The following is a 72,089-nucleotide window of genomic DNA, read 5'->3' on the forward strand; positions in this document are numbered from 1 at the left end:
TGCCGCTGAGGAGTCCACCGACATATTTGTGTGAATGAAGGTTAAATGGTGTAACGTTGTAGAATGCGAATGTCGTGTAATGCTGGGTTCTTGCTTCCTGAAGTACTCTTGACACGTGACAAGACAAATACCATAAACTGACTTAAGTCCGTTTCAGCAGACAGATATAAAGTTTATTTTACTACAATAATAATAATACTGCACTCCTTGTTAGTGCTACAAGTCAAGAAATAATAAACAATCATATGCGCATAACAGAGGTATCAAATGTATCCAATATATGTTAGTTACAAATCACGTCCGCATCTCAGCGGGTAACAATAAGAACAATTACTACTAGATACTCTGGAACTCCAACTATAGATATCCATTGAAATACGAATAATACTTTAATATTCAATAAGCACATAATGAAATCAACTCTCAAATATAATTAATGAACAATCACTTTCATGCTATATACATATATAAACACCAGTCCAGGAAGCAACGTCCAGCCTTCCTGGACCGGGAGCAAGACCTCACTCACTTGACTTGACTTGACTGAACTCAAAGTCAACTTTATTCATTCTACTTCCTGTTTTCTACATCAGGAATTCCACGTGTCTTTTAAATTCTTAACATGACGTGAATATTAAATCATGCAATGTCAACTGAGACTGTGACAATTTGATACCGCTCAAAATCTTGATATCTATTTGCGGTACAAACAGCAGTTTTGAAATCAGTTAGTAGCTATAAGGACCAAAGACGTTTAAACCATTACAGAGGATCTTTCTCTTCCTTGAAGAAATTAGTGGGACTGACTACTGATGGTGCTAGAAGTACGGTTGACTGCAAGAGTTATTTAAAAAGGTTGTCGAGTCCAATGGAACCGAGCCTCTGAGGCTTCATTGAATTATTCACCTACAAAATCTATGTGGCAAGGTGTTCAGTCTGGACCATGAGATTATGGTTATGTTCAGATTGAACAATGTTAGTCGTTTCGAAAATCCGTCTGCAGCCAATGTGTCAAGTGTCCAAACAAAGCTGCCACTTGAACTGATTGACATATTTTAAGTGATTCACAAGTTGCTTGCAATAACTTTATTAAATCTCCGAATACAAACGTTAAGGACGATCTAAATACTTCTTTGTGAGGACAAATCATTTCAGTGATGACTCGGGTGAAACCCACGTTACGTTATTTACTCACACCTAGAATTCTAGATGCAGTGCTCCAACTTACTGTCTCGCCTATTCTGTGGAATAGTTAAACGTTGCTTTAGGATCAAATTCTCATCAATTAATGTAAGTACTAGATTCATGAGTTTCCAATAAAAATGGTTTATTTTGTATTTCTTTTTTTTTTTATCTTTTCGTTAATGAAGCCTGCGTCACGAATGTCGGAAATTAAAATGGCCCTCCGACCGAATAAGATTGTGCATCTTTGTCTAAGTCTATCAAAAGAGTTTCTCTTTCTGCTACTCTAGTCAAATCGGAATATTTATTTGTAAAAAAATCTAACGTCTCAACTAGCTTCTTTTCTAGTTTGTTTTTAGCCTATGCTTCCCTAAGCAGAGGACGCATATTTTGATACTGGTAAACCAGGGTTAATTAGATTGGGCCATTAGGTCACCTGTGCCTATAACTCCTTTAAAGTATTCTTAATACTTTGTATTGAATGTATTTCTAAATTTTAATTTTCTACACTGACTGTAGGCTACCTATAGGCCCTAAGCTCTAAATCTAGATGTAGCCTACTGATGTAATAGGCCCTATGTATTTCTAGATTTACATCGTCTTTAGTCTTTAACTTGAGAACTACTGAACAATGAAAATAAATTTAAGGGTGCGACCAATATGTGACAGAAAATAAAAGAGAGAGGTCTACAAGAAATGTATTTGTCTAACTCAATTAGCAAAGTAGCTGACATTTTTTTTCTCTCTCGAGCACTGTTAGATTAGGAACTGGCCACAGCGGCTAGGCTAGTTGGACTCCAAAATCAATAGATCTCGAAAAAGAACCAATCAGCGTTAAGCAAGGAGAATTACTCTAGTGATCATTGTTAGTAGCAGACAGGTAGTTTGGAGTTGTAGATGTAATACCCTAGATATAACATTAACACGATCTAGATTCTAGGTTTCTCTCTCAATATTCTCAGTAAGTTTCGTTTCATACATTGACTGTAGATTATACATCTAGACTTTCTGTTTCGCTAGTCTTAACTTACACCATGTTCATGATCTCTCTTTCAGTTTTTGACTTGCAGTCTGACTTTCAGTTTCATTACTTTTCTTCTGTCAAATCTCAGTAAATCTGTCTCTCTCTCTTTCTGAGACTTTCTCTCTCTAGTCTCTACAGTAACTTACGTTTATCGAACAAGTTAAGCTCATTCGCCGACATTTTTTATGTTTGAATTTGTGTATCTCCGTAAAAATTAGACCTAGAAAAAAACTGATTGTATCTGTGAACTCCTCATCCATTTTTCTTAAAAAGTAGACATGTTTTATTCTATTACTACTCATAGTTAAACTTATATTTGATGTTAAAATGGGTCAGGTTGATGATTTCAAAAGCTTAAATTATCGAACACTTTTTTACCTTTATCTTATCTTATCGAACATATTAAGAACTTATCGAACACACGAGAAGTATGGTGTTTTAAAAGTGTTATAATCTTAAAATTTTGTGAAAAGTATGGTGTTTCAAAAGTGTTATAATCTATATTTTTTTTTATTTATGTCATTTTCTTTTTACGCCATGTCAAGAAAGACAGATTTTTAGTCATTTTCAAATGGTCCACATCGAAGGAATCTATCACTGATCAGCTCTGCTTAGAAACTGACGGTGCTAAGCCCAGTAACGCATTACCGCAGTACTTATTTAGGTCTAAGCTATTTTGAGACATAAGGCCATTAATAAATTTAATCCAGATATTATTTATTTGAGGGAGAGCCTAATAAGCTTTGGTAGCCAATAGATAATCCCGCCCTCTCCAAGTCATTGCAGGACACAACAGTTTACTTGGTTGACCTAAAAACAAAACATACGGTACGCGGCCCTACGTAACTAGCCGCCGATCTAGCACGCTCAGTGTATGTAACAGCCCAAAAGTCAGTGCTAGATATTTTTCGATCTGGGCGGGGAAGGGGGGGGGGTGCTGAAAAGCTATGGTAGCTTGCAAGCTGTGTTACCTATAGATGTAGATAAATCCGCCCTCCCTAAACCACCTGGTTGACCAAAAAAAAAAAAAACCACCGTATTTTAGAGCACGCTTAGTATTTGTCACACTCACACACAAACAACATATCTATATATACTACGTATCTATCATGCCTAGTGTTTGTGACCTAATTAGCGGCTTGACCGTAGGTACTCGACTGATGGCTCCTCCCCCTTTCCCCTCAACATTGTTCTTACTACAACTTGAACAATGTTTTGGGGCCGTGTTGATGGCCTGGTTTACACCTGTGTGTTACGCTATCACTGACCATTTTTTTGTTGTTGTGTGTTAGTCTGGTGGCTGCGTTTGGATTGAGTCTTGATATTTACGTTGTTACTTTGCACTGAAAAAGTGTGAATGTTGGAGAGTGGAAGCGCGGGTAAGGGGGTGTAGGCAGAATAAGAGAGTGGTTAAATGTGTTATTGTTATTATTTTGTGTATTTGTGATGTTTCAAAGGAGTGTCTTTGTAGCGCATTATGAGCTTTATCATACTTTATGGCAAATATATATATATATATATATATATATATATATATATATAATTTTATAGACCCGGCGCCACACGTCTAGATCGAGAAGCACAACTGACTCTTGTATTTGAGGCTGACGTCAAATTCTAATGGTCGATCAATTATTGATGATCTCTGGATACAGTGTCTTGACTGTTTCTCTCCCCCACCCCCCGACCTTTTTTTTTACCTGCCCAAGACATTTTTATTTTAAAATACCATATCTGCATTCTATACCTTCCCCTTTGCCCTTTCGTTTTATTAATATCTCTTCACATCAAGCACATGCGCTAGGTATTGGTTTATAACACATAATTCAGAAGTTAATAGAATGGGGCAAATTCAGAAGTTAATAGAATGGGGCATCTGAAAAAGAAACAACAACTGAATACATTCCACTCTATTTCTTCCAGCGGCAAAGCACAGATGCTATTAGCATCAAGCTATAATATATGTGTCATAAAATCAAGCTTTTAAAATGGGTACAATTAGTGCATATCGATGTATATCTATTTACTTAAAAAAAATATAGCACATTTACGGTAAACCACAAATAGCTGATACAAATTGTAACATATGATTAATTTATATCTGTACTTTGCATTAAATTTTTTTAAAAAATAACAATTAAAAAATATATAATTTAAATATTTTGTCTTCTTTGGGTTATATCCCTTTGATGTTTATTTTTAACATTAAAATGGCGTTCGATATCTTACGAAGCTGAGATTGCTTATATAAAAACTGCTATTATCGAACACCCCCTTTTTAAACCTCAATTTTCATGTTTAGGTAACAAAGGACACTTTCAAATAAATAGTTGTAAATATTTCTCAGCCTAATTAGAAGCGTATTATATAGTTTTTTTGAGCTGAAGCATCATTAGCATTAAAAAATACCCTTAACCCGAGACTCACTCCACTCTTCCCAAGAGTTCAAAAAATGTGAATTTTTTATATCAATATTACCAATGCACTTTGAATATAAGTAAAAAAATGATCCTCGTGTGAAAATGAAACTAATTATAACTTAACTATCAAGAAATGGACGATGCACAATAAGAATGGACTAGTTTCTTTATAATCATCGAAATAAAGGAGAATTTTAAAAAATACAATGGGGTGTTCGATAAGTACCTTAAAACGAAGGTGTTCGATAGATGTAAGTTACTCTAGTTCTCTACAGTGACTCTAGAACCTAATGAAGGCTAATCTATCTCATAATTATATAATAACATACTTTAACATAGAAAGATAGATTAGTTGACTGACTTTGACAGTCTGGCCGATACTCCTATATTCCGGGCTATATATTACCATTAAGCTATAGTATATATTTATTATATTATATAATATAGAGGATCTAACTTAATACCTGATAGCAAAGATTTTGGGCCCAGTAAGGGCCCCAACTGGGCAAGCCCATGCTAACCATATGGGCCCCAAGTGGGGGATGAACGTTGGCCCAAACGGGTGCCCTTAGGGCTGAGTCTGGGCTCAGTCAGGGGGCCCAGAAAATCCCAGTGTTAAACCCTTGTGGGGCCAGTAAGGGGAATGACTTGTGGGCCCCAACAGGGTAAGAGATACTTGGCCCTTTGGGGACAATTAGTGAAAGCCCAATTAGGGCCCTTAAGGGTCAAGTCTGGGCTCAGTTAGGGGGCCCAGATGAAACCCTGACAGAACCCTCATGGGGCCAGTATGGGGCAAACATTGAGGGGCCAGAAAGGGCTAAAAACATAGGCCCCATTTGGGGGATGAACGTTGGCCCAAACGGGTGCCCTTAGGGCTGAGTCTGGGCTCAGTTAGGGGGCCCAGATGAAGCCCTGATGGAACCCTCATGGGGCCAGTATGGGGTAAACATTGAGGGGCCAGAAAGGGCTAAACACATGGGCCCTTTTTGGGGGATGAACGTTGGCCCAAACGGGTGCCCTTAGGGCTGAGTCTGGGCTCAGTTAGGGGGCCCAGATGAACCCTTGATGGAACCCTCATGGGGCCAGTATGGGGCAAACATTGAGGGGCCAGAAAGGGCTAAACACATGGGCCCAATTTGGGGGATGAACGTTGGCCCAAACGGGTGCCCTTAGGGCTGAGTTTGGGCTCAGTTAGGGGGCCCAGATGAACTCTTGATGGAACCCTCATGGGGCCAGTATGGGGCAAACATTGAGGGGCCAGAAAGGGCTAAACACATGGGCCCCATTTGGGGGATGAACGTTGGCCCAAACGGGTGCCCTTAGGGCTGAGTCTGGGCTCAGTTAGGGGGCCCAGATGAACCCTTGATGGAACCCTCATGGGGCCAGTATGGGGCAAACATTGAGGGGCCAGAAAGGGCTAACTACATGGGCCCAATTTGTGGGATGAATATTGGCAAAAAAGGGTGCCCTTAGGGCTGAGTCTGGGCTCAGTTAGGGGGCCCAGATGAAGCCTTGATGGATCCCTTATGGGGCCAGTATGGGGCAAACATTGAGGGGCCAGAAAGGGCTAACCACATAGGCCCCATTTGGGGGATGAATGTTGGCCCAAACAGGTGCCCTTAGGGCTGAGTCTGGGTTCAGTTAGGGGCCCAGATGAGGCCAGTAAGAAATGACACTGAGCTCTAGCTGAAATGGCATAAAATGACATAAATAATTACATAAACAATTTACTAGTTGAAATTAATAGTTTATTGCATTATAAAATGTTAATGTTAGCAACTATTAAAAATAATTAAAAATACCGGAATACACTAAAAAACTTTTTTAAAAAGTAAAAGCAATACCTGTAGCAAAGATTTTAACTGTAAAAATTGATCCTATAATATTATAGTATACTATGGAAAATGCATTGAGTCAACAAAAAAGTTGTGAATGATAACATGAAAATCTATAACAAATTTATAAAGAACATAATTCAGGATCATCTACAGAAAGTATAAGTGCTGTATAAAAATTATATTTAAAGCAAACAGTTTTGACAATCATAAAAACAACAACAACAACAAAAAAAAAACAACTTAGCTTTTGTAATTATGTAAAAAAAATATAAAAAAATAAAAGTAACAAAAAAGTATTGAGTTGGTGGAATGTAAGCAATATGTACACTGAAATAAGTAAAAGCATATTCATTTAAATATTAATTGTAATAACAAATTGCTTAAAATGGCAAATTAGAAATAAGTTTTTAAAATTTGGATGCTTATATTTTTAAAAGTACAATAAGTACTTATTATACCATAAAATTTTTTAAAAAATATAATGGCTACCAAATTTATGAAATTTTAACATGTACAAAAGCTTGAATAGCCTATACAGAAACATATAAATTATATATAGAATGTAATTCAGAATTATCTAAACAAAGTATGAGCCTGCTGTATGTAAATTGAAAAGCAAACTGTTTTCACAATCATGAAACAAATTATTTTTTTTAAAATTAACATCAGATTATGTTGTACCGGTAGTTCTAAAGAAAAAATGACCAAAACAAAAATAAGCTACCTGTAACAAGTTTGTGAAATGTTAGCAATATAAACACTGAAATTTTAAAAACATACATTTAGAACATAATTGAACATTAAGTAAATGACTTAATTTGTTTAAAATGAAATAAATGTGAAACATACTTTTAGAAAAATACCAGTGCTTACTTTACAAAAAAAAATTTAAAAAATAAATACAAAGAATAATTAATAACCATAAATATATAAATTTAAACAAGTAAAATATAATTAGAGAATGGTGCTTTTTAATCAATAGGGTCTACATGCACAAAAACCCAAAGCTGAGTCTGTTCGAGGTAAATATTCTCAAGACCTCGCCTAATTTTAGATGATAATATTTCAAAAAAATATAGGTCATGTACGTTACCCAGTACCAAAGAAAAAGTGTGTGCTCAACAATGAAAACTATACATTTATATATACCGGTAGCTCATGTTTATAATTTCAACAAAATATTTTTTTCAATTTTGAGCAGAGTGACTAGCTGCACTATCATATTCATAATTTTTTAACAGTGAATATTCTATGTAAGTAAGAGCAAACGTTTCAAGCTACTGTTCAAAAGCCAGTAAACAACAATGATGCTCATATGGTACATCATCTGTAACTGTCAACTTATAACCTTATGTTGTAATAAAAGTAAAGTTCCCCTTTTCAAACTTAGCATCTATAGGGCAGATGATGTTAAGGCCATCCGTTTCTTTGGCTAATGGTTAACAAGCAGGGTGTCATGTAGCTAGCTAAACAACTGTCTTTACTTTCCCCAGCTAAAATCAGGTACCAGTATCCATCAGAGTTAGGTTGTCTTAAAAATCCCAATTTTCACTGAGATTCTAATTCGTGTCTGGAAGCCAAATGCTTAACCACTTAGCCACCATGCCTTCCTTATGTTGCTATAGCTGAACGAAATAATTAATGGTGAACATAAATATTTATAATTAATATATGACAAAACTAATGTGTATTTGAAAAAAGCACAGTACCGGTAATCAACAACCAAGAACCACTACATGTTTTATGTAATGCACCTACATAGTATGTTATTAAACTAACAAGATCCAGCACATGTTTGAAATATTATATTTACTTATTTCTTAGTTGTTAAGTCTAGATAGGTAGTTTTTTTTTTTCCATTAGTCATTAGTTCTAATATCTGTAGTATGTAAATAAATTTGCTTGTGCATCTTACTTTTTTTAAACATTTATAAACTTTGATTAGGTTTGTTTGTAAAATGTTTTACATGTTTGGGATGTTCCTTCAGCGTTGAAGCCATCATCCTTCTTTTTTTACGATTTCTGTGCCATCACACGTGCCAAGTTCAAGTACTTTCTCTAAGTTATTTGACAGACTTGGGTAACTCACTTGAATAATCTAAGAAGAACATAAAAAAAAAAAAAAAATTTATTCCTATGATTTGAAAATGAAATGTTCATATAAAACATACAAAAAACAAAAACACAATGATTTTCACTTTTTCCAAACCAAAAAATGCTGACATTATCTATTCATGATTTGTGTATGCAGGCTTCATTAACTACTGCACATGTACATATCCTGCACAAGTTAAAAAAAAAATTTTTTTTAATCTTACAACTCGTATCATATACCAAACGTGACTTGACGTAAACTAACAGTACATTAATTGTTGTTTATCTGTCCCTCAAGATGCAATTGAGCTTCAGTTGTTCCAACAAGTGATAACAGAGTTCAAAATTCTGTGAAATATGAGCCTACCATCATATGTATAAGTAGTATGTTTTTCCAATAGAAAGTCACTGACATAGTTATCTGGTGATGGTGGAGAAAACATTTCACAACCACACATCGAATTATAGGAGGTATAAAGACCTAACAGTTTACACACAATGTTCATAAAAAATTAAAATACTTATGAGCCTCTTAGGTTAGGTTGACGCAGCATTTGATCAAGAAATGATTTGAAAGAAAAGTAACAATGCAATTGTGGCATAAAAAAAAAGTATAAAGATTATGTTAGTTAAAAATATGGAAATAAAAATTCATACCTAATATCCATAATTTGGATTGAAAATTCAATACATTTATTTTCTGTTTGTGCCATGTCCAGTCCAGCCAAGTTATAATCCATACTATTGTTCTCTTAATGCTGTTTTCACTGGATAGATCTGTAATATATAAGATGAGATAAGTATGATTCTGCTGACACATAAATAAATAAATAGCTAAATTATTGTTTCAGATTAGGTACTTCGATACAAATTTCAAAATGATCACAATGCAATGGAACCTATTTAGTTAGATAGAGCTTGAGAAATGCTTTCCAATGATACCAATTTTATATTGCTGAGTTAATTGTGAGGGAAGTTATTAAATTTTTAGTGGCCAAAAATTAGCCTTCTTTAGCCTTTGTAAATAAATAAAAAATCTGTGACCGAAACAACTGACAGTTGAACTTAAATTAACTGTATTATAAAAAGTCTTAAAGATGTGGGGTTGAAACTTCACACTCTTTTACATTAACCAGTATTCTGTTAAAATAAATTTAAAAAATAAGACCAAGCAATAAAATCTTTGAAAAAAAAGTTTTTTTAATTAATATATAAAAAAAGCCTTCGACAAAAAATAAAAATATATGTGATTTTGTCATCATATGAGCCCAAAAATCACAAATAAAACAAATCAGAGATCTGTATTGTGTTTTATTTTGTTTAATTATAATTCTACTGTATTTAAATAGCTATTTATATGCATCAGATAGATAATTCTTATAAATTATAAATGAAAATAGCACTGCGCAGAAAAATATTTCCTAAAATTTAATGACTATAAGTTTCATAAACTTCATAAAAAAACAGTTTTAACCTTTTTGTAGAGCACTGGCAATTAATCATTTTAAAATGCCTTAATTTAAATGCTTTAAAAATTAGATTGTAAATGAAAAATTTCTTGCTTCGGACAATAAAATAAAAAAGAAACCTTGCGATTTTTTTAGAAGTTATTAAAAGATTTTTTACTTGAATTTTTGTGCAATAATAGCTCATCATTTTAAAAATATAATGTACTTATTTATTAACTATTAATTTACATGTATATTAATAGAAAAAAACAACACACAGAAAAAAAATATTAATTATTAGTTCAATGAGCTAAAAATATGAAAAAAAAAATTGTAATATTTAATATTATTTTTTAAAGTAATTAAACTTTTACTTTAAAATTTGCAGATTACAAAGTCATTATAATAAAGACACATTCCCTCTCCATAATCTAGCATTCAAACACTATAAAAGTTAATCTAAATGAAAGATTCCTATGTGTGCTTCTAAAAATAGCTTGTGATAGACAGAAATGGACCATTTCCAGTAAATCACAGTGTTGGTTGTTACTAAAAATAGATTTTAACCATCAACTTTGAAAATTAATATCTAAAGAGTGCGCCAAGCTACAAAGTTCAAACTTAGCACACAGATATATATTAACATGCTAAATTCAATAGAATTAGTGAGATTGTTGTAACCATAAACACTTTTATTTTATTTAAAAAAGAAAATTTTACCCTTCTTTGTCTTTGTTAATTTTAATATCAAATATCTTTAAAGTGCGCCAAGAAAATTTAATGAAATTTGAAATATACACATTTCATAATATGATAAATTATTGTAGCAAACAGCATTGTTGTAACTTTTATAGGAAAAAAGTTGTAAAAATGTCAACTTTCACATAAACTTTTGTTAAGAAAAATTTAACAGATTGGCTTCAAAAGCAAATAAAAATGATCTCTGATATTTTATGTTTACAAAAAGTAATTATAATTAGTCCTCAAATCAAATACAATATGCTAAAACTTTGATGGAAATGACCACCCCTAAAAAAAGGGTAAAATGTGCTGACACACTTTTCAGCCATTTTTTGGGAGAAAAAAAATTGATCTAGGTCAGTTTATCAAAGTACCTATTCACATAAATGATATTTTACATCCTAAATCCTACAATATAATATGGCCTTACCAAATTTTCATGAGAATCTTCATCCTTCAGTTTCACTTCTATTTCCAACAGTGATACATTATTTGCCATTGGGAAATTTGCTTCATACCCAATCCTGATTGTATTTATCTCTGCTTCTTTTAATTGCTTTCAATTGAAAATGAGTCTGTATTGCACTCAAATCTTTTCTCCAGTATCTCTAGAACATGTTCTGCAGACAGAAAATAAAATAAGTATTAAATAAATTTTACAAGTAAATCTAGACTGCTAATATAAATTATTCAGGAAATCTGGATCATCAGATTTGTATACAACATTTTTGGCTTGAAAATATTGTAAAAAAAAATTACCAGTTTGATCAATAACATCAATGGAGCTCTAACTCTTGTCTCAACTTGAGTCTTGACTGAAAGTTATTTTCCAACATGGTCCACCTTGAAGAATAAGAAAAAATATTAATATAGTAGCCTAAGTATAGTTAGTATAGTAATAATTTTTTTAAACTTAATCAATAGGTAATTATAATAAAATTGAGTAGTAATAATACTTTATATTTTAAGTTAAATACCTGTACTCATTGACTCTTGGACAGATCCAGCAAGAAGTGATCATAGTGATGCCATCATTCTTTCACTCTTTGGTTCCGAGTCTGAAAATTATTTTTTTTAACATTTCAATTTTTTAAAATCAAAGTCACACATGAGAAATATTAAATACATAGATCTACATAAGGCATAAGCAATATAAAGATAAATTATAAATTCTGCACAACATATTGAATGACAAGATTATTGACTAGTTTCAGTATACTGTATAGTATAACATTGTTAGATTTGCTTCTGCAAAAAAGTATACACAAATGTATTTATAGGCCTACATTTTGCATTTAAATTGAAAACGAAGTGCCTATCCCCAACCAGTTGGGAATAGGCTTCAACCCTATTCCCAACCGGATGGATGGGTCAAATAAGGTCAAACCCTAATTACAGTCAGTTGACTTCCGGTCTATCCCCAGTATAGACTTCCTGCCAATCCCCCCTGTTGACCGGAAGTGTTGCTATATAAAAGGCCAGCGTAAACGTGACCATGGCATTTTATATAATAATCAATTATCCTCTGGTCACTTTCACTATCATTTATTTAAAAAAAAACATGGAAGGAAAATCATTCACAAATTTTACTGAATTCAAGGAATTTATTCATACAAGTATATTACTGACATCAAATGAGAGAGAAATATTTATTTATTGAAATGGTGCTAAGATTGGTTGGATAATGATCATAGGTATAGAACATGATCCATTGATTCTTATTGTGGTACTATCTCTCAAAGATATCCGCTACTTCCGCCACAACTTGGCCCTCGATTATAACATCCTGTGTAGATATATCCTACCCACCTGCCTCCCCTATTTCACCTTAGTGAGAACAATAAAGTTTGATATCCCCTCCCTACATTGAATAGAATCAACATAAATGAAAAAAACTCTCTACAATATACCTAGCATTTTACTATGTGTTTACACATATGGTTACATTTCTCCTCACAGCTACACATGTTATTGCTTTGCAACAAACTTTAAACCCACCCTCACCCCAATTATATTTTTTTCTCTGCCTTGTTTTGATAGCTCCTCTTTTTTATTATAGCCATCCTCAATGCACTAAACTTTATAATGAAGATGGGAGAGAAAACATTGAAAACACATGTCAAAAATATCAAGAAGCAGTATATAGGCCTATAAAAAAATATGTTGAATTGAGTGCTTAAAGTCAAAGCCAAGTCAAAAAATATATTTAATTGGAGATAATGTGACCAGGAATGAAATGAAAACAAAAACAGTGAATTAATATATTTTATTTATTTTATAGCTATTACAAATATTCAGCTCAAAGATTTAACAACAATATGACCTAACAATTCTATAATAAAATAACCTATAAAGTATACATTGTTCCTTTAATTACATTAGGGAAAAATTAATATAAGTTTAATAAATTGTAAAGATTTATCAATATCAAACCAATTTTATTTTATAGCTATTTTCTATTATCTTCTTTTAAATCAATCACTTAAAAAAAAAACAAAAAAAAAACATTTAACTGAATAGGATTTGACCTAAACACAGTCGACTGGGAATAAGGTTTTGACCTAATTTGACCCTGTTGACTGTGAATAGGGTTTTGACCTTATTTGACCCATCCATCCGGTTGGGAATAGGGTTGAAGCCTATTCACAACTGGTTGGGAATAGGGTCCGCCAATTGAAAATAGATCTCAAGAACTCACGTATTTTAAAATATTAATTTTAATGGTTGAAAAATTTGGTTTTACTATCTTTTCTAAATTGACTTTCTAAATCTAATCTATTAAGGTTCTAATAAACTGTGAGACACGCCACGGGATTCGAATGATTATAATTATTATTTCAAACGGCTTTCCTTGCGTCACTTAAAATAATTATTTGTGCCTAGTGACGGCCTAGTCTGACTAGACTTAAACTTAAACCAAAAAAGCACATTCACAAACAAAAATGACATTAAAATTAAATGTAGATCTAGATTCTAGATCTAATCTACTTTAATTTATCCAGACTTAATCTCTATAAATAAGTATAAAATAATAAAGTAGATCTAATTGTCTAATAAAATAAAAAGTACCTTTGCTTGACGCACACATTCCAAAGTTGTTAGAATAGAGTCGAGTTAATCACAAATCAACACAATCTTGAAGTAGATCTATGAGTACTATGACTGGAATGGGATGGTCATGGTGTTTGGTTCTGGCGCTATTTTTCTTAATGATGCAATAGGCTGTAGCCTATCATGTAGACCTGTCTCTGGTTGGTCAATTGTAAGTAAGCCACGTGACCGGGTAGCCTACACATTGACCAGCGGCACAGTCTTTCTCCCCCCCCCCCCCCCTCAGGACTAAAATCTTCTCTAATACTGTATTAGTAGTGTCTCTTGTTGAATATTTAAAATGTTTGTTTTATTAACTCTAGTATTTCGATACCATAAAGCAGTGTGCAGCATTTGAACAAATTATGTGAGGATGTGTTGGTTCATATCGTGACCTCATCTACTTGACTACCGTACTTACACAAATTGCATTATAGACATTATAATTAACGAAGATGGTTCTTACAAAATTAGATTGCACGATTTAAAATATGGATCTAATTAATTTTATATATATTTTAAATCATAAATATTCTAGAATGGGGTATACAGTAGATATTAGATAAAACACTGACACGTACATAGTCTACAACTATGGCTACAACACATTTGCATGCCTCTTGATTTTTTTTTATGCTCTTTATCTTCGTAGAATCAGTCATCGATAATATTTACGAACTGTGCCTATAATGTAGTTTTATTAGATCTGTCATGTAGCATGTATTTTGAGTCATAACTTTTTTTTAAATGTACGAAACTGAATAGCAAATCCTGTCGTTCATATCATGATCTTGCCAGTTATATCTTATACTTTAAAATAAAAATTCCTTGAATTATATTTAAATCATAAGATAGTTTTAGTTACGTGTTTCATTCTATCTGAAAGTTATGACCTAAACATTTGTGTAACTCATAAAAGAAAGAGATCACAAGGTCTATTACGTCAACAAAAAGATCAAGTAAAGAGGTGGTACGAAAAAGATTTACAGTGAGAGTCACTGAGCCTTGACCTACTGACCATCAGTGTGAACACGTGTACTTTCTTGCTTGATAGCACGCGTTCTATGCAACGAGCAAGGAAAACGTCAAACACGTGTTAACCTAAGCTGATCTTTATTTGTAGGAATTTTACACGCACTCGATCTTTATAAATTGATATCTATATTTAAATATAACTGAGACAAACATTTAAATCAATATAAAGGCATTCTTATTAGTTATGTTTCCAAACGACTAAATAAAGTCAAACAAGATTGGTAAAACCCCTATTGTTAATATTATTTGCTTGTGTAAAGTTTATTTACATTAAAAATATCTACCGGTACTGGAAACTAGCATTATAGGCTATATTAAAACTTTTAAAATCGGCTTATTACCAGAAGATGCAATAAGAATTGCAAATAATTTATTTATTTGAAATCTAATTGAACAGTGCAACTATACACAATTACAGTAAATCAGATATCTGTATTATGAATGGTTAAAATATATTTAATACATGTTACAGATAAAACGTAAAAAAAAAAAAAAAAAAGAAACCAATGCTGTGCTTGTTTTCTATGTTAACCTAAAAAAAAAATATATATATTTATTTATTTATTTCCTGAGGTAGACGTGAAAATACATAACCCTAAATATCAATGACTGGTCAGTAAATACCGGTACCGGTACCTTCCGCAATGATAGAAACCTACAAGAACGACAGATTCAGTTTTATTACTTCGAGAGGCGTCATTTTGTCTAGCGTTTCATTAGGTGTGAACTCGAGAAATCCAGCAGAGTGGGTAAAAAAAAAAAAGAAGAAAGGGGAGTTAAGTTAGAGGAAGGCTATAAAAGAGATCACCATGATGTTAATTAAACCTCTGGGTCAGATAGACGTAGAGGGAGTGCGAATATGGTCACAGGGGTGTTACATTACATGAGCAAAGTCAAAATGATGCCTAAGTGAAGGTCCATTTACAGCAAGTGTTGTAAAGTCACAAGTTGCTTTTTTTTTTACTCGAAAAAATCAAAACACTCGACATCATATTAATCGCACATTTGTATCTAGTCATCTCATGAAAAATCTTGGAGCTAGGCAATGACCCTTTTTTTTTTTTAAAGTGTCACGTACTATATTAGATCTAGAAATTTTAAATTGGCATATAACATGCATAGTTCATACACACGCGCGCTAACAAACATGCACATACATAAATATCCCATATATATGTCGTTATAGTAGAAACGTTTTGATCAAACTACTGTGAGAAGAATAAATAAAATATATAATATAAATCACTTTTTGACTTAATGACATTGAATGTTATACCTAAAAATGACCTACAATCCAATGTATTTAATAAAGTATAATGTAATATAAAATTATCGCAGTTTAGAAATCAGCATTCTATAACTTTAAATTAAATGCAAAGAAAGAAAAAAAAAAAAGAAGTAAAACATATAGGAACCTATACACATTTTTATAAAAATAAAATAATAAAAAAACAGCAATATTGTTTGTATTAATAATCTAAGTGAGTCTATCCGAGCCAACATATCAAAGTCATGGTTTTCTTTTTTTTCTTTTCCCTCCCCCTCGAGTTATGTTACGTAATAACTTTCTATGTTTCGTCTGAGCTAGACCGGGAGAGCATTCCTTGTCAGTATGGAGAAAAGAGAGAGAGAAACTAGAAGCAAACTGAGCCCAGACTCAGCCCTAAGGGCACCCGTTTGGGCCAACGTTCATCCCCCAAATGGGGCCCATGTGTTTAGCCCTATCAGGCCCCTCAATGTTTTCCTCGTACTGGCCCCCATGAGGTTTACATCAGGGCTTCAACTGGACCCCCTAACTGAGCCCAGACCCAGCCCTAAGGGCCCCCGTTTGGGCCAACGTTCATCCCCCAAATGGGGCCCATGTGTTTAGCCCTTTCTGGCCCCTCAATGTTTCCCCGTACTGGCCCCATGAGGTTTCCATCAGGGCTTCAACTGGGCCCCCTAACTGAGGCCAGACCCAGCCCTAAGGGCCCCCGTTTGGGCCAACGTTCATCCCCCAAATGGGGCCCATGTGTTTAGCCCTAGCAGGCCCCTCAATTTTTCCCCGTACTGGCCCCATCAGGGCTTCATCTGGGCCCCCTAACTGAGCCCAGACTCAGCCCTAAGGGCCCCCGTTTGGGCCAACGTTCATCCCCCAAATGGGGCCCATGTGTTTAGCCCTAGCAGGCCCCTCAATGTTTCCCCGTACTGGCCCCATGAGGTTTCCATCAGGGCTTCAACTGGGCCCCCTAACTGAGCCCAGACCCAGCCCTAAGGGCCCCCGTTTGGGCCAACGTTCATCCCCCAAATGGGGCCAATGTGTTAAGCCCTAGCAGGCCCCTCAATGTTTTCCCCGTACTGGCCCCATCTGGGCTTCATCTGGGCCCCCTAACTAAGCCCAGACTCAACCCTAAGGGCCCCTGTTTGGGCCAACGTTCACCCCCCAAATGGGGCCCATGTGTTTAGCCCTTTCTGGCCCCTCAATGTTTCCCCGTACTGGCCCCATGAGGTTTCCATCAGGGCTTCAACTGGGCCCCCTAACTGAGCCCAGACCCAGCCCTAAGGGCCCCCGTTTGGGCCAACGTTAATCCCCCAAATGGGGCCCATGTGTTTAGCCCTAGCAGTCCCCTCAATGTTTTCCCCGTACTGGCCCCATCAGGGCTTCATCTGGGCCCCCTAACTGAGCCAAGACTCAGCCCTAAGGGCCCCCGTTTGGGCCAACGTTCATCCCCCAAATGGGGCCCATGTGTTTAGCCCTAGCAGGCCCCTCAATGTTTCCCCGTACTGGCCCCATGAGGTTTCCATCAGGGCTTCAACTGGGCCCCCTAACTGAGCCCAGACCCAGCCCTAAGGGCCCCCGTTTGGGCCAACGTTCATCCCCCAAATGGGGCCCATGAGTTTAGCCCTCTCAGGCCCCTCAATTTTTCCCCGTACTGGCCCCATGAGGTTTCCATCAGGGCTTCATCTGGGCCCCCTAACTGAACCCAGACTCAGCCCTAAGGGCACCCGTTTGGGCCAACGTTCATCCCCAAAATCGAACCCATGTTTTAAGCCCTTTCAGGCCCCTTAATGTTTTCCCCGTACTGGCCCCATGAGGTTTCCATCACGGCGTCATCTTGGCCTTCTGATTTCACCCAGACTCGACCCCTAAGGGCCCCATTTGGGCTTTCATTAATTCTCCCCAAAGGGCCAAGTATCTATAGCCTTATTGGGGCCCACAAGTCCTTTCCCTTACTGGTCCCACACGGATTTCACAAGGGGATTTTCTGTGGCCACTGACTGAGCCCAGACTCAACCTTAAGGGCCGAGTTCTTCCCCCAATTGGGGCCCATGTGGTTAGTATGGGCAGGCCCAATTGGGGGTCCTTAACGGGCCCGAAAATTTTGCTATCAGGGATACAGTTATTGTATGCAGCGTTTACATCAGTTTTTATATTGTTCGTAAAAAATTTTCTGATAAATTTAAAATATCAAAAAATATAGTTAAAATTATTAAATCAAAAGAATCGTCCTTATATATTGTATAACAATAAAACACTTGTTTTTATTTCATAGCTATATACATATATATTAAAACGAAATATTTTAATGTAAAAAAAAACAAAAAAAAAAAAAACAAACAAAAAAAAACAAAAAAAAAAAAAACGAAGCAATAAAAAGTTTATATAAAAAAATAACAAAACATTCAATGAGTTTATTGTGTTTATAATGAAATGGGAGACTATCCGAACCAATTATATTGAGCTCTTTTTTTTGTCTCCTCTTGAATTTCATTACGCAACGAGTTTCCTGGCCGACGGTCTCGTCCGAGATAAGAGCGAGGCGGGGAGGGCACTCTTTGCCAGTAGGACGAGAAGGGGGAAGGTGGTGGGACCTTAACTGTATTACGCAAAATTCAGACCGCCAGCAGACGCCCAGCAGTGAAACAATGGGGCGAATCTCTCCATCCCCTGCTACTTACGGGCCCCATTCATCTGAGGGGGGTTTTGAATGGGCGCATGACGGGGTAGGAAAGGAAAAAACTGCCCCGCACGAATATCCGGTTCCCCGTGCGGGCCCCTAACTCAGCCCGGGCCTGAACAGGTAGCTTTGCTGGCTGGGTACATCTAATAGCTAAAAATGAATTTATGATGTAATTAGACCTATATTATATAAATTAATAATATTTAATATTACATCTTGATCTATAATTATATAGTATAATATAGTAAGAATTTCAATAAATAATCTAGATAGATCTGGTTTAGATATCTATATTATTTATTTGATTATTATACTAGATAGAAGACTATACTATATAATTTGATATTTTAATATTAGTATAGACAGTATAGAATTATAGAAATAGATATTCATATTCATATATATGTAGCCTATATTATATACTAATCATATATAATTATATATGATTATATATATACATAATATAATTCATATAGATCTATCTATATATATATTTAATATTGAAACAGTAAACCATATCCACTTTCAATGCCCCTTCCTAATCCACCTTAGGCAGACCCTACTACCTCTACAGTCCAACATAACCAACACTCTGTGCTGCAGTGCTGAACAATTGAAGAGAACAGCACACTTTTTTTCCTTGGCACAGTCTGCAAAAGAGCTCACAGCTCAGCAGCAAAAAGCTGGCTAGAAGAAGAAGAAGAATATGTATTATATATAATAATACCTATAAATCGAAATCTAGATTAAGTCTACTTTGCAATTTAAAGCATATGAAACATGTAAAAGAAATTTCTATACATCAAATAAGAACAAAACTAAAATGTTATTTAACTTTGGTTAGGCCAAGAAGAAGAATCTTCATTATCTATAAGGAAATTTGTCTAACAATTTGTGCATAACTGTCAGCTCAAGAAAACATTAAGAAACTGGAACAGACACAAAATAGAGCAGTGAGATTCATACCAAACAAATATTCACATTTGATTAGAGTAACACCTTTAGTAAAATCCCTAAATTTAGAAACTCTACAGGATAGAAGACTTACAAGTAAAGTAGCAATATATACATAAAACACTGAACCAAAATCTTGAAATACAAAACTAAAACCTAATTTAATTCTCAGAAAGACAAAGATAGAAGCACATTCCTTGTTCCATATGCTAGGACAATTCATACAAATGCTCCTTCTTCCCTAGTGCTATTAGATCATGGAATGGATTGTCTGAGTCAACCAGGAAAACCTGTGGCTTGACAGGATGTCTTCTGGGAAAAAAATATGTTTAACCTCAATTAAAGAAATTCTGTCACATATTTTTTTCTGTTCTGTTCACTGACATCATTGAAGCTTTGTCAATAGGCTAGATGGGAAAGGGGGCTTCAAAATCTGAGAAAAAAAATCATCATGGCTAGATTCCCACAAAAGCTAAAAAAATAAATCCAAATAACTAACTAGATTCCTGCAAAAATGACAAAGAAAATCATCAAAGCTGCTAGATTCCCACATAGCTGATAATGATACCTTTTATTGGAAATGGTGTGATTAAGGACTGGATGAAACCATTATAAAACTGCAAAGGCTGACACTGGGGATGCCTTTGCTGATTAGAGTCCACTTAGCTATCTAAAAAAGTTTGTTTCATTTGTAACATAGCTTCGGAGTGGGTTCACTTGTAGCATTAACTTTTGTTTAATTTTACTTTTGTCATTGAATACAAGACATTCATCCTTATCTTTCTTTTCTTATACAAGGTTTAAATAAATCAAAATCTGTTTTGTTGAGCAGAAATTTATTAAAATTTATTGTTCCTGCTATTATTCTTTTTTAAGGAACGAAAAGGTATCAATGCATCAAAAACCCGCAAAGAAACATAATTAGAATTGCTAAACAAATATTAAACTTATGGCACAGTAACTTTTAGTAACTATGGTTTTTAAATCTAAAAGAAATTAATTGCAGAAATATAGAGTGAATTCTAATTACATAATTCTTAGGTGGGCCACATATAGTTGGGACATAGTTTGCCCACACCTTGTTTAAGAGATATTAAGATATATTATAGCAGGAGCTGCACATGTTTGTGGAGAGGAACAGTTGGCAAGCTCATTACCTGAAAAAAATAATCAATACCTTTTGCTTTAGCTGGCAGTTTGTGCTAACAGCCCTATGTGTTTTATTATTTAGGTGACAGGTGGATGTACAACTTTATGTCTGAAATATTTTGTCTTCATTATTTTTATTTATCTTTGCTTCTCTGTTTAAACTCACACCTTGCACTTGATTTTTGTCTTTATTATCACTATTAGCAATAACAATAGGTCTAATGTTATTGTAAGTGATTAAAGACATTTTAAAGAATAGCCTAAGCTTTGAGATGAATTATAATAGCAATGGAAAAAAAAAATAGTGACTTGTATCCTAGAAATATAAGTCTTGTTTTCATTCACACATCTAGGCAATATAAATATCCTTAGAATGTGTGCTAGACTGATTTTTTTTTTCAAACATAACTAATTTGCAACATATTATCATTATATTCAGATACTTTTCCTCAATCCCCATTCTTTTTGTTTTTGCTTGATATGTACAATTAAAAGGTTCTAAATATCTGTTCATTAACTACTGACTCCTTCAAGAAAAGACATGAATGAAAGGCCATAGTGTCCCTTGACCAAGAAAAGTATTTTGACCAATGACCAGGATACAAGAGTTTGACCTTTCTCTCACTTCTCTGTCTAAAGATCCATCATTAACTAGATCAAGGGTTCTCAACCTGTGAGTCACATTAGTTAGGGGTTACCAAAGACCATTGGGAAAGTGGGTTTTTTTTGTAAATTTTTCATCATAATTTTTTTTCTTGCATATTTAACCATAGTTGGCATACAGGAATATTACTCAGATTAAATTATCATCATACAATTTATGAAACAATAGCTACACTTCAATACGTCATTTATAATGAAGTTCTGCTCTTCAAAATGTAAGGAGCTGAACAAATGTCCGAGCTTTGCTGATAAGGACATCCAGTATTTCAGTTTTGAATGCTGACGGAGTCTAAATCCAGACTTGACTTAGGTGGCAAGTACCATAAATAAAACATAGTATCTATTGAAGCTTCTTATTTAGTGGTTCTCAGAATCGCCAGAGCTCTGAAACCTAAAACCATCACCAATGAGTTATTGTCAGCAGCCAAATACATTGCTCGAGTTATGATTGGAGCCGAATTCATTAATAAATTTAGTGCAATTTCAATATCTAATGAGACACTAATCGGACACAGTTCATAGAAGAAAAATGTTGACATATTTGCTGATATTTTCAATCAGGTAATTCAGGAAAAGATATCTGCTTCTTTTCAAATATTTAGCATCCAGATTGTTAAATCCACAGACCTTGTAAATTGTTCACAATTACTGGTTTACATGAGATATATACATAATGGCAATTCTATTGAATACAAGTTTTCATTTTGCAAAACTCTTGAAATGACCTCTAAAGCACTTGATGCAATTGACAAAGTTGGTTCATTTTTGGAAAAGTAAAAGACATCTTGAAAAAATATTTGTGATGACTACACAGATGGTGCTCCATGTTTGTTTAGATCTCCATCTTGATTTCAATGTTTCAAAGATCTACAAAATGAGTCACCAGAAAAAGTCATTGTAAATCACTGTTTGATTCATGCCACAACCATTACATCAATAGGAATGCAGCAAAATATGATTTCTCTTCAATGCCAGTTACACAATTCTGGATCAATCGTTTGCTTTCTTTCTGTTCTATTTGAGATTTTTTTAGCAATGTCTTCCATTTCCAACAGCATATCTTTGTGAAACATAGTTTTTCAGCCTGTTAGTTAATTATCAAGCCAAATACAGAAATAAACTTGATGCAGATGACATTTGTTCTGCTCTTACAAAGACTACCCCAAGAATTCCTAATCTAGAGAAACAGAAGTTAGACCTTGGCACTAATTTTGGCGTGGTTGAAAAAAATGTTGCATCAATTTTGTAGCAATGTAGTTTACTGTACGTTTTCCATGCTTAGCAATACTTTTTAAATTGTCTGTTAAGTATGCAGCATGAATATTGTAAACATGCAATAGAAAAGTAAATAAATGAAATTCATAAAAGATACAGTTAAAAAAAACTTTACACTTTCAAAAAAATGTAAGCACTAATTTATTTTACACTAAATAAAACTTATGCTATGTTCAGTTTCTAATAATGAAAGTACATCATGAATATCAGAAACACACATTAGGATTATAATTTTATAACAATGGCTAAATAAAATTTACATAGGGCTATAAACGAACACAATTTTTCGGCTGTTGGTCGCCACATAGTGGAGAATTGTATTAGGGGGTCATGGAGATAAGAAGGTTGAGAACCGCTGAACTAGAATAAATGAAATCATAAAAGCTTTTCAGGGTCTTGACTCTTTGAGCAGTCAATCTCCCCCTTTCTCACCCCTGTGGGAGTCATTTATATTTCTAGTATAGATCAGCACATTTAAATTTGAGAAGTCTCCATGACATGCATACTTCTTTGTTTTATATGTTTGGGATTTTCCTTCAGATTTGAAAATAATGAAATCCTATCTGGACAGATATAGCAGATGTGATTGGGGTTTATGAGCCTTTCTTATATTCTCACCATATGCTATGTATAAAGTATTGAGGTAGCTGACAGGAGTCAAATGTTTCCATGAGGGTGCCATGTTGTTATCTGCTAATACCATACATTAAGTATGGAATCAAATGGAACACCTTCATGTCGCTTTTAAAATATTGGTTAAAAAAAAAAAAGCAAAATTAAAAAAAATACTTTACAACAAGTAAAACATCAAAAAATACTTTTTAAAAAAATACAAAGCGTAGTTGTATCAATTAGTTTGGATCAGTCATGTAATTAAGTTTGTAATAGATTTCGACCAACAACAATAAATGTGTGAGATTAGAAATAATTTTACCAATTGTTTTTGTTTGGCGCTATTTCATGCTTTTAGCATTCTCAATACTCTATGATCCTATCACTTATCTGGACCAGTTGGGAAAAAGGGGGGCGGGGCGCAATGAAGAAAGAAAGGAATATCTGGGTGACTCATGACTCTGACTCAAGCCAACATTCTAGCTACTCTACTAGGAGGTGTGTATGAAACTGGAAGATTGTATAAGTTATCTATTGTTTGTTTCAAGCTTATTTTGAAGTGGCCACCTACAAGGGGGACTAATTCAGCTTATACCACCACCTCAGTCAAATAAAATTTTTCTCTCTTGTTTGAGATATCAAATAAAACAACAAATTACAATTAATTAATTAACTAATTGGTTAAATTATAAGTAAATAATTATAAAGTATAAAGTTTCAACTTGATCTGAGAATGGTAGGAGAAATAATGTGTTTAAAAATTGTACCAGACAGACAGAGTGAGTTGATATAAGCGTTGTAATTAATTATTATTAATATTGATCAAGGGAAATAAATGCTACTTATTGACAAATGTGCTGTATATGTTATTTATGTATGTGTTATTTCCCTTATTATGTTTTGTACACCTTATTTTTTCCTACTTCCCATTCTCAGATCAAGTTGAAATTTCACATAATTATTCATGGTTCATGACAATTTAAGAATCAATAAAAAAAAACAAACAATTAATGTGATGAATCAATTGGTGGTAGCTTATTAATTTTGTTTTATATAGAAAAAAAAAGAGGCTTATTCATGCAATATTGAGATTTATGTCAGCGATTTGCAATTCTTTCCCTCAGAGAAGTTTTTTTTTTTTTTTAAAAAGGCTGTTTGTTATTCCCTAAGGTTGGGATTAATTTTTTTTTTTAATTTTAATGTTGTAAAGATTAGGTATCATGCCATTTTCAACTTGCTTAATATTTACAGCTGGATCCTGGTAACTGTTCATGATGCTGGCTAGCCTATATATGTGTCTTGTGATAGCAGGAACCACAGTTTTTGGTGAAACACAATCAGATGTACAGAAAAAGTCACAGACACAGTATGAGTTTAAAAATGTTTATTTTATTAAACCTTCAGAAATAGATGAACTCAGCAAGTCTTCAACATTGTTGCACATCTACTTCATTGCTAGTGGTAAGTGCTGTTTAAAGAAAATTTACATATTCGAAACTTTTTACTTTTCACAGGAAATTTGACTTTATCGTGTGTAATTATAATGTTACCTCATGCAGTTTGGAGAATTAGTCTCTGTTTTCAGAGAGTAAACATTCTGAGATATCAGTAAGTAAACAACAGAGACAATAGAAGTTTTTCACATTAAGGAAAAACAAAGTGAGTAAGAATGAAGCTTTCAAAATTAAAATCGTTTGGAGATAAAAAGTAATGTAAAATAGTTCTCAAAATATGCAAAAACAAATGTAATGATAGATGAGAAAAGTTTGCAACACTTATTTCTAGCTATAGACAATCTGATGTACAGAAAAATTCACAGTCACAGTACGAGTTTGAGTTTTAAAAATGTCGTAGACTCTATCATGTGAAAATGAAAATTCATGATTAGATAAATTTAGAAATGATGTGTTTGTGGTAGATTTTGTTCAATCCCTAACCCTTTTTTCTGAAACTGCCAAAGTCTAACATATAAATTCCATTATTTTTTACCAGATGTTAGATTTTTTCATTATTCTATATAATTCTTAAACATATGTATAAATGCATTTTAAATATTAAAAATTGTCCTTCGTTGATATGATTTCACTAAATTGTATTTTTGTTTATTACAGAAACCTATTATTCTACTCTAAAAAGTCTCTTTGATGAGATGGAAAATGCTGCCAAATATTTAAAGTCTTACAATATAAAAATAGCTGTGGTGAGCATCAAATTTAATGTTTGAATGTTTTTAAGTAGTTTAACATTCGTCATTCTGGTGTTAATGATAGTGAGCAGCTAGGCACTCTCTTGAGATGTTTAGACTAGAAACTTAACAGTGCTTTAAGACATTCATCAGTCAACCCAACTCCTACGTCTGGCTGACATTTTCTGGTGATTGAGTAGGTTTCTGTTGCTGTAATTAAGGAATTTCTATAAGGCTGTTGGATTGTAGGTTAATTTTGCTTATTCCGATGAATCAACCTATTTGTCATGTATTGTGTAAAAGTTTCAAAGTTTTATTTGAAAAACGTGTGTTTATCTTTCAGTGATTAATTTTTAGAACAGTGTATTTGCAAGGTCATGGCTGTATGTTGTTTACAAGTTGGTTTAAAATTAATTTCCAGGCGTGTTAGAATAGCTTAGATAGTTTGAGAAGGAATGGCAAGATATAGATTGTAGAGACTATATAAGGAGATGCATTCAACTGTTCTGGGCCTCAGTGACTGTAGTAAATGTGTTGAAATTAAATTGTATTGTAAATTATTGAAGTGTGTTCATCATCATAGTGATTCCAAGTTTTGTATTCATATAAAAAATATTTCTGTTGGAGTTTCTTTTACTTTAATACCTCCTGCATAATGATATTGTCTGAGTGATTAGATATTGTTTATGGAAAGATAATTATATAAAATCCAAACATAAAAAACTCTACTATAATCTATTCAATCACATTGTTTGATCTACACAAACCCATTGTGACTACTAAGAAGTCACATGAACCACTGCTAGGTGACTAAATGATGAGTTTCAAGTTTTGTAATATTACACACAGAACTGAAGAATTGAACTGGTCTTTGTTTTTACTGTTTTAAGTGGCTATCTGATAGATGGGTGAGAGAAGTACTCACTGTTCATGGAGGCAACCCCAATTAATACATTCTTTTCTGTACATTCTTTTTTTTTTCCAAACTTTGATTAACTTTTCTAAGGTCTTTCCTATTTTTAAAATTAATGTTGGCATAGCTCTCCAGTTAAATTCATGTTCATATTGTTTCTTTCATTATTACATAATGTGGAACAAATTCATAATTTCTGCATTAGTTATTTAACAGATATTTGTACAGATGCTTATAGGAAGCTAAATGAAAAAACATTTCATCTAAAAATGCCCCCATTTTATTTTTTTTTCAGTTAGATTGTTTACTTCACACAGAGGAAACAGAATATTGTGCCAAGAAAGATGTGAGGAAAAACTTTTTCACTTTCAAGTACGTATGGAGTCAGGTGTTGACTGGTTTTCAATCATGGGTAATGTAATCCACCGTTTACACTTAGTTATAGAATGCTCAGTTGTTTTACTTTCTATCAACAGAAATGGAAATTTTTTGCTCAAGCTAGACTTAGAAACTTTGTTTGATGTTGAATCTATCATGGCACACTCTATCCAGTAAGTATGTGCTTTAAACATTGATGATTGTATAGTTTTTTTTTCAATATATCAAAGATAAAATCCTCATTTTTAAGAATTATTTTTACAAATTTTTAACACACAATTTAATTGTGTTTGTGCGTGTGTGTAAAATCAAATTAACACTGTAAAAAAGATTATCAAAATATTCTAAATGGATAATGTATCTATTATTCTCTTGTCTTTCCTCCTTCACTCACTTTCTCTTTCTTTCTCTCTCTCCATAAAAAAAGCATCTTTACATTCACATTGCTAATTTTTTTCAATTTAAACGAATTTTAACCTGAAAATTATTTTAAGCGTGAAATCAGCAAAAAATTAATCAAAATATACTGAAACAATATTACATCTTTTATTTACTCTCTCTCTCTCTTTCTCTCTCTCTCTCTCTCTCCCTCTTTATCTATCTATCTCTAAAAAAAAAAGTCTTGTCAAGTAAAATGATTAATTACCCTAATTACATAATGAAAATAATATACTGTTGTGCAAATTAATTTACTCTTCAGCTTACTTAGCATTGATAAAGTTCCAGTTCTTTTGAGTCGCCTAGAAAGGATGAATCTTGAGAGTAAGATTATTGGGGTCAAAGACTTGATATTCGCTTACTTTCCTTTGAGTGGAACAAGAGGTGAGCACATAAAAATAATTATCCTCTTATTCCAGTGTTTGTATACATTGAAAATATGGGACAGAGTAGCAGAACTGTTGTTCTAATAGCTGTTAGATGATAGTCTGAAGTTTGAATCCTGATTGAGTTTAAATCCTGATAAAAATAAAGCTAGAAGCTAGAAGTCAGATCAAATCAGATACATCCTGGGAAAGAAAAAGGCAAGGTACTAAGTGGGTTGGACAGCTTTTGGTAGTGCTGTCTGAACTTCTCTTGAAAGTAGTTAGCTTCAGAAACTGATGATTTATATCTCACAAGCAAAAAAAAAATAAATAAAGCACTAGGTGTAAAAAAAAATGTTAAGATTGAATAGGTGAAAATATGCTTCATATAGATTTAAAAAAATGAAATGTAAAAATACAATTGTAAGTATGTGTAACTAGTGTGTTACTGAAAGTAATTAGAGCAGTAGATGTTTCTTGCTACATTATCTTTAGTGACTATCCTAGTATTTCAATTTTTCTTCCTATTTATAGAGCATCGTATATTTGCGGAGGTAGCTTATGCTTATCAAGATAATTACAACTTTGCCTTCACTGCTGAAACAAAAGTTACAGAAGGGCTACAGTGAGTTTTTTATTTCCTTTATTCCTTTTACATAGGCCTACTTAAGTCTTTGATAACCTTGCAAGATAGTATCTCCCTTGTTAAACTCACACATACCATTTGATGCACTATGTTGTACAAGTTTTCAAAACATACTTTTTAATAAACTTCATCTATATTGGGTTACAATTATATGTTGTTTTTTTTGTTTCCCTTTTTATATTTGGCTAATATCATTTTGTACACACTAAATTTTATGTACATAAGGCAAGTCTTGTTTTATATTTGGTTTTAAAACCCACCTTGAGATAAACAGTATTTATGTTAACTACACTGCCTAAAGGGAAATGAAAACATTATTACATGTTTCCAGTGCTTTTTTTGTAAAATAATAGGTGCCTGTACTCAGTGATTATGTGCCGGTACTCAGTGATAGATTGCCTACTTTTAACTAATAATGTTTTAATCATAAACGTTAAAATACAAGAAAAGTAATAATTTTTTTCCCCATATTGAAAAAGGTGCTGGCTGGTATGCCGTACCGGTGCGTACCATCACAAAAAAAGCGCTGCATGTTTCAATACAAATTAAAGAAGGTGTACCTCTACTGTAGTATAATACCTTTCAGTTACCCATTTCATATCTGTTTTTGCACATAGATATTTCGTGTATAGCACTACTGTCATATTTATTGCTCTAGATTGTAATATACTGTAAGACCTTAAATTGTTTTAAATTATTATATAAAAATGGAGAAGTGTAGAAGCTTATCTAAAGAGGATGAACTCTGCCCTTAAAAATATATAAATAATGTACAAGCTATTTCCCTTATTCAATATCAAACAAAATAATTAATTACCAATAATTAATTGACAGATTTTTTTTTATTGACTCATATTTTGTTAGGTAGAATAAATTGTTTGAAGTATTAACTTGATCAGAGAGAAATAGCATTAATAATTATTTAAAGGGACTGAACTCAGCAAATTTAGGCATGTCTGTGAATACTGAAGGATTAGTTTCCCTTGTCATCAAACAAAATAATTAATTACCAGTAATAATTGACTAATTGGTTACTTTTTTTTAAATTTATTCATGTCTTGTCTATGCCAATGAAAAAGTGTGTGAAGTTTAAGCTTTGATCCGAGAATGGGTGTGGGAGAAATAACGTCTTCACACTTTTTAGCAGACAGACAGACAGTTGATATAAGCTTTGTGAAAACAATGGGGGGGGGGGGGTGTCCAATATTTCTCAGGCCTGTAAAAGTTTCTATGAGTTTAAATAGATAAATAAATAAGATTGTGCACATATTTTTTTCAGGATTAGAAACTAAATTTAAAAATGACTACAAACAAGATCCTTACATTGGGGCTAAAGAAGTTGTTCTGTTTACTTCATTTTAATGTCTGCTTAATCATTGCTCTTAGGCTTCGCAAACTAAACATTTGAAAAATTGTTTCCAGAAATGCCAATAGCATCAATTCAGAATCTACCTTTGCCATCTGGGCCATGTTTTGTTCTACTTCCACTCATGAGCAACTACAGTCTGGAGATTGTGACAATATTATGTACAAAGGGGACACAAATTTGGCTGCTATTGCTACATTCATCAGACTTCTAGGAGAACCAGTATTGGTAGAAATAAATTTGTTTTTTTCCTGCCTAAGACACTTGAAAACTTTACTTGATCTTTAATCAATATGCATTTTCAAATCTAAGAAACTGAGTTTAGTGTTTCTAGTCTAATAGTTTTTCAGACAAAGTCTTTTTAGGTAATGGTACTCCTTTCAGACCTTCAAATCTATTGGGGCAATGATGTAAATTTCATCTGTTTCTATGGCAGTTAACGAGAGTGTCATTTGGCCAGCCCAATGACCAACCTCCTTTACTTTCCCCAACTAATGTCAGGCACCTATTAGAATTCAAGGATGTCTTAAAAATCTTGTAATTCAAAATCCCAGTCTTCACCTGGAGCCCAACTTGAGACCCCTAGGTTCAGAAGCCATACCACATCTCCTCAAAGCCTACTTAAGCATATTACATTTCCTTTTAAATGTTTAACTCGTGTGTTTTTCTAAATTACTTTCACTTCTCTTACTTTATTTATGGACATAGTTTTGTTTCATTTTCATCAATTAGTAACACAGGCGTTTTTACTGTAAGCATGCAACTAGTAGAAGTACTTGTAATAATAATACTATGTTTTCATTTCCAGTACTATTCTCCTTCAAAAGATGCTCTAGCCCTTCTGGAAATGCCAGGAAGTGTCCCCATCCTATTTGTATACACAGAAGAGACTTCCAACCAGATGATTGAGAAAGATGTTCAAGAATTAGCTCACTTTGTTAGGGGACATGCTAAACTAGTAGTATTAAATATGTTAGTACTATAGAAGCCATTAGTAGTTTCCAGGATTTCTTTTTAAAATTTAACCTTACATTTCAAATGTTATTTCAAAATATTTTTTCTTTCACTTCACATCAGTTTTAATCTAGTCATTTATATTAATCTTAACTAAAATAATTTATTTACCTATCTAGTTGGATGTTATCTTGAAAATTCTTAGCACTTCTAAAAAGAGCTTTACATTATTTGAGCACTCAAGGTCTTTGTCAGCATATTTTTTTATTTGTTTATTTTTTTTTGCTTTTCTTTCTATCTGTCTATGAACCATGTGCTGACAAAGAAATATCTGTTTATTACATCCCTCATTTAAAACAATTGGAAAAGCAGCTAAGTCAGACTGCAATTTTTTTCAATGCCCGCTAAATCTTCCTGATTTTTTTGGGCAGGCCTATTTTTCTCTAAGAAGTTTTAAATTTTATACCATACAACATGTGTTTTTTTATTTCCTTTTTTTTTCTTACTTAAAACATGGCTGGATGGCTTCCTGGTCATATGGTATGCACTTGTGAATCTCTTTATGATGAGGGTGGTTCCAATTTTCTCATTGTCTGATACTATCCCCTCTTGTCCTTCTGGAAGTTTGAGCTAGGACATAGTAATATATATATATATATATATTCATATTTGAACTATCATTCAAAGCTTAGAAATCAATCCAATAACATAAATGGTTTTTTCTTTTAGTTTTTAAGAACCAGCTTATTTGTGAACTAATCAGAACTGTTTTTTTTTCTCCTTCCTCACATGCCCAGGGATAAAAAGAAAAATAAAAAGATTGCTCAAGAGCATGGATACCAGGGAAGCATTCCTAATATAGCTTTCTTAGAAAAGGTTTGTTAATGAAGTTTAACATAACAATCTTCAATGTTCAATCCTAGTCCTACAGTAGTTGGTATTCAGTGGATTGATACATTTTTGGCTTATGGAGAATGGTAGAAGAGGAAATGAGCTGACATTAGTTTTGTAACTCTATGGGATATTTTAGTAGCTCATATTTGACAGTTGAAGTTAGTAGTTCATGTTTAATAAGGTTTTTTTTTTATGTTGACAACTTTATTTCTATGTTGATCCAGAATATTCGTTTATATGCATGGTTATTGAATGTACATATTTTTAAAGAGTGTGTTGGGCAGTAGCTTTATGCTAGACAGTATCAACAGTTTGCTTCTTGTTTTCACGTTGGTTTACTTCTTATAATATCACTAAGTTAGTTTTGAAGATGGCACGTACTGCCATTACTGTGTGGGTAGGTAGTAGAAACTTTGTTCAATAATAATCTTGGTATGCATGGTAAGGATTTTTACTTGAGATCATTTTTTGTGTGTGCTTTTCTTTAGGGCATCTTTCATGCAATAGCATTCTTAGTGGGTTTTTTTCCTTATGTGTTGAAAAGGGAGGGGGTATTTGAGAGGTTTCCATGCTGCTAAGCAAACACAACTCTGCTTGAGTCATGTATCTGAGAGGTTTCCATGCTGCACTAAGCATACACAACTCTGCTTGAGATAAGTATCAGAGGTTTCCATGCTGCACTAAGCATACACAACTCTGCTTGAGATATGATTTGATCTTGAGACCCTTGGACAGGTAGTCAAGTGTTTTGTTGCCACACATCCCACACAGTTTTGCTGGTTTTTTTGACACACATCCCACCCAGTTTTGTGTTTGTTCTTATGAGTACCTCATATCAGAGTAAACTTTACCTTGCTGATGGATAACCAGTCTAATCCAAGTAACACAAATGTCCTCATAGATAATAGAAGGATTATACCTTCACCCTGACAGCTTGGGCTCTACCACTTGATTATAACCTTTACTGCCTTCTTTGATAATTTCTGGGAATTGATAAAAGTATTAATCATGACACTATTTAGGAAATGATCAACAGCAAAAGTAGTCGTGTGCCTTTGGAAGTAAGTCCAAGCTTTGTACAAAGAAATAAAATTGCCTAATAAACAGAACAATATCAACTTACTCCCCACATAGTACCAGCCATATCTTTCAACTAAGAATGGGATACAAACATACACAAAATGTCCATCTATATAGGTTCAATTTCACACATCTACATCATGACAGTGTTTCCCACCTTTAAGAAATCTGCCAACTATTTCTTTATGAACACTTCACACAATTGTCTCCCTTTCATCAGGTTCTATCATATCTACAAACAAATAAAGTCAACACTTTGAAGGTCGATCACTTGAACAGAACATCATACTACTTTTCCATGGCAAAGACTTCAAAAGAGCTTTAAACTCAACTGCCCCAAAAAAAAAACCATTGATTTGAATGACAGGGTTGCTTATATTTTTGTGCCTTCAGTTTCCTTCAGTTGTTTGGGGTTTATTTTTTATTTTTATTTTTTTTTTTTGCTTCTGTAGAAATATGTTTTTACTATTTTGAATCTGTCCAGCCAGGAGAGGTTACTTATATTAACAGACCATGGTCTTTAGAATCTGCTCAAGAATTCCTTGAGGCTACCATATACCTATCAGACAAGCCTAGCTCAGAGGTTGTGAAGAAATCCCAACACTCCCCTGAGACAGACATTTTCAGTGAAAGCTTAATAGAAGAAGGTAAATGAAATCATGAGCTACAGTCATTTGTTTATTGGTTATTAATAGTCATATTATCTACTATCTCTGTTGATTATGTCTTTATATTTTGTTTATAGTATTGTAAAAAAAATTTTAAATAACGATAATCTCTACATATATATGACTATTTTTTTTATCTAATAAGCTTAAAGGGGCATTTGTATAAAACACATTACTAATTACAGATGAAACTTCTAAAATAGCTCTAAGTTTTTTTGTATTCATTTGAGTAGTATTCAAGAACAAACAAGCAAAATATAATAAATCCTTTTTTAAAAAAACAAACATTGCATATCTAAAGTATTTCCCATATTTAATATCAAACAAAATTATCAATAATTAATTAACTTATTGAGAATTTTTGTTTATTGATTTTTATGTTTTGTGTGTTAGGCACAATAAATAATTGTTAAAAGTATCAACTTGATTGGAGAATGCGTGAGGGAGAAATAGTTTTAACAATTATTTTAAGAGGACTAAACCTAACAAATTTAGCCATATCTGTGAATACTAAAGTATTAGTTTCCCTTGTTGCTATTAAACAAAATAATGAATTACCAGTAATTAATTTTCTAATTAGTAGGGGTTTTTTTATTTATTAATTTATGTCTTGTCTATGTCATGAATAATTGTGCGAAGTTTCAGCTTGATTCGAGAATTGGTGTGGAAGAAATAACGTGTACACACTTTTTACCAGACAGACAGAATGAGTTGATATAAGGTTTTTAAAATTCTGTCAAATGGTGTGTCTTTCTTTTAAGAAACTAGAATAAAAGATTAGTTACATCACCTTTTTAATTTCTTTTGGGTGCCAGGTAATGTGGTATGGGCTTGGGACTGTCATTACAATGGTCATGATTTAGAACTTTGCCTACTTCCATCTCCTGCCATTCTGCGGGCAGTTTAGTCTAGGACATAATAATCTTCATTCCTTTATAACACCCAAGATGTATAAAACAAAACAAAATTCATGAACGAATAATTTTCCTAATCTATTTCTACATTTTTAAAAATGGCTCTTCATAGTTAAATAATTAAATGTGTAAAATGTATATGTTGAAAAAAGTTTGTTTTTTATGCATTACAGTTTTGTTTCTTAGGTTGATAATATATTATGATATCAGTATAATTAAGTAAACAAGTTAGTCATGTTATATGACTTAAGCTTAGTACATAGACAAGCGGATTAAGCTTAGTACATAGACAAGCGGAGTGCCTCAAAACTGAAGTATCATTAAAAAATTTAGAAGGTTTTCAATCTGTGCATGGGTCCTTAGCATTTAAACTCTCATGTATCATAGAGGGAGGGGAATATCTGGTGTGAACACCACACACATGTAGATTTCTGAAGATTGAAAAACCTTGTTAGCATGCAAACACACTAAATAACACAATATAAGGCCAAGATTCAGGTCGTGTAGAACTTATTGGCATTGGGCATTCAATCCTTTATAATAGGATTACATTTTTGTTTTACATGTTTGTGCTAAGTGGAGACACAAGATGATGAAGTCGAGGATGCTGTGTTTAGACTTCAGCTGGAAGACATGGACCTAAGCTTTATGCCTCCATTGTTCAAGGAAACATTTGCTGCAGCTATTGACTCAGCTCAACTTAAACTGGTTCTCTTTTACTTACCATGTAAGTGAAATGTCATATCTCCCATGCTTATTTTAAAGTTCTCATTTTTTAAATAAAAATACTATCATATATTCTGTTCATTTTTCATCTTAAGCTTAAAGTAGACTCTCTTCTTTATTTTTTTAAATGAGATTTAATAATTTGCTTAAGCAGGGGATAATTTTTTAGACTGAAGTGAGATTCTATGAAATTGTTCTGTTTTTTCGGATGTAGATATATTTCCTTATTTCAGTTGATCACGTTAGTATGGCTTTCTTGTCTGACCTGGCCAAGGCTGCTACCAACTTCTCTGGCTCTGATGTCCTGATGAGGGTTAACTGTTTTGATGCTACTGATCTCTGTGCAGCTCAAAATATTACCTCATACCCTCTGATGAGAATCTACCAGAAGGGTATGAAGCCGCAAGAATATAAAGGTCACCTGCACTCACAGTCTGTGCTCATTGCTTATATACTGTAAGATGATTGTTTTTGTTCATACTTAGACTTAGAAATAGTTGTTTTTTTTTATAATTCATATCCTTAGTAGTTTGTTTGCTCTGCAACCCAAACCCTCAATTAGCTCAGTATGTCAATGATTATGTTGAATGTTTCATTTTTGTATTGATGCCAAGTCATTTGGTATAGAAATTGTGGTAACCATTCATGATTGTGATATTATATTCACATTATTAGCTCAATCACTTAATTCATAAACGAATGTATATTTTAAAAAAACATGTTTTTAATTTTTTTTTTATTTTTTTTTTTTGTCAAGCATTTTTCCACACAAAGGCACTGTTGAGACAATTTAGTTTTTCTCAATAATCTCTTTAAAGAAAAAGATACACAAATCAAAGACTCAGATGACAAAATGATTTGTAGTACTTCTGTAATAATCATGTTTTTTTTAAATCTCTTGTTTCTCAGTCTTCAATTGAAAAGTCCAGTCAAGTTAAACACACAGGAAGAAGTAGACAAGTTCATGAAAGGTCACTTTCCAATGAGTTTCTCTTCCTATTCTCCTAGCTCAGTCATCTTGTTAGCAGCCAAGGAGAATAAAGGTATTTCACATAGTTTTACTAGCTATAGTGTACTTGTGACAAAGTGTTACTGGCTGTAGTAGGCCTACTTGTACCTGTGACCAATTGTTACTATCTGTAGTACATGTGACAAAGTGTTAATAGCTATAGTACTTGTGACAAAGTGTTACTAGCTGTAGTACTTGTACCTGTGACCAATTGTTACTATCTGTAGTACATGTGACAAAGTGTTACTAGCTGTAGTACTTGTGACAAAGTGTTACTAGATATAGTATTTGTGACAAAGTGTTACTAGCTGTAGTTAGTAAAGTAAAGTTCCCCTTTCAGACCCTGTGATCTATGGGACAGATGTAAAGTTCTTCTGCTTCTGTGGCCCATGATTAAGAAAGGTGTCATGTGGCCAGCACAACAACCAACGACCTTTACTTTTGTCCCCAACTAATGTCTAGTACCCATTAGAGCTGGGTGGACTCTGAGGTGCCCAAAGATCCTGGAATTAAAAATCCCAGTCTTCACCAGGATTTGAACCCGGGAACCCAGTTTGAAAGCCAAGCCCTTTAGCGCTCAGCACCGCGCCTCCAGTAACTGTAGTACTTATGACAAAGTGACTAACTATCTGGTAAATTGCTAAATAAAACAATGTATGAGAACACACTGAAGACAATTTTACTTGTTGGATTATTGTGAATAATAAAAAATTATTTCATTTTCAGAAGTGAGGCTGATCTTTAAAAAAGTCGCAAAGTCTTTGTCTACAGTAACTGCTTTTGGCATTGTGACCAAAAAACTGGTAGCATCTGTGTAAGTATAATCCTTAAATATGTAATCACTCTTAGCCTTGGGTTATATTAAACCCACATTAGCATATAATTCTTAAACCTGATATGTAATTTTGTGCATTTAGTCACTCAATTAATCCCGTAATATCTAATCATAAAATAAACTTTATAGAATCCTAAATGCTGCTGGTAAAATCATTGGCAAAAAACAAACCCCATTTGGGCAGTTGTTTGAGACAAACATCTATAAAAGAGCTAACAAGATCCTTGAAAAAAAGAATCACCCTTTGTGTCAGGATTTTGTGATTTTACCATCACAAAAGAAATACAAGACACTGATGGCAAAGACAAACAGACACAAACACTCTTTTGTTCCCCTGGCAATCAAATCATTAAATAAGAACAATCTGATATAAACTTTGTCACATGTAAATTATGAGTGAGTCTGGTGTGAATGTACACTTTGGTTTCTTATAGTTATAATGTTTTTTGTTTGGTGTAATGCACAAATTGTAAGACAAATTTCCATATGGACAATAAAGATTATTATTGTTATTATTATTATTATATTTTTTTATTGACTGTCATAAGTATGGGAAAATTGCATATTAAAGCATTATTCTTTGAATGCTGAGTATAATTAATTATAATTTTACTTAATTTATTGGATTGCAGAATGTTGCTTTCATTTGTTATTTTAAGTTAGTTTCAGCGAGCAACTTTTTTGTTTGTCTAAAATAACTATTTGTACTAAAGGAGTAGAGCAAATGTGATCTAGAAAGTAACTTTTTGTTTTCTTATATCGCTTGCCTCCTAGTGCTAAAAAATATGGAGTAATGGTTCCAGCAGTTGTTGCCTATAACCGTCAAGATGTTGACAAACCAATTAGAATTTTGACAGATGTGACAGAAGAAACTCTTAGAGACTTTGCATGGATGTCAACTTTTAAAACACTGGTAAAGATTGTTTTTATCTTAAGAAAATTTGCATGAATTTTTTAATGTCTGTGTAGATGTTGTTCCACTTTTTTTCTAATGCTCTAAAAAAAAGTGTTGCTTTTAAATTTTCACTGATCAAGTAGCCAAAAGGTTTTTATATCATCACTATCTTACTATTGCTTTTATTGATTTTTTATCTTCATATTAACTTCAAATATTAGTTCATAAAAAATATAATGTAATTTGTTTATCATATTTTCACATTAATTAGAGAGATTCCTGGTTAATAAAGGCAGGCCTTCCTTGCTCTAGTAATATTTTTTAAAATTGGGTAGTTCTTAGTCAGACTGAATTAGAAATTTGTTTTTATTTTCATGGGCATTCTTTCAATCTTTGTTACTCTATTATCTCCAATACTAAAAGAAACTGAAAATTGATTTCACATCACATTTATCCTGCCTAAAGTAGGTCTACTGGCTTTTTTTAATCTTCTGGAAAAAAATTATAAATGTGCAAACTTTGTTAAAAATACACATACACTATTTATAAATCAAAATTGAAAAGAAATAAATGAGATCTACTAATTCTAGGGGTAATGTACTCTAAAGAAAAGAGTGCCTCTCCCACTCTTTTTTATGACCAAACATTGTGTAGTGTGCTGTATTCACTGAACCAACACTGACCACCACTGATGATGTTTTGAGACAGAGTGGTTGCTCACCTTTTCAAATTCAAAATCACTCCCTATTGCCTCTACTTGGAAGGCATATCCCATTGTTTATTCTTCTTTTCATTTTGTATGCACCATTTAAATCAAACTATTTTTATTTTAGTTATGTAAGTAGATGTACTTTATTGACAGCCAGAGCTAGGAATCAACAACTTCCCGACATTGTTTGCCAAGAAACTACCATTTGCAATCTTGTTTGTGGATAAAAACAGCACTGCTTCTTTAGAGGCAATGAAAATGATGACTAAGATAGCTCTATCTGGACAGTTTGATAATGTTATCTTCTGCTCAATGAATGCGTAAGTAACATTCATCTATTAGTCTTCTTTTCTTGTAGTTCTAATATCATTCTGGTATCACAGGCCTGGCTCTTAACTCAGGTATTAACTAGCAAGGCTTTGGCCTATGAAGTAATACTTTTATACTTGTTAACAGTCTTGTTGCTTGTGGCACTAAACTGTTGGTAGACAACTAAACCACTGTTCAATATAAACAACTTCAACTTGAGGTGAAATGAAATAAATATAATAGACTTTAGTTGTATTATAAAATGGTATTCTGAACAAAGTCTAACTCACAACAATAAAACAGTCTGGCGTTCTGGAATCGTCTGTACTACCTAAGACCGCTGACCACACTGCCACTTAATATGCATCAGTCACACTGCATAGTTAACCTCTTCCCACTGTCACCATAGAAACACACCCACACACTGCATAACAATACTGTTCTCAGTTTTAATAAATATATATATATATATATAGTTCGTCCATCGTGGTTCGATGATGACCACTTTGTCATCCAGGAGCTGAGGGCTTTGCACTGGGGTTTTATGCCTCCTCATGTGGCTGGTGAGACCTATGAGAGCCAGGAATCTTCGGCCACACACTGGGCAGGTTATTCCAGCTGGAGCTAGTGTCGTTTGCCTTGCTTTTCTTCTCTGGCGTTTTTCTTTTGCGTTGTTCTTTTTTCCTCAGCAACCTCTGCGCCAGTTTTCACAACGCGACGCCATGATGCTCTGTCATGTGCCTCTGTCTCCCAGGTGCCTGGGTCTATGCTGAACGCCTTCAGAGAAGCTTTGAGGGTGTCCCTGAAGCGCTTTCTTTGACCACCTTGCGAGTGCTTTCCTTCGCTTAGTTGGCCATACAAGAGTCGTTTAGGGATGCGGTGGTCTTCCATTCTGTAGACGTGACCTGCCCATCACAGTCTTAATACATTCTTTCTTAAAGCTGTTGAGATATTTAAATTCAAATGTTCTCTATTAAAATATTGTTTTCATCAATTTTTAACATTGAAAAATGTCTTAAAATATTGTTATTATTGTGAAAACAATGCTGCTAGTGGTAATCTTGTGTGTAATAAGTTGACACTGATAACACAGGCCAACGATATGTTAGCGTTAACCAAAAAAATTGGAATGTTATATGAAACTTCTGTCAGTCTGCACAATAGAATCCAGTAAAGTCACAATGTCTAGAGAGAGAGTTGAGTTTGGTACAGAGAGTTTATATGACAGTAGGGTTCTCCATGGAGAAGCAATTGTAGTCAGCATTTCATGTTGCCAATTGTACAAAACTGGCTGTGAATTTATTAGACATTAAAGAGTTATGTTATTTGGGGCCCAAGTTGTCAAGTTGTGTTGTACAGTATTTGCAGAGACCAATGGAGAAATGTTGATGCTTTGTTGTGTTTCTTTTCTTTTTTTTTTCTTTATGTTATGTTGTTGTCATATGAAACTTGTTTACTTCTGATTGGTTTCATAACACATCAATTGGTTTGACTTTTATATCTTCTTGACTTCTCAGTCAAGTCACTTTCTGAATAACACAAACTCTACTTGTATGTTGAAATTACTCTTTATTGTGGCTGTATTACCATATCTTCAAACTGCATCAGTTGTATTCACACTGGTATTCATATTTCATTGCTCATTCCCTTTCTGTCTGTTTAAAGATAACATTCAGTTCATATCTTCTGTAAACTTTTGTTTAAAAAAAATAACATTTTATTATGCATGTATTTTTTAAATTATATTTTAAATTTGACAGACAACCCAAAACTTTAGGCATTAAAATATTATCTTCTTATGCCTGGACTGCAACTCTGCCTATGATCTCTTTAGTCAACCATAGACAGGCTGAAGTATTTAATTATGCTGGCAAACTTCTGAAAGATGATGAAGTCACGAGTTGGCTGAAAGATGTACTCTTAGGACTGATCCCTCCTTCTAGTGAGTCATTTTACAACCTACTCCTTAGGAAACTATTATAGCTTTCATCTTAGTAGTAAATTTGATTCTGTGGCTGACTGGTAAATTATTTGGCTTTCAAACTGAGGGTGTTAACTTGAAATCCTGGTGGAGCTATTTGGCACTAGACATAAGTTAATGATAAAAAAGATTTTGTATAAAACATATATTAATATCATGCATCAAAGCCATGAACCTTTTCAGTAGCTTTACTTAGTAAGTAAAAATAGATATGTTTAAATTGTTTTTAACGTATTTACTTTGTGACATTCTGTTGTTTTACTGAATACATGTATTTTATAAACCAGTTTGTATCTATGCACTGTTCTTTTCAGAACATTTGGAGCAAGCATCATGGAATGCACCAGGGAAATATTATGACTTCCTGGCCATGACTGATTCACTCAAAGAAATTGAAAACACTGGTAAGAAAAAATGTTTACTGGCAATGCATATTAAAAATGACTTGGATTCAATACATTTTGGGTGATTCTGAGAATGACCTTACCCTGCATCAAAATTTGAAGAAAATAAAAAATTGTGTGCTTATTATCTTTAAGTAGTTTTTAGCATCTAGAGCTCCTCAAATGCTACCATTGAAGATGCCTTTGCTCCATAATGGGCTTACCCTTGCAAGACTACCTTACAAACAACCATATTCTGACCTTTCCTTCCTTCTTCACATGCCAACTATGTTTTGAGGGGCCAAGTGATTCATTTCAATTCTAAGACTTGAACTATTCTGACCCATCCACCCTGAGAGGAAAATATAGTTTTGTAATAAGAAATAAAAGAACACTGAAGAATAACCTGAAACAAGGCTATATTAAATTAGAACGATACATGAACTGACGAAAGAGACTTGGACAGTAGCACACTAAATCAATGTTGTGAACACATTCTCATGACATTCCACGAACATAAACAAATACTAACTATTTCACCACAAGTTTGAATTAAAATTTAGCTACTTATCATTCATGATATCACATGCATATTTTAATCAACATAACAACTTTTTTAGCCAATCAGAATGCAATAGATCAAGATAAAAGCAATGACACTGAAAAGGAAGAATTAATAGACCAACTACTGAAAGAAGATGAGGCTGCCAGAGCACAGCTTCTTCAAATCCGCAAGTTACAACTACATGAGGGAAAGAACCATGTCCACACTTCAGAAGAACCCCAATCATTAAAACAAGAATCCACACCTATTGAAGCTTCAACTCACATAGAACTGTAAGATTTATAGGAATGGTTTAGTCTGTGACACTTCAAGTATATTTATATAAGTTACAAATGTTGATATAGGTAGTTTTAAATTTCTTTTATTTACAAGTTTTAATTAAGTTTTTTTTTTCCCTTGTTAGGTTTTTATTAAAGATAATAGTATTTTCAATTGATTTGAAAATCTAGGTTTGACATGTGTTTCATTACAATTTTAGTTTATATATATATATGTTTTCTAGTGTGATACAAAAGTAAAAAGTTTTAAAGTAACTTTTGACACAAATGATAGAAATCTCATGATAGTTGTTTCTTGATGGTTTTTTTCAGTTGTTATAAGCTTTATTATCATGCCTTTACATTCCTCTTAAACCTTTTGGCTATGATTTGAAACAGTTTTTGTAATAATTTTGTTTTTAGCACTCTGCAATATAAACTATTGCCATTGATTTTAAATGAGTTTCTTTTACCAATACAATAAGTGCAATAATTACTTTTAAAACTTTGTCTTCCAGTCTATTCATATTTTGCTTGTTTTACCCAAGTTTTGTTTGTATAGGATTTAACTCAGGTTTGTTTTATTACTATTATGGACTTCATTATTGCTTGACTATTGTAACCAATATGATTTTATTTATTAGTGATTATTGTAGACATCTATTAAATTTGATCTCTTAGTGAGTCATATCTTGCAATAGATTTTACGACTTTGTGGCTTTGTTCCTATACAGTTATTTATATATTTTGAACTCATTAAACTAATTAAAATTAATTTAAAAGCTCTGTATATACTAATCAATGAAAGGCTCTGATACTTGTTTGTTTCTTTTCAAGATAGTGGGCTGGGCTAAGGAGGAAAAAGAAGACAATCATTGTTTCAATTGACTTGTGGAAAGTTATGAACAAAAACCATGTTACTATTGTGGAGATTAATTGATAATACAATGAAAGATTTTTCTTGTATTCATATACTTTGTAATAAATAGAAAAATCAAACTGTGGGTGAAGACAAGGCTGAAATCCTCTCTTCAAAGAGGTCTGGACAAAAACTCTGTGCTCTGTGAGTGCAGTGAATGCATGTCCTCATACAGGTAAAGAACATAGGCCTATATCTTTCCAGATGTGTCAAAATGAAAATCAGAAAGTCAGCGACTGTCAAAAAGTATATGCACACTATCTCCTATCCTGACTACTGTGAAAAAAAACAAAAAAAACCTAGACTCAAAGTATCAAGTTAAAATGGTTATTTTGAATCAGTCATGTGATATTTAAATGAAAAGTGTGCAAATGTAATGAAGAAATATATGATCAACAAAAAATGTTGACCTTAGCTCATAATTTTTTTTTTAATTAGTTGATACAAAATACAAAGAGGCAAATTGAGTTAATCTGTGTGAGAGATTTATTTTTGATTTTCTTACAAAGAATGGCTAATGTTAGTACAAAGTTGATTTATTTTACATTCCAGTTTACAGTATAACATTGTATGTTTTTGTGAAAGTCATTACAGTGACAGATTGCCTGGGTCAGCCTGTGATAGTAATTTATAATGAAGTCATCATTCAGTGAACAGTAAGATTTTTATCAGAAAATGTGTCATTGTCAGAAATAGTTCAACTGTTTATACATATGTTTTGACCACTATGTTCATTCTTATGTAGTTGAAAATCAAACTCTTTTGAATCAAAGTCTTACCTGTTTACACATTTATTGATTGATTCACAATGTATTTTAGTTCTTTGATTTCTCTTTATTATTTACTTTTTTTTTTTTTTTTTACCCTACAAGCAATTATTTTTTTTTAAATTAAAAATAACAAACATTCTACAAGGTATTCTACTCAATAATCTTTTTAGTTTTGACTATTCTTTGCCTGCTTTTTCCATTTACTTTAAAATTTTGTTAATTTATAAATATCATGTATTCTCGTCTACTACCTAATAATCAGCATTTTTTTAATTTGTACTCACACTGATAAAACAATAAACTGACAGGAAAGTGGACTTTTGTTTGTTTCATAGAGTTTGCTAATTTACTGAATGGTGTAATCATCATTTTCTATTTTTAAAACGCATGTAGTCTTGCTAACTTGACTTTAAAAAAATTGTGCCATGCAAACTTTTCATGAATACACAGAAAGTAGGGTTAGTTTTTTTTTTTTAGTCTGTATGTTGTATTTCTCAAACTTTTATCATTGGTGACCCCAAAATGAAAAACAAGCTGTCTTTGCCCCCCCCCCCCAGCAAGCTGGGGATGTATAGAAAAAGAAAAGAAACGTAAAGATCTATAATTATAACACAAGTGTGTGGCTGGTTTTCTTTGGAATGAATAGTCATACAGATTTAAAGTTTGTTTAGAATCCACATTTATGGAGGGAATTTTTATTAAAGCTAATTTTTTTTTCTTTTTTTTTTTTTTAGAAAATAATGTTTCTTAGATAATTTTAAGAATTATTTCTTGAAAAGCAAATATGTTCTGTAGGTAACGCTTAACGTTCTATTGTGTTCTGAGCTTCAGAAATTCTTTCTCCAGTCAAATTTTTTGTTGTTGTAAAAAGGGAAGGGGCCGTGAATTATTGAAGTGTTCATCCTAGTAGGCTACTATTCATCCTAGTACCAAAAAAAATAAAATTGCAGAATTAAGTCTAATAAAGAAAATGGCAGATCTGGCAAATACAATTCTGAGAGGGAAATTCGAGACACATCTAGTTCGTGAATCTTTGTCATCATCCTAAGATATCTTCCTGTTAATTAAGACATTGCTGCGAACATTTCGATTTTTTTTTTTTTTTGGACTCACAAAAGTTGTTAATATTATAAACAGCAGTCCGGAGAATGTTGACCATTATGACGCAAGAAAGTCGAGAAAAATGTCATTAAATGTCTTAGTCAAAACTAAAGTTGATATTGTCGCTGACGCCGCATGCAATAATGGAAAAGACATGTTTTCTGAGTAGGCCTATATATAAAATTTATACAAAAGAATCTTACGGGTCAATTGTGCTTTTTAAGTATGGATCGAGTTCAAAAACCGAAAAGTTTAGTAGTAGGCCTATATCCTAATGATCCAGATGCTCAGAGTATCTGGAAAAACACTGGCTTCATACTTTTGACAATGAAGCTAGCAGCTCCTGAAGGTGAGAAATAGGACTTCTAGTTTCATTTCATTGTGTTTCTCATTCCATCCTAAGCACTAATAATAGGTTGTACTACATACAAAACTGCCAAAGCTTCTCTGAAGGGACTCAGTCAAATAAGCTATTGAAATGTACGCCCCCTAATTAGGCCAGCTTGTAAACAAGGAATAGGGCAGCGTGTTGACAAGTCCAAAGAGTAGGCCTAAGAGTGATACATAAAGCTCGAAAATTTTAGAGCAGTTTCCGCGCTCGAAAATCAAAATGAAGCCATTAGAGACGCCTTCATCAGCGGAATGCTATCACTTGAAATTAGACTTCTAGAATAGGCCTTCTCGTCTCTCAATCTCAACCTGTAGGTTACAGATCACTTTCCGGAGGCCTAAACCTAAACCAACTATTGCTCTAAATGGCATGAAAGCTGCTAATGTCGAACCTGCTCTGTATTTCGAAATATGAAAATATGCTTAAAGAGTGTCGACCTATGGCTACAAAATCCAGACGTTATTCTACGAATGATAATGTCTTTATCAACTCAGAGGTTGCCAGAAAGTTGAAAGATGCCCGGAAACAAGACTAGGAGTGAAACCGTGTCCGACGAAAACATGCAGACGATACGATAGTTGCTCTAACCTCTAATAGATACAGAATTGTAAAGATGTCAAATGTATTGACAGAGGTTTATCTTGTAATTATCCTGCCTTATGCGCAAGGAGCTTGTGAACGAAGTCACTGCATATTAAAGATGTGTAAAGAATAGGCTGAAAAGCATCATGACACAAGGTACTTAGACAAATTTGATGGTGATGAGTGATGACTGTTGATAACGATCGACGTTCTACAAATAATCCATTTGGTCATAATCGAATAGTTCTTTGATGGGAGATCTAACTAGCCTTGGACTTGAATATCAAGTACATGTTATGATAATATGTAGCGTATTTTTTTCACGTTATAAAAAAATCAAATTTCAAGTGTCATTTAGTAATTAGAAATAGTTTAAAAAATCATGAAGTACATTGCTCATATAGCTAACCATGCCGACCGCCTACTTGTAGAAACGCATTATGTTACGTAAACCCATTTTTTTTTGGTCAAATGATCAAACTTAGCCAACTGATTTTGAGGATATGTATAATTCGATGCCCCTCATATGGCATGTAATTTGGGGGTCGGAATGCATAGAAATGCCCGGGATGATTTTGACACTAAGTCCGCCCCTGCATGGACAAACCTGATAAGGAAAAAATATGGTTCTGCTTGCATTAATTAAGAGCGCAAGAAAACCTCATTGAAACTGGAAAGAGCGAGTACAATATCAGAATAAGGTACAATAAGGGCGAAGAGAAATTTAAAAAAAAAGGGAGGGGGGATTTTAGTGTTTATGTTTCATGTTGTGTGTCGTGAACTGCTGGCTTAGAGTAGCTATAGGTCTCTCGAGTTCTCTGTGTGTTTGTGTGTCGTGAACTGCTGGCTTAGAGTAGCTATAGGTCTCTCGAGTTCTCTGTGTGTTTGTGTGTCGTGAACTGCTGGCTTAGAGTAGCTATAGGTCTCTCGAGTTCTCTGTGTGTTTGTGTGTCGTGAACTGCTGGCTTAGAGTAGCTATAGGTCTCTCGAGTTCTCTGTGTGTTTGTGTGTCGTGAACTGCTGGCTTAGAGTAGCTATAGGTCTCTCGAGTTCTCTGTGTGTTTGTGTGTCGTGAACTGCTGGCTTAGAGTAGCTATAGGTCTCTCGAGTTCTCTGTGTGTTTGTGTGTCGTGAACTGCTGGCTTAGAGTAGCTATAGGTCTCTCGAGTTCTCTGTGTGTTTGTGTGTCGTGAACTGCTGGCTTAGAGTAGCTATAGGTCTCTCGAGTTCTCTGTGTGTTTGTGTGTCGTGAACTGCTGGCTTAGAGTAGCTATAGGTCTCTCGAGTTCTCTGTGTGTTTGTGTGTCGTGAACTGCTGGCTTAGAGTAGCTATAGGTCTCTCGAGTTCTCTGTGTGTTTGTGTGTCGTGAACTGCTGGCTTAGAGTAGCTATAGGTCTCTCGAGTTCTCTGTGTGTTTGTGTGTCGTGAACTGCTGGCTTAGAGTAGCTATAGGTCTCTCGAGTTCTCTGTGTGTTTGTGTGTCGTGAACTGCTGGCTTAGAGTAGCTATAGGTCTCTCGAGTTCTCTGTGTGTTTGTGTGTCGTGAACTGCTGGCTTAGAGTAGCTATAGGTCTCTCGAGTTCTCTCTGTGTGTTTGTGTGTCGTGAACTGCTGGCTTAGAGTAGCTATAGGTCTCTCGAGTTCTCTGTGTGTTTGTGTGTCGTGAACTGCTGGCTTAAAGTAGCTATAGGTCTCTCGAGTTCTCTGTGTGTTTGTGTGTCGTGAACTGCTGGCTTAGAGTAGCTATAGGTCTCTCGAGTTCTCTGTGTGTTTGTGTGTCGTGAACTGCTGGCTTAGAGTAGCTATAGGTCTCTCGAGTTCTCTGTGTGTTTGTGTGTCGTGAACTGCTGGCTTAGAGTAGCTATAGGTCTCTCGAGTTCTCACTGTGTGGATGTTTGTGTGTCGTGAACTGCTGGCTTAGAGTAGCACTAGGTCTCTCGAGTTCTCTCTGTGTGCGTGTTTGTGTGTGTGTACTGTGTTCATATGGACTGTTATGTCATTCTTGGTTTAAAAAAAAAACTTTGAAAATGACACTCTACAGGATGGTCGATAGAAAAGCGGAAAATTAGTCTAACAACTATTTATTCTTACAAAGAATAACTTTTACAGTTTTTTTAAAAGGCATATGATATCATTCTCATAGATTCTCAAAATGTCATCTGTGCACTTCAGAGCAGCGTTTTAACATAAAATTCAAGCTCGTGTAGCTTTTTTGAAGGATAACTCATGAGACACCGCTTCAGGATCTTCACAAGCTCGTTTACAACTCATCACTATGTCTATATTTACGACACGTCAACGATTCTGAAGCTGTGTTTATAAGTTCAAGATCAAACTAGAAATGAGTAACTAGGCATTTTATTTATAATCTCCCCTGGCCTTCAAATTTTTCGTAATAAAAGTAATTAGTATGTATCTAATGGTACCGGTACTAAAATGCACGCATCCTTTTTTTTTTTACAATTTCAAATAATTTTATAATTTCAAATAATTTTATAATTTCAAATAATTTTATAATTTCAAATAATTTTATAATTTCTTATAAAAGTGGATACATTTTTTAAAGAATAGAAAAACAGGGTTGGAGCCAGTATTTAAAATGTGATTTGATAACGCAGGTCTAAAATTGTATAACAATCAATTCTGAATACAAAAAGTTAAAATATACATACAAAAGAAACTTCAACCAAGGAGAACATATCAAGTACTACCCTCCCCCCCCCCCCCGCAAATACTTTTAAAATAAAATAAAAATATTTTTATGGTAGTGATTAATATCGAAGTAGACAATTAGTCAAACTTGATTTGCGTTTGTTTTTGGCAAACCAAATTATCTTTTCTATCTGCTCAGATAGTATGCCCTGCAACATATTCTCATATGATATTAATATGTGAAAATAAAAATATGTATTACACTGTGTTCAATCTTAGCGAACAGTCTTAATATCTTGTTGATCAATTAAGATATTCGAGAGATTATTAATAATCATAAAAGGGAAAGTACCCACACAGATTAATGATCATTGTTAGATACACGGGGGGGGGCAACTCTTACTTTACTACAATTAGGAAAGATATTTTTTTTAAAGTCATGAATTGCAGAAATTAAATATTTTTTCTAAAGTAATAAACACAAAACCTTTTGTCACGCTGTGCTACGCATGTTACTGAGAATAATTATGTTGCTTTAAAATAATCTTATTTCTATAAATCCATATTATACTAAACCTATTTTATATCAAAATTTTTTTAATGGGGTCAAATTTATTCCTAATTATTTATTACTCTGGTTTCCCTGCACATCGAGTAAATCTTTCGCCTTTTACTAAAGATTTCCGTGCAGAGGAGCAATTTAATGAGTCTAAAATCAAATTTTTCCAGCCCTACTCGTAGGGTAAATAAATTAACTAAAGTGATTATTTTACAATAATAAATGAGGAATTAGTTTACCAAATCTCAAGGGAGGAAATCATAAATTATCATAAAAAGGGAGACAATAAAAGAAACTAGAAATGTTTAAATGCCTATGTTCGCATAATGTGAACATATATAGATGTGTATGCACGTTTGATAGAAGTTAATATAGAGAACTGGGGTAAATGTAGCAAAGCACAAGGGAAACAACCATAAGCAATGTAGGCAAAGTGGAAAAAAATGTCACTACGATGTTTAAAATGTTTTAATATCATTTAAGTTTATACTTTCACTCTTTGATTGTTTCTATTGTTGACATTCTCACCGCATATATATAGAACCTTAAATTTCAAAAATATTCAATATATGCTATTGGAAAAAAATAACGCCATATACAAAACAATTTAAAACGTTAAAATATTAGGACAACCTAAATGTAACTATATGCATTGCTATATGTTTTGCAATCATTGAACTTTAAAATGTAACCACTCCATTTGTACGCTTACTAATAAAATATGCATCTTTTTGTTAAAAAAAAAAAGCCCAATAAAGAGGCCAATAGCCCAAAAAAAGAGGCAATGCGAAAAAAAAAAGAGGCAAAGAAAAGAGACAAAAGCCCAAGGATTCCTAAGCTAGGATGTAAACAGCTCAACTGAAGTCAAAAGCTAAAAAGCTGAGGTATCCTTAACAAAAAAAAAAAAATGATTTCAAATGTGTGCCCACTTTATTTACACAGCTATTGGACAATATTGAAAAACTGTCTGATCCTCTTCAATTATATATATATATATATTTACAAGTTTTGTTGTTTAGAAAGTGAAGTATAATAGCTTTCAAATTCATACCAGAGATCATGGACCTTTACTGCAAAGTGCATTATGCCATTATCAATACTCAGTACCAATATTCTGTATTTCTAGGAAAGGAGAAAGAGTTAGTTGAGAAATAAATGGGTGCTTTGAATTAAAAAATGCTGATCTTCAATTCCTTACATATAGACTCTAGAATCTTCTTCTAGATCTATATACTTTTAACAACAGAAGATCTTATAATTTAATAATCTTACATATTTTTTTCCTGCTAGATTCTAGCCCTTTAGACATCGCGTTAAGTTGTTATAGATCTATATATATAGAGTAGTTTATGCTATTCGGACACCTATAGGCCCAAATTTGAAAGTTTGACTTTGTTTGACAGCGCATTATTTTACAATGGTTTGACATAGAAAAGAAAATGACGTATCAAAATCTTCTTTAGTTAAAGGAGAATAAGGATGACTACTTATATTTGTTCCCCAAACCTATATTTGTTATTATATTTAAGGTCAAAGAGGCCGTGTGTTTTCATTTAATTCGGACACATTTGACCCACATTATTTGATTCCGGACACCATAATTTATTTCGGACAGTCTCTATATTTAGACATCAATAAACTCAGATTTTAATTCTATATTAACATTAACTAAATTTTAAGATCCCCAGGCATAGCCCCTCACATGAAATCATTACGATGTTTTCAAACTATGCATAAATACGAACACAAAAAATAAAAATATGAACACACTTATTCTACCAAAATTAGGTCACTTGAATAGTGATTTCTGCACCGACTTTTAGACTTATTTTATGTTTGTTTATTTTAGGTGTGTTGAATGTTTGGGGTTTGCATGATTAGATGTGCGTTGAATGTTTGTGTTCTTTTTTTGTTTATTAATTTAATAAATTTCTAATACAGATGATCTTTTGTAGTATAGTAGGCCCCTACAGGTTACGATAGCCATTCTTGCCTAACTGAATCCTCTATATTCTCTCTATATTATATATAAATCTAGATTTATCTAGTAGGTCTAGATCTAAGCATTTAACTTCATTCAATGTACCAAGCTCACTCCAAACATTTGCCCATTTATTCTCTATTTAAAAAAAAAACAACAACAAACGAACAAATATAAAATCATTTTTATTGATGTCCAAAACTGGCTGTCCGAAATAAATTTTGGTAAGAAAATCGTAATTTAATTCGGACACCGTATTAATTTTTTTTGGGTATGGAATTAGAAAACTTGGCTTATGAATCAAATAAATTAGCTCCAAAAACAGAATAAAAATTGCCAGGCTCATTAGTATAGACTTAGCCAATCAAAAAATATAGTCTTAACTCTAGGAAGAGGTAAAGTCATCCGGGTAACATAGGAAAAAACAACAACCTGACTAACAAATTTGAAATTCGTTTTTCTTACATAAAAAGACAGCTAAATGGAAGAAAATTGGGCCAGAATCATTGGACAATGGACAAGCACATTATACAGCGCGCTAGTTTTATAATACATATTAAAATAATTATTTAATGACCACAAAAAAAACAGCGAATGTCCGAATTCATGTAATTCCCGAAATAAATAAACTACTATAGATCGAATCATAATAAAATCGTAATATTGTCTACCCATGTCCATGGTCTACCGGTCTTCTGACACAGTTACGTATTTACGGTATACCCACTGATACCCATGCTATATATTTATATGTAGATATATCAACTTTACATATTATGATAATGAGGATTGGCATGAATGGGTGTGCCAATATTTGTCACATGGAAAAAAATGATCGTATGGTTATTCCACGGCCGAGATAAATATTATTGATGAAAAGGCATGGAAAACTGTTGATAGGCCTGGGTAATTTTCATTGTTATTTTTGGGGGTAAAACATATGCGTGATATCTATGGGTCAGTGAGACCATAGATCGTGTCATTCGTGTGTAGATACTAGAATTTAGATCTAAGACCTAAGAGAGTTGTCACTAGACTAGAGAAAAGTACATAGATAGATCTAGTATTAATAATATATTTAATCTATTTATTAATATATTTAGCTCTACTGTCTACATATATGAAATATTTATCTAGTTCTAGACTGCAGTCTACATAATAGTAGATTCTAGGTCTAGACTCTAGACATACTTCTAGTTAATTCTAGTTCTAGAGACTAGTCTGACTAGACTGTCACTGTAGACACTGTAGTCACAGTGTAATTAAGACTTAATTTAAGTGTAGTCACTGTAGTGACTGGTGTAGTGTAACTCTACTCTAGACACTCTACTTACTAGATCTATCTCTAGTCTAGTAGTCTACTAGTACTACTACTAGATTCTAGATCTAGAACTTGACTTTAAAAAAGTATTATTGTATTGTATTATTTATTAGACTAATAGTTAATAGTAATACTAATAGAGTCTACAGTAACTTACGCTTATCGAACAAGTTAAGCTCATTCGCCGACATTTTTTATGTTTGAATTTGTGTATCTCCGTAAAAATTAGACCTAGAAAAAAACTGATTGTATCTGTGAACTCCTCATCCATTTTTCTTAAAAAGTAGACGTGTTTTATTCTATTACTACTCATAGTTAAACTTATATTTGGTGTTAAAATGGGTCAGGTTGATGATTTCAACAGCTTAAATTATCGAACACTTTTTTAGCTTTATCTTATCTTATCGAACATATTAAGAACTTATCGAACACACGAGAAGTATGGTGTTTTAAAAGTGTTATAATCTTAAAATTTTGTGAAAAGTATGGTGTTTCAAAAGTGTTATAATCTATATTTTTTTTTATTTATATCATTTTCTTTTTACGCCATGTCAAGAAAGACAGATTTTTAGTCATTTTCAAATGGTCCACATCGAAGGAATCTATCACTGATCAGCTCTGCTTAGAAACTGACGGTGCTAAGCCCAGTAACGCATTACCGTAGTACTTATTTAGGTCTAAGCTATTTTGAGACATAAGGCCATTAATAAATTAAATCCAGATATTATTTTTTTGAGGGAGAGCCTAATAAGCTTTGGTAGCCAATAGATAATCCCGCCCTCCCCAAGTCATTGCAGGACACAACAGTTTAATTGGTTGACCTAAAAACGAAACATACGGTACGCGGCCCTAACTAGCCGCCGATCTAGCACGCTCAGTGTATGTAACAGTTCAAAAGTCAGTGCTAGATATTTTTCGATCTGGGCGGGGAGGGGGGGTGTTGAAAAGCTATGGTAGCTTGCAAGCTGTGTTACCTATAGATGTAGATAAATCCGCCCTCCCTAAACCACCTGGTTAACCAAAAAAAAAAAAAACGTATTTTAGAGCACGCTTAGTATTTGTCACACACACACACAAACAACATATCTATATATACTACGTATCTATCATGCCTAGTGTTTGTGACCTAATTAGCGGCTTGACCGTAGGTACTCGACTGATGGCTCCTCCCCCTTTCCCCTCAACATTGTTCTTACTACAACTTGAACAATGTTTTGGGGCTGTGTTGATGGCCTGGTTTACACCTGTGTGTTACGCTATCACTGACCTTTTTTTTTTTTTGTTGTGTGTTAGTCTGGTGGCTGCGTTTGGATTGAGTCTTGAAATTTACGTTGTTACTTTGCACTGAAAAAGTGTGAATGTGGAGAGTGGAAGCGCGGGTAAGGGGGTGTAGGCAGAATAGGAGAGTGGTTAAATGCGTTATTGTTATTATTTTGTGTATTTGTGATGTTTCAAAGGAGTGTCTTTGTAGTGCATTATGAGCTTTATCATACTTTATGGCAAATATTTTATAGACTCGGCGCCACACGTCTAGATCGAGAAGCACAACTGACTCTATGTATTTGAGGCTGACGTCACATTCTAATGGTCGATCAATTATTGATGATCTCTGGATACAGTGTCTTGACTGTTTCTCTCCCCCACCCCCCGACCTTTTTTTTTTTTACCTGCCCAAGACATTTTTATTTCAAAATACCATATCTGCATTCTATACCTCCCCCTTTGCCCTTTCGTTTTATTAATATCTCTTCACATCAAGCACATGCGCTAGGTATTGGTATTTATAACACATAATTCGGAAGTTAATAGAATGGGGCAAATTCAGAAGTTAATAGAATGGGGCATCTGAAAAAGAAACAACAACTGAATACATTACACAACTGAATACATTCCACTGTTTCTCCCTGTGGTAAGTCATAGATGCCATTAGCATCAAGCTATAATATATGTGTCATAAAATCAAGCTTTTAAAATGGGTACAATTAGTGCATATCGATGTAAATCTATTTACTTAAAAAAATATAGCACATTTACGGTAAACCACAAATAGCTGATACAAATTGTAACATATGATTAATTTATATCTTTACTTTGCATTACATTATTTTAAAAAATAACAATTAAAAAATATATAATTTAAATATTTTGTCTTCTTTGGGTTATATCCCTTTGATGTTTATTTTTAACATTAAAATGGCGTTCGATATCTTACGAAGCTGAGATTGCTTATATAAAAACTGCTATTATCGAACACCCCCTTTTTAAACCTCAATTTTCATGTTTAGGTAACAAAGGACACTTTCAAATAAATAGTTGTAAATATTTCTCAGCCTAATTAGAAGCGTATTATATAGTTTTTTTGAGCTGAAGCGTCATTAGCATTAAAAAATACCCTTAACCCGAGACTCACTCCACTCTTCCCAAGAGTTCAAAAAATGTGAAATTTTTATACCAATATTACCAATGCACTTTGAATATAAGTAAAAAAATGATCCTTGGGTGAAAATGAAACTAATTATAACTTAACTATCAAGAAATGGACGATGCACAATAAGAATGGACTAGTTTCTTTATAATCATCGAAATAAAGGAGAATTTTAAAAAATACAATGGGGTGTTCGATAAGTACCTTAAAACGAAGGTGTTCGATAGATGTAAGTTACTCTAGTAATATGAGAGTGAGACAATGACTTCAATGAGTAGTAATAGTATGACTATAACTATAAGTCTATAAGTATCACTATGACACTATGTCAGTATGTGTACTGTAGTATGAGACTTACACACTATGACTGTAATACTGTATCATAAGTCATAATCATATGACTATGAGTACTATGACTGAGTACATGGCACTTGTTACTTAATTAGTATCATAAGTAGATCTATCACTTACACTGTACTTACAGTCTCAGTCAGTCTAGAGTCTAGTAAAACTAGACTAAAACTAAAAATACTAAAATAGTCTAGATCTAGCTTAGATCTAAATTTAGAACTACTATATATATAGTGACATTATAGTCTAGTATTAACTAGGATCCAGATCTAGCCAGTACTAGACTCTAGTTGAGTAGTCTACATGATGTATGAATAAAAAGAAGTAGACTAGAAAAGAATTAAATCATCTGCTTCTGCTAGAGACTTAGAGACTAGGACTAGAGTCTGCTAGACTCTAGAAGACTAGAATCCTAGATTGGTTTGTCATATTTAAATTTAGCTCTCATCTATCTATAGATTCTTTATCTAGACATAGAAGTAGATATGTTTAATGAGGTTGTTCCGGATCCCCCCCCCCCCAGTCACATGGTTGTTGTGTTTACATCGTGCACTGTGCTTAGTTTCAGTTAGTTTATAGTGGGAATCTGAAGGGTTATAAGTCAATATTTAGTGCTTTCAATTATAGTCATTAGCGCCAAACTATAATTTGTTAATAACCGCCATAACCGGAGAATCTAGAGTACATTTTTTAATAGTTTCAACTAAAACAAATAGTTAAACCTTTGATAGAAGGTACTGAAGCATTGGCCATACTGAGATCTAGATTTCCTGAACTACAATGACTACACTTACAGTTACGTTCTCAGCATTCAGGTAACCAATCCTAGAAAAAAGTTAACACTTTCATCCACCCCCACCCTCTCTGCCCAAAAGTAAACAAGCTTGAACTTGAGTAGAACACTAAAAGTTGGACAGCAGACCAGTGTCTATTGAATTGTTCAGATAGCTCTACGGCTAGTCTAGTGTGTAGTCGATATAATATGTCGATTAGTTGCTATAAAAGATGAAAAGACTGCCATGTGTTTTTCCTTGTGTGTAATATGCTTGAGTTGTTTAGTGAACAAATAACACATCTGATAATCAAGGATAAATCTAGATCTACTCTTACAAAGGTCGAATTGTCTTTCTCCACCCTTTCATTGTTGGTTTCTAAGTAATAAAATAGATCTAGATCTATTTCGTCTACGTATTTTTGAAACTTTAATGTAACATTTTGTATATATAGTAACTCAGTGAATTACTTAAAAAGGATAGAACGTTTAAGAACATAATAATACATCATGTATTCAACACACATTTTAATAATTCTTAATGTTATCGATGTGCATAATGTATCAGGAATAGAGGAATATGAGATACATAATGTTAAAAAATAGCTTAAGTTTATGAAAATAACTGTATAACAATGTTTCAACTAATATGCATATTATCCCATATATATATAATATATATGCCAATATATATAAATGTGTGTGTGTTTTTGTGTAGTTTACACCAAGCCTTTTAAAAAAAATCTTGCAAAAACGTATCATCGCCAATGTGTTGACCCTTGTCATGGATTATAAAGAAATATCACTGATAAACTCATCCTTAAACAGTTCTTGGCCCTTAAATAAAACATTAGTATAGTTATTTGAACATTCTTGAAGTTTGTTGATGTACTCTGTATATTTTAAAATGTTTGTGAATGTAAAATCTTGTAAAAATAGAGGAGCAACAGCAATGGAAATAAAGTAAGACAAGGCCATTCTCCTCTTTGTTGTGCAACAACCACGTGACTTGGGTTAAAGTAGGTCAGAAATCCGGAACAACCTCATTATAGATTAGACTCTAGAGATATATTTATCTAATAGAGGCTCCATTGAGTTAAGATTAAGACGATTAAAAAAAACAAGCATCTTTTGAACTGTAATTAGTACCTAGATCGATCTATCTATAATTAAAACTGTTTTGGTAATCTCCTTTTTGTCATTTTTAATAGTAGTCTATCTCTGTGTTAGTGTTACACTTGACTATGAGTACTATGAGACTATGAAGGCGATAGCTCTAAATTGACTTGAAGTCATTGAAAATGTTTATACCGGTACTTTTATACAAGTATTGAGAAGTAGATGTGGCCAAATTAAGGCAAGCTGTGACCAAGACATATATTCCTTAATGGATTTCAGACTTGGCATCTCCATCTAGCAGCAGGTCAACATCCTACATCAGATCATTGGGCAAGGGTTAAACTGGTGATCATTGGGATGATAGTCTGAAACACATGCCACAAAACCTGACATTTTTTTTTACTTTTTGTTTTACAAAGCTTATATCAACTCACTCTGTCTGTCTGTTAAAAATTTTGTACACATTTTTCCCACATCCATTCTCGACTCAAGTTGAAACTTTGCACAATTATTCATTGGCTCAGACAAGACATGAATAATTTTTTTTAAAATACTAAACAATTAGTCAATTAATTACTGGTAATTATTTTTTTTTAAATACCAACAAGGGAATTAATCCTTCAGTATTCACAGATATGGCTAAATATGTAGAGTTTCATCCTCTTAAATAATTTCTCCTACACCCGTTGTCAGATCAAGCTGAAACTTTAAATAATTATTTATTGTACCCAAAAACATGAATCAATAAAAAAAATTAACCATTAACCATTAATTTTGCTTGATCTCAAATAAGGAAAATAACTTATACATTATTGAGAACTATAGTTATGTTTTAAGAGTTCTTTCCCATAGATAAGCTTTGTTTTTGTTTTTTCTTAACTGATTTTTTTTTTACATTTTCCCTGTTTAGATTATAATCTAAAAATTCTTTGGGCTTATAACTTTCAGTAGAGTTGCATCTACTTGACTAATTAAAAATATACTCTTGCTAACACCAAATTTTTATTTGTATCTATTGGTTATAGGCACAAAATTTTATATTCTATGTCTTTTTTCTAATAAATCTATTAATCTTCCACCAGTTCATGTTTTTCTTGTAAAAGACTTTTAAAGCAAACCTTGTATGGTGTGTTGTACAAATTTACTGTTGGCATGGCTTCTAAAAGCTCAAAGAGGAAATCTGTGTACAATGAAACGCCTAGAAAAATGAAATCTATGAAACGATCTCAGTCATTCAGGGATGCTTACACAGCGCAGTGGCCATTTATCCTGCCAGGCAAGACTAGCCCTTTCCATGCATATTGTAAGGCTTGTACCTGTGAATTTTCCATTAGGTCTGGAGGAAAGGATGATTGCAGGCGCCATGTATACACTCAAAAACATGCGAAGAATTCAAAGGGATATGAAATAGATAATGAAACACAAGCAAGATTGACCCAGACAGTTGATGATGCATCGTCTTTTCATTTGGAGATAAAACAGGAAAGTTGTGTTGTTAGCAGTTGTATTGCATTTTGTTTTTCTACAAAACAGGTTGTTATTGCTTTCCGAAATGTCTGTTGTTTTTGTTTAGGAGAATGGTATTAGATTCCAGTGGCAGGGATTGTCTTATCCAAATCTTACTTGTGCTGAGTTCCTATTTAAATTGTCCTGTGGGAAATAAGTGTACATTATTAAAAGCCTTTTTATGCTTCTTTTTTGTCTGACTCTCATATCAAAATAAAAGAGAAAATGAAAGTGTTTGTAGCTAAATGAATAGTATGTCTGATCAACTAAGGAAATTAGAATCTCAAAAATTTTATAGATTACTGGTGTACCATTAATCACTTAAATCATGATCACTTGTATGGTAGTGTTTGATTATTGCTGTGCAATCTATCTTAAGCTGTTTTCATGTCAGTTTTTGTTTGTGTTTTTTTTTTTTCTAAATGGCCAGATAAAAAACAAAAACAAATCTACATTTATTCATCATAAATAGTTTTTGAAGAAATGGGTTAAACAAATATCAAGTAAACACATTGCTCTCTTATCTCTGCTTGTACTTTTACAAGTTACTGTGCTCTTTTCATTATGCTTGCCTTTTGTTGAAGGAAACATTTTTTTTTATAGCATTCTATTTTTCCTGAGCTCAATTGATTAGTTTTACTGAGTAATTATCTTTTCAATAATTATTTTAGCTAAGTGCCATACTATATTATATATACCATAATTGTTAAAAAGTGGTGCTCATTTCCTCCTACTCATAAAAATATTATTTTGTACCTTTAACTATTTCAAAAATATTGTGTAAAATTGATTGAAGATTTTAGTAATATTGATATTTTTTTTACACAAAGGTATGGAAGTACTATAAAAAAAACATTAATCTGTTTGATCGTTTTAGGAGTTTCCAATGGCTGACTCAGTATATGAGGATTTCTCAGACAGATTAAGTGAAGTCAATGGATTGACTTCTCAGGTACTGGTAATTATGCTGATTCTTCACTATTAATTATTTTAATTTATTTTTTTAGTTCTCTCTTTAAGAAACAGCTTGACACTGACAATATAGTAAGTATGTATCATAAATAAAAAAAAAATATTGCTATATAATTTCATTGTAATGTCTTCTTCTTCTCACTAGTGATAACTTGTGTTTATTGCAGGTGTGTCGCATTGAAACAGACACCTTTGGGGAGATAGAAGTGCCTGCTGATAAATATTATGGTGCTAATACAGCAAGGTCCCTCATTAACTTTAACATTGGAGGACCTTCTGAAAAAATGCCAGTACAGTAGAACCTTTATTTTTTGTTTTTGTTTTTTCAAACTTTTTTTTCTTTTTGTTTTTAAATGTGATTTTAACAGTTTACTATTGCAATTATCTTTCTTAACTTTCCACTGCTGATTTAGTAATTTTATTTTTATTCATTATTATTAAATAAAAAGTAATGACCAAAGTTTTATTACATCATTTATCTTGTAGAATTTAAAACTTTTTTAAAGAAGAGCTTTACTATTACTATTGGGTATTTTGACTGGGCTGGTTAATAGTATATAATTTATATAATACCATTCTGAGTTGTACTTTTTTATTTATTATTCTAGACTTCTGTTATCAAAGCATTTGGCATTCTGAAAAGGTGTGCTGCTATTGTGAATAAAGACTATGGTTTAGATAAAAGTATAGCTGATCTCATAGTAAAAGCTTCTGATGAGGTAAGGTTTTAAGACATTAATTAATACCTTTTATACAGTTGATTTATACCTTTCTTTGCTAAGTACTGCTATATATTTGTAATTCAATATCATGGAACTGTGAGACTATTGGTCTCTGTGGTTAGCAGTCTACAATTTCATTCTTTGACTAGCTCTGCAGTTCACAGTTCACAAGTTCTATCATGTTTGTTGAACTCAAGCTCTCCCTTCAACTGCAAACAAAAAAATATCATGAATAAAATCAAGAATGAACAAACCCATTTGCATTTAATCTCTCTGCCGTCATGTTCTGACTTGTGTGATACTTGTAGAAATAGTGGGTTTTATTTGGGTCCTCTATACATGCTGGGCAGCAAAGTGTTGCTAAATTATTCCTGGGTATTTAAAATACTCATTAAATTTGGTGGAAAAGAACTAAATTTACAAATACACATTTGTATCAAGAATTTGGGAAGAAGTAAACCCAACAGAATAGTAAAAAGTATTAAAAAAACACAAGACACAAAAAAGGATCCAAACTAAAAGAATTTCTTGAATGTATCTTATAAGATCCTAACTAAGCTTATTACGAGGAGACTTTGAAAATATGCAGAATAAATCTTAGGTGACACCAATGTTACTAACAGCTTCAGAAAAGAAAACAGGTGTGGGACCAACAGGAATGATATACAGCCAACCTCTGTAATATCTTGCATATGCTGATGACATTGCCTTATTGGATACAGACCCCTCTGACATTGCTAAAGCTTTCAAACAACTGGAAGAAGCATCTCCACCTGCAGGACATGAGATAAATGATAGTAAAACCAAGAAGAACAATATATTAAAATTACTGATTACAAGTTTGAAAAATGTAAAAACGTTGAAGTACTTAGGAAGTATGACACACTCTAAAAATTATCAGAAAAAAAGGAACGACTATCAGCAGGCAACGTAGCAGCCAGCACATAAAAAAAAGTATATCAGGGAAAACAAAGCCATATATACAAAATAAAGAATTGAGGACAGGTACCAACCTGGAAATGTACCAGTTATTTGAAGACCACTCTATAGAGCTGGAAATGAAAAAGAAAAGTATATGTTGGGCAGGTCACCTCGAATGTCAGAGTACAGGGGATCAAAAATAGTATGCCAGCTAAAAACAAGAGGCAGGTGCCCCAAAGGCAGACAACACTACAATGGCTTGTTTATGTAGAAGCATATTTCCAACAGGATAGATGTGAAAGGAAAGATGTTGAAGCAGACCAGGGACCTCCATGGGCTGTATTGCCGCTAGAATTAATGGATTAATAAATTTCTCTAGATAATCAAATTTGAACATAAATGTATTTATACCATAAAGATATTTTTAAAAACATTTTCAAGCTCATTGCTTATGATCACTTTCACATGTATGTATTTGCTTGTTCAGGTTATTGCTGGTAAGCTAGATGTGCATTTTCCATTGTCAATATGGCAGACGGGTTCTGGAACTCAGACTAACATGAATGTTAATGAGGTCATCAGCAACCGAGCAATTGAAATGACTGGTGGGCTGAAGGGTTCAAAGCAACCTGTTCACCCTAATGACCATGTGAACAAATCACAGGTATCTTTTATATCTAATCTTTCTAGATATTGTTGGATACAATAATAAATACCTATAAGGGATAAAAGGTCAAACATTTTAAAAATCTATAACAACCCTTGACCTTACAGTCTCGTGCTGCTAAGTGAATCTTAACAAGTGGAAAATAAATGTCAGCATGTAAATCTACTGAAATTGAAGTTTGTCAACAATTTGGGTATTACACAAGTCAAGAAGTTGAATTTCATGGTTAAAAGTGGCACCCATAATACAAGTGTTTATGTATTATATTCACTTCTTGCATTGTATAATTTCATGCATATACTAAAGAAATGATAATTGAATAAATAGTAAAGGTATGTAACTGTTTTAGGATGACTGTAAGCAAGGAACAAATCATTTTTAATGTCATTTAAATAGAGGTTTCTTAGCTATAGGAAAATATTGCTTGAACTATATCCATATCACTTATGTAGAGTCATGGCAATGTTTACAGTTATACACTTTCCATAGAGTTCCAATGATGCTTTCCCTACTGCCATGCACATAGCTGTAGCCATGGAGATAAACAAAACACTTTTTCCAGCCTTGGATTTTCTGACTGATGCTCTATCTAAAAAAGTGAAAGAGTTTCAGAATATTATCAAGATTGGCAGGACTCACCTGCAGGTAATGTACTTCTTTGCAAACCTACTGTACAAAAGTGTCTTAAAAGTGAAAGGACTACAAGTGAAACTTTTAGACAATAAATTAAATTTTACTGCTAATACTGATTATATTAGCAAAAAAAGGGCAGAAAAGATTACGATTACTTAGAAAAATGTCCTCATTTAATGTTATCGAAAATGCATTCGAGATGTTTTATCACGCTCATATCTGTAATATTTTAAGTTTTAATATCGCTGCCTGGTATGGCAATCTGAACATTAAAAACAAAAATAAACTTCATAGAATCCTAAATGCTGCTGGTAAAGTCATTGGTAAAAAACAAACCTCATTTGGGCAGCTGTTTGAGATAAACATTCATAAGAAAGCTAAAAAGGTTCTAGAAATAAGAAATCACCTTTTGTGTCAGGATTATGTGATTTTTACCATCACAAAAGAGATACAAGACACTGATGGCAAAGACAGACACAAAAACTCTTTTGTCCCCTGGCAATCAAATCATTAAATAAAATTAAACTATCTGATATAAACTTTTCGCAGGTGAATTATGAGTGAGTCTGATGTGAATGTATATTTAGGTTTTCTATAGTTATAATGTTATGTTTGGTGTAATCCACAAAATGTAAGACAAGTTATCCTTAGGGATAATCAAGGTTATTATTATTGTTATTAACTGTGAAAGACTCTTGTTGTCACTGAAGACCAGAAGAATGTTTGACTTCTATGATAGGAAGTTACTGTTGGCATGCATACACACCAACATTTAACTTACTAGTTTTCATTAGAGCATTTTAAAAGTTTCTTATAGCCGCCTTTCTGTATTGATTTTTTTAAAAGATATATTCATAGAAAATTAGCTTCATGACTTGTTCAATAAATTAGGTTGCATTAGTTACAGGCAGAAAAAGTACTCACAGTGACAATACAGAGACCTTGCTGTAATGCATGTTTCACTAGTCAATAAAAAACAACAACATAGGAAGACAATTATTTCATTTATTTGCAGTTCAGATTAACCAAAGGATAAAATGTGCTTAGCACAAGAGGGCCATATTTGATGTAAATTAATTTAGAGAAACTTTTTACAAATACATTACAAATACTTACCCTACTTATGGTCTTCTATTGCTTTTTTCCCAACTACATTGTATTAGCTATGTCTATTTTCTTTGCTTAAAAATGTTTTATTTCTGTGCATGTAGGATGCCACTCCATTAACTTTGGGACAAGAGTTTAGTGCCTATTTACAGCAAGTCAAGTATGGAAAGGAAAGAATACTTGCAACCTTCCCAAGGTTGTTGGAGCTTGCCATTGGTAAGTTGTAGAAAGGAAGCCTCTAACTTTCTCTAGGCTGTAGCCATAAGGTAGCTCTTAAATAAGTTTTTACTTGGGTTGGTGTGGAAAGAGTTAAAGCAGACTAGATAAATACAGCAGCTTAATAGGCAAATCATAGAAATTGGGAGTTGATGAAGCTTTTAATTTAATTTTTTTTTACAGGTACTGAAATAAAAATTTTTTTTTATAGTACCGGGCACTTATAAAAAGAAATATTTTGATGATATTTTGGGGAGGTTGGGGGGGGGGGACATTTGACATTGCATATGAAATGAAATGTAGTGGAAGATGCTTTCTTTATCCTCATGAACATGAATCTAAGTAATAATATTTTGAGTTGTAAAATATTTCTTTCTTTCAGGTGGGACAGCTGTTGGTACTGGACTCAATGCTGGTAAAGGCTTTGCTGAGAAAACAGCTGCACAGATAGCAGAGTACGCCAGTAAGTTAAATAGCATCTTTTGTTTTGATGACTTTTCTAGATCAATGCTTTTAATCAATTTTATTTTTTTTTAAACATTGGCTGCTTTCAAGATCATTCAATTCATTATCTTCCTTTGAAAGATTTGTTTATTTCTCCGTTTGTTGACTTGAAGAACATGATTTTCACAAAACATCTTTCACTTCTGATCAAGTGAGACTTTAAAACTTCTTTAGTAGAACTAATTGTTAGCTTCTATTGTAGCATAAATGTCAACTGCATCTCTTGCAACTTGTGTGTTTGAAATTTGTCTGTCTTATTGTTGTAGATTAACTTTCGCTTATAAAATGAGTAGATAATTCTTGATATGCAAATTTTACTAATTTTTGGAAGAATTCAATGTCAAAAAAAGGTGTGCTGTATTCTTTTTCAGAAATTCCTTTTGTTTCTGCGACCAACAAGTTTGAATCTCTGGCTGCCCATGATGCTCTTGTTGAAGTACACGGTGCATTAAATGTTCTTGCCTGCAGCTTGATGAAAATAGGCAATGACATCAGACTTCTTGGATCAGGGCCCAGGTGTGGTCTTGGAGAGTTGAACTTACCAGAGAATGAACCTGGAAGCAGTATCATGCCAGGTAATGAAACTGAATGAACATACCAAGTTTCACTTTGGTTTTGTTTGTGTGTAGGACGAACTGTCACGTCCCCCAGAGAAATAGCTGACTGCCTTGCATCCTCAATAGCAGAAAAATCATCCACTGCACACTACACGCCAGAGTTCCAAAAAGTCAAAACCAGGGAGGAAAGACACCCCATTGATTTCAGGTCAGAGAACAATGAAGACTACAACAAACCGTTCTCGCTTGAGGAACTGAGGGAATCGCTGGACAAGTCACATGACACAGCGCCTGGAGAAGACGAAATCCATTACCAGTTCCTCAAGCACCTTCCCGAACCCTCATTGGCAGTCCTGCTAGGGGTCTATAACTGTGTGTGGCAAACAGGCGCTTTCCCAAACAGCTGGAGGAAAGCCACAGTTATACCGATACCTAAACCGGGAAGAGACGGCTCTGACCCAGCTAACTATCGACCAATAGCACTAACAAGCTGCATCTGCAAAACCATGGAAAGAATGATTAACAGTAGGCTGGTCTGGTACCTGGAAAGGAATAAAGTGATCTCAAACTACCAGTGCGGATTCCGGCAGGGGCGGACAACAACTGACCACCTGGTAAGGCTGGAAGCTTATATTAGAAATGCATTACTCAGAAGAGAACATCTAGTAGCTGTATTCTTCGATATAGAAAAGGCCTATGACACAACCTGGAAACATGGCATTCTACGTGACCTGGCGCTTATGGGGCTTAAGGGACACCTCCCCCGTTTTGTGGAGGAATTCCTGAAAGATCGAAAATTTCAGGTTCGAGTGGGCAACTCCGCTTCTGACACTCATGACCAGGAAATGGGTGTACCCCAGGGCAGCATTCTGTCAGTCACCCTGTTCAACATTAAAATAAATAGCATCATAAATGCGCTGTCCCCTGGCATAGAGTGCTCTTTGTATGTTGATGACTTTGTCATTCTTACTTATGGGAAAAACATGAACACCTTAGAAAGGAAATTACAGTTATGTTTAAACAAAATTCAGGGTTGGGCAAACTATAATGGTTTCAAATTCTCAGACTCCAAAACAGTTAGTATGCATTTTTGTAATCTAAGGGGACTCCACCCAGACCCTGAACTATTTATACACAAAAAGAAGATCCCTGTCGTGAAAACTACAAAATTTTTAGGCCTCACCTTAGATTCCAAATTTAATTTTCTCCCCCACATTAAGGAACTTAAGAAGAAATGCCAAAAGTCATTAAACATACTAAGAGTACTCAGCCATACGGACTGGGGAGCTGACAGAGATACCTTGCTGCTGCTCTATCGGAGTCTAATTCGATCCAAGCTAGACTACGGATCCATAATATATGGAGCAGCAAGGAAGTCGTACCTAAAAATACTGGAACCAATACAAAATGCTGCCCTGCGTCTCTGTCTCGGCGCGTTTCGTACATCACCTATCCCAAGTCTCCATGTGGAGGCTGGAGAACTCCCCATGGATATAAGAATGAAAAAGCTTGCAATGCAGTATATAGTCAAGCTAAAATCCAACCCCACGAACCCTGCTTTTGACTCCATATTTAACCCCACAGAGGTAGAATTATACAATCGAAGGCCTAACGTCATACAGCCGCTGGGCCTTCGAATGAGAGAACCCATCCAAAATTTAACCCCACCCATTGACCAAATCTCTAAAATAGAAACCCCTCAGAATCCTCCTTGGCTAATGAATAAACCCAAATTAAATTTATCCCTCCTTAATTTCAAAAAAGAAAATACAGACCCAAGCATACTACAAGTCCACTTTAGGGAACTGCAGGAGAGCTACGGAGATTGTGGCACCATCTACACAGACGGATCCAAAATGGAGGGAAAGGTCGCGTGTGCCTGCTCCTTTCGGAACAAAACAATCTCCCGTAGACTCCCCGATGGCTGCTCCATCTTTACGGCCGAATTGCACGCAATATTGCTTGCACTTATGGCCGTAAAGGCATCAGAAAGGAGGAAATTTATAATCTGCTCCGACTCCAAATCTGCATTGCAAGCTTTGGGGCAGATGAAGACTGACATCCCATTGGTACATAAGAGCCTGAAGCTGTTGGACCTAATAACAGCCGACCGTAGGGATGTCACCTTCATCTGGGTCCCCTCCCATGTTGGCATTGAGGGAAACGAAGCCGCAGACAGAGAAGCAAAGAGAGCCCTAAATCATGCGGTGTCAGGAACCCAAATCCCCTACTCGGACCTGAGACAAAGTATTGCCTCTGCCACCTATCGAGAGTGGCAGAACCGATGGGAGGCTGAGACTCACAGTAAACTCAGGCAGATTGTGGCGGATGTCAGGTGGCGGCCCACATCTAAGGGTCTGACAAGGCGTGGTAGCACAACCATGTCCAGACTTAGGATTGGCCACACCTACATCACGCACTCTTTTGTACTGAAGAGAGAGGAGCCCCCACTTTGCGAGTACTGTGACTCTCGCCTCACCGTGGAACATATCCTCGTTGATTGCCCCAGATACCAGGATGTCAGGGCGAAACATTTTAGAGCCACTAATCTAAAAACACTATTTAATAATGTCGACCCTGGGAAGGTACTGGGCTTTATTCGGGAAGTGGGGCTATCTACGAAGATGTGATTTCTGAATTTGTGAACATGCACTATTTACATTAGATTTTTACCAAATATTTAAATTTTTACTACCTTTACTATTTTAACTGTGAATAGACCTTAATTTTAATTATATTACTGTATAGAATCTGGCCCTTGCTGTTTAGAGAGAGAGTAGTCCTTAAGGGACTGCAGGCACGACATGGCCTAAATTGTGCCGATGTGCCTCAAATCAACAAATCAACTTGTTTGTGTGTAAATTACATGGTTTTTAAATTTAAACAATTCACAAAACAATAAAAAATATTAGTATTTTTTTTTTTTAGTTTCAAATTAATTAGGGACAATGAACAGGAAACACAAACACACACAACTAGAAGACTTCAATCTTTCTGAACCACATATTTGCCCACATAACAACATAGTTTGATGTGAAGTGACTAGATAATGGCATGACAAAGTAGAATTTAAATCTTGCAGAAAAATAAATTAATACCTAAAAATATACTTAATTGTAACAAATACATAAAAAACAAAAGCATGTATTAATCTTTTGTAAAATAATTTATAATATATTTATACAATATTTAGTGCCTATAGTTTTTTATAATCAAAATGACCACCATGTCAAAAAAGCATCATCAAAATATCCTGCTTCGATGAAACTAGACTTTATTTTTTTTTTTTTTTTCATGTTTTTCTTAACAATGATTGTCTTCTAGTAATGCTATTTCATCTTTTGTAAATACAAAGTATGTTTCAGTTCTTTTCTAGTGTCAACCTTTTTTACATTTTCAGCTTTTATTTGTTGCATATTTAACATGTATGACAATTTCTTTTTTTTTTTTTTTTTTTTTATAGGTAAAGTTAACCCAACACAGTGTGAAGCCTTGACCATGGTTGCAGCCCAGGTGATGGGTAACCAGACTGCTGTTTCCATTGGAGGCAGCATGGGTCATTTTGAGTTAAACGTTTTCAAACCCTTGATAGTCAGTAATGTGCTCAGGTCTATACGTCTCCTTGCTGATGCCTGCACATCTTTCACTAAATACTGTGTGCTGGGAATTGTGGCGAATAAGGACAGAATAAATCAACTCCGAGATGAATCCCTGATGCTGGTCACAGCATTAAACCCGTATATCGGCTATGATAATGCCGCTAAAATTGCCAAGAAGGCTCATGCCGAGGGTACAAGTTTAAAGTCTGCTGCTCTTTCGCTTGGCCTCGTGACGGAAGCTAATTTTGACAAGTGGGTGAGACCTGAGAAAATGTTAGGCCCATGAAGCTTTACTTTTTAGCAGACTTGTTGATGAACTGTTGCCATCCTTAAGCATTTCAGCTTTGGGCATTACATTTGAGTGACATTTTTGTGTTGTATTTTTAATGAGTTCAATTCTAAATGCACAATTTTTGAAATGTTTGAATAGCCTCTGGATGCTATATACAATTTTTTTTTTTTTTACTATATAATTTTGATTGTTCGGTCTATCTCTGCAAGAACATTTGATTACTCCAATTTGGTTTCCTCAGAAGTTCCAATTAATGATATTTTCCCTTTATCTCCTGTATTCTTGTATATGGGATTCAACCCAGACCTTACAGTGCCACAACTCTAAAGTGCACTATAGTTATTACATCCCTCAGAAATCACTGCGGTCCATGAACTTAAACATTTTCATTCAGAACTTACTGCCTGAGGAATTTTTCAGTAAATAGATTGAAGTTTTGTAACTCACCCCCTTTTTAAGCTCAGTAATCCCAGATGCTCCATTATAACTAAGAATGTTGAGACCTATCTGTGCAAAGATTATATTAATTAGTTTACTCATTTACCTCTGTTTTTATGATTAAAGCCTAGCTCTTATAAATTTAATTATTATTTCTACTTTTAATTTTGACATCATTAATATATTTTTCAAAACCCATAGCTACCAAAAAATAATTGGCTCATGGATGTTCAACTCAATTTGATAACGGCTTGTTTAACATGTTTTAGGCTATCAGTAAATATTTGATTGTAGTCCCTATAAGTTAGTAGCTAATGTTTTTAGATCTAACGCACAGCATTGTTTCAGGGTTAAGAATTTTTTTTGATTCCTGGTTGTTGCATTTATTACCATCATTTTGTTATCTCTTCTTTCACATTCCTTGATCTATGATGAATTTATTTATGGTATACATGAAGCTCTACACTACTAGCCTTGATATATTGATACTGTTATGACAATGTCTTTGGTTTAGTGATGTGAAGACTTTATATGAGACCTGTAGCATGCTTCCTCAGTATCTGCATACAACATTTTCTATACAAGTTGTGCATATTTGTTTAGCAGTGAAAGTAATAAAGTTCTCCTTTCAAACCTTGCAATCTCTAGGAATGTCCATCTGTTTACTATGACTGAAAGTTTCATCTGACCAACACAACATTCAATCACTTTAACATAAGTAGACTTACCAAAAATATTTCTGAGATTGAAAATGTATTTTTTTTTAAATTTATATTTCTGCAGATGGCATTGTCAAAGAATAGTTATTCTAAATATGTTTATATAAATCTGAACACATCTAACAAGGAGATATTTAAGAACTCTTTTTACTATTTAATGAACATTTGTCCAAACAATAATACATCTTGTGGAGTATATTGGAGCAGAGAGATGTCTTTCAACATCTTCTTTGAGATCAGTTGTTACAACAGCAGAGTGACCTTTTTTTTTTCAGCTGTTCAATGATGTAGGGTACATTGGTACATGATATTAACCAAAAAAAACAAAAAAAACTAATGATGAAACAGACTGAAGTCCTGTTGAATCTTAGTTCTAGGGCTTTTTTTTTTTTAAGCTGCAAGTATTTATGTTCTTGATTTTTTTTTAAAATTATTCTTAGGCTAAAGTCAATGTATCTGGCTAGCTAGGTTAAAGGCAAGAGGTGAACATTTTCTGAGAATAATTTAGATTTATTTCCTTTCCATCTTTAACTGGGGGACACTCTGTTTCTTTTATTTGATACAGCACTCCTTTAATGTAAGCCTGTCCAGGATTAGATTAGCTGTGACATGTAGAGATCGCTAAATCCAAACTAACCTACTCAGCTATTTGGCCCTATCTTCACCCCATGGTTGCTGCAGCTGCTTCCCATAATTCTCTTAAACCCTTGATTCCAGTGTAGAATTGAACGACTTTGAACTTTCTGACCTTTTTTGCTAGTGTCAGTTGAAGATTAAATATCTCAATTGTAGAGCACATCTAGGATAGCTAGGGAATTGGAAATCAAGTAATGCAGTGTTCCTAGTGTGTATAACTCACATTGTATTTGAAATCTTTTTTTTTCTTATATTGTATGAAACCTTGTCTTTGAACAGCTTGGTGTCCATAAAATGTTGGATGCAAGATTAGCTTAATATTTTTTTTTTTATCATTCAAAGAAACTAAAACATGAGTTGCATCCCCTGAATTATATGAAACAAAATAAACAGAGAAGAATGTTTTATGTTAATCAACCTAGAACTCAGTATACACATCTACTCCAGAAGTGTATTTCATTTAGTGTATCAGACACCAGCACTATGTAGAATGTATGTGCTTGTTGGATGGCCTTACTTCCCTTTATGTTTGAAATATGTTCTTTGATAGAACAGTGTGTTTAGCTGCATACCAGAGACAATGTGCTAGTGCTCTACAGTTGGTGCATTGGCCTGTCCTATTGCCTTCTCAAGTAGATCTAAGGCTAGGATAAGTTTGTTTCAATGGTAACTCTAGACAGGCACAACTTGAACATCAACTGGAACCACATTCAGAGCTTGCTAGAGATTTGATGACCACCAAATGCCTACTTTGATTTTTACATTTTTTTTTTTTCGAATGCATAATTGACTGTGTTTGTTGACTATACCCGGTAGGCCTATATATCTTTTTATTGAGATGATTTGTTGTTTGGGGTGTGAAACTTGTTGATATTAATTATGAAATTAAAGGAAAATATTTTAAATCAATGATATTTCTTTCTTTTTTTTTATTTTTTTTTTATTTTACAATTCCTCTATTCAGCTTGAATTCTTCACCTGTAAAAATAAAAACCTGAGGATGGACACTGCTGTTTTAGAAAACCCTGGTTTGACCATTATGATTTCAATGAAACATTTTTAGCCCACTCAATATATACATATTAATACAAGCTTAAGTTTTTGTTTTCAGAAAGAAGTTTGTTCAAGATATTTAAAAGTTGCTTGATATAAATGTCTTACATTGGTTAGTTGTACTGGCTAGCTGGAGCTTCAAATCAACGTCTGAGATTCAACAGTAGGAAAAAAACAAACAAAGGATGTGAATAGAAATTCCAAATATTTGTTTCAATTTGTATGGATTCTAGTCCCGGTGTGTCTATCTCTTGTTGGGTGTTTATTGCTACAGTTATGTGATTTAAAGTGGGAAATCAGTTTATTTCTTGGTAAACAAAAAAATACTTCTTTGACTTGTACACCAAGCAGTAGATCATTAAACATTGATACACACACACACAAATATCACTCAATGATATGAACTAGTATAGTACACTGGCTGTTTTAATAGTTGAACGACTGTTTTTTTTTTTTTTCTGTGAGGCTCTCTAGCACATCTAGAAGTGCCCGCCCCCCTAAAGATTTTCCCCAGAAACATCACGCAAGCGGATATTGTCCAATCAAAATGGTCCACAGTGTCCACATCTTCATAAGGGAGCGGGCGTCGGTACGCATCAAAGAGTCGGCCACAACTTTAGAACAGAGCAACCATTGTCGCGGTTCATTTATCACAGAATACAAACTA

The 72,089-nt window shown here is 33.7% G+C and overlaps 2 protein-coding genes, 1 long non-coding RNA gene and 1 other non-coding gene across 8 annotated transcripts; 3 read left to right on the plus strand and 1 right to left on the minus strand.

Moving 5' to 3' along the window:
* The first annotated feature begins 1,998 nt into the window (after nucleotides 1–1,998).
* Nucleotides 1,999–43,942, plus strand: LOC106057038 (thioredoxin domain-containing protein 16-like). Its single transcript, XM_013214066.2, has 20 exons — nucleotides 1,999–2,143; nucleotides 24,718–24,927; nucleotides 25,578–25,666; nucleotides 26,860–26,936; nucleotides 27,041–27,115; nucleotides 27,643–27,764; nucleotides 28,280–28,370; nucleotides 29,814–29,985; nucleotides 30,566–30,729; nucleotides 31,509–31,587; nucleotides 33,170–33,332; nucleotides 34,845–34,994; nucleotides 35,227–35,449; nucleotides 35,903–36,036; nucleotides 36,729–36,816; nucleotides 37,612–37,750; nucleotides 38,595–38,761; nucleotides 40,511–40,692; nucleotides 41,046–41,135; nucleotides 41,735–43,942. Exons 2-20 carry the CDS (start codon nucleotides 24,738–24,740, stop codon nucleotides 41,953–41,955), a joined length of 2,616 nt encoding a protein of 871 aa, XP_013069520.2. The 5' UTR covers nucleotides 1,999–2,143; nucleotides 24,718–24,737; the 3' UTR covers nucleotides 41,956–43,942.
* Nucleotides 8,329–14,692, minus strand: LOC129925168 (uncharacterized). Its single transcript, XR_008776944.1, has 6 exons — nucleotides 13,817–14,692; nucleotides 11,725–11,805; nucleotides 11,507–11,590; nucleotides 11,178–11,367; nucleotides 9,216–9,335; nucleotides 8,329–8,562 (listed from the first exon to the last, which is right to left on the minus strand). It is a non-coding gene; the product is annotated as an uncharacterized LOC129925168 (long non-coding RNA).
* A 5,039-nt stretch (nucleotides 43,943–48,981) lies between the features above and the next one.
* On the plus strand, nucleotides 48,982–49,097 carry LOC129925485 (U5 spliceosomal RNA). Its single transcript, XR_008777251.1, has one exon. It is a non-coding gene; the product is annotated as a U5 spliceosomal RNA (small nuclear RNA).
* A 2,764-nt stretch (nucleotides 49,098–51,861) lies between these two features.
* On the plus strand, nucleotides 51,862–71,278 carry LOC106057122 (probable fumarate hydratase, mitochondrial). 5 transcript variants are annotated; one of them, XM_056023859.1, is made up of 11 exons: nucleotides 51,877–51,938; nucleotides 57,963–58,360; nucleotides 59,262–59,338; nucleotides 59,526–59,648; nucleotides 59,967–60,077; nucleotides 61,489–61,665; nucleotides 62,158–62,313; nucleotides 63,513–63,624; nucleotides 64,007–64,087; nucleotides 64,500–64,703; nucleotides 68,149–71,278. In XM_056023859.1, exons 2-11 carry the CDS (start codon nucleotides 58,033–58,035, stop codon nucleotides 68,568–68,570), a joined length of 1,791 nt encoding a protein of 596 aa, XP_055879834.1. In that variant the 5' UTR covers nucleotides 51,877–51,938; nucleotides 57,963–58,032; the 3' UTR covers nucleotides 68,571–71,278. The 5 variants fall into 5 exon arrangements, with proteins under 5 accessions (XP_055879835.1, XP_055879834.1, XP_055879833.1 ...); XM_056023858.1 differs by lacking the exon at nucleotides 51,877–51,938 and adding an exon at nucleotides 55,276–55,409; XM_056023860.1 differs by lacking the exon at nucleotides 57,963–58,360 and having other exon boundaries at nucleotides 51,862–51,938; nucleotides 59,264–59,338.
* Nucleotides 71,279–72,089: the final 811 nt, after the last annotated feature.

The sequence above is a fragment of the Biomphalaria glabrata genome, chromosome 3 (genome assembly GCF_947242115.1).
Source record: "Biomphalaria glabrata chromosome 3, xgBioGlab47.1, whole genome shotgun sequence".
Taxonomy (NCBI): domain Eukaryota; kingdom Metazoa; phylum Mollusca; class Gastropoda; family Planorbidae; genus Biomphalaria; species Biomphalaria glabrata.

What these genes read in the sequence shown, in the direction of transcription:
- LOC106057038 (XM_013214066.2), top strand. Translation starts at nt 24,738, where the DNA reads ATGATGCTGGCTAGCCTATATATGTGTCTTGTGATAGCAGGAACCACA. An exon ending in GTGCTCATTGCTTATATACT is followed by an intron (nt 35,450 to 35,902) that starts GTAAGATGATTG and finishes CTTGTTTCTCAG; the next exon opens with TCTTCAATTGAAAAGTCCAG. An exon ending in ATCTTCTGCTCAATGAATGC is followed by an intron (nt 38,762 to 40,510) that starts GTAAGTAACATT and finishes TAAATTTGACAG; the next exon opens with ACAACCCAAAACTTTAGGCA.
- LOC106057122 (XM_056023859.1), top strand. Translation starts at nt 58,033, where the DNA reads ATGGCTTCTAAAAGCTCAAAGAGGAAATCTGTGTACAATGAAACGCCT. An exon ending in GACCTTCTGAAAAAATGCCA is followed by an intron (nt 59,649 to 59,966) that starts GTACAGTAGAAC and finishes TTATTATTCTAG; the next exon opens with ACTTCTGTTATCAAAGCATT. An exon ending in GTTGTTGGAGCTTGCCATTG is followed by an intron (nt 63,625 to 64,006) that starts GTAAGTTGTAGA and finishes TCTTTCTTTCAG; the next exon opens with GTGGGACAGCTGTTGGTACT.